Source organism: Lolium perenne, chromosome 5 (genome assembly GCF_019359855.2).
Source record: "Lolium perenne isolate Kyuss_39 chromosome 5, Kyuss_2.0, whole genome shotgun sequence".
Taxonomy (NCBI): domain Eukaryota; kingdom Viridiplantae; phylum Streptophyta; class Magnoliopsida; order Poales; family Poaceae; genus Lolium; species Lolium perenne.
The window spans coordinates 217,275,412-217,347,500 of record NC_067248.2 but is presented as its reverse complement, the minus strand read 5'-3'; the positions used below and the strand labels follow the sequence as shown (position 1 = coordinate 217,347,500).

At 45.3% G+C, this 72,089-nt stretch overlaps 3 protein-coding genes across 15 annotated transcripts; 1 reads left to right on the top strand and 2 right to left on the bottom strand.

Moving 5' to 3' along the window:
• Positions 1–44,812: 44,812 nt before the first annotated feature.
• On the bottom strand, positions 44,813–57,493 carry LOC127301938 (dicarboxylate transporter 2.1, chloroplastic). The gene is made up of 5 exons (XM_051332235.2): positions 56,629–57,493; positions 52,877–53,190; positions 51,598–52,046; positions 51,271–51,357; positions 44,813–45,156 (listed from the first exon to the last, which is right to left on the bottom strand). Exons 1-5 carry the CDS (start codon positions 57,400–57,402, stop codon positions 45,128–45,130), a joined length of 1,653 nt encoding a protein of 550 aa, XP_051188195.1. The 5' UTR covers positions 57,403–57,493; the 3' UTR covers positions 44,813–45,127.
• Positions 45,447–50,701, top strand: LOC127301939 (6-phosphofructo-2-kinase/fructose-2,6-bisphosphatase). Of its 13 annotated transcripts, XR_011745501.1 has the most exons (10): positions 45,449–45,704; positions 45,785–46,130; positions 47,996–48,058; positions 48,150–48,241; positions 48,559–48,648; positions 48,795–48,858; positions 48,931–48,996; positions 49,648–49,704; positions 50,076–50,151; positions 50,248–50,308. XR_011745501.1 is itself a non-coding variant. In XM_051332244.2 (9 exons), the coding sequence occupies exons 2-9, from the start codon at positions 45,948–45,950 to the stop codon at positions 50,076–50,078; spliced, it is 675 nt and encodes a 224-aa protein (XP_051188204.1). In that variant the 5' UTR covers positions 45,447–45,704; positions 45,785–45,947; the 3' UTR covers positions 50,079–50,701. The 13 variants fall into 13 exon arrangements, 11 of the variants coding, with proteins under 11 accessions (XP_051188204.1, XP_071676405.1, XP_051188198.1 ...); XM_051332244.2 differs by lacking the exon at positions 49,648–49,704 and adding an exon at positions 49,202–49,315 and having other exon boundaries at positions 45,447–45,704; positions 50,076–50,701; XR_011745502.1 differs by lacking the exon at positions 49,648–49,704 and having other exon boundaries at positions 50,248–50,310.
• A 1,533-nt stretch (positions 57,494–59,026) lies between the features above and the next one.
• Positions 59,027–70,689, bottom strand: LOC127301937 (uncharacterized). Its single transcript, XM_051332234.1, has 16 exons — positions 70,485–70,689; positions 70,318–70,378; positions 69,423–69,516; positions 68,948–69,126; positions 68,413–68,463; positions 61,956–62,012; positions 61,718–61,838; positions 61,439–61,505; positions 61,301–61,342; positions 61,016–61,121; positions 60,760–60,870; positions 60,198–60,269; positions 60,004–60,105; positions 59,871–59,917; positions 59,756–59,783; positions 59,027–59,590 (listed from the first exon to the last, which is right to left on the bottom strand). The coding sequence occupies exons 2-16, from the start codon at positions 70,333–70,335 to the stop codon at positions 59,432–59,434; spliced, it is 1,254 nt and encodes a 417-aa protein (XP_051188194.1). The 5' UTR covers positions 70,336–70,378; positions 70,485–70,689; the 3' UTR covers positions 59,027–59,431.
• Positions 70,690–72,089: the final 1,400 nt, after the last annotated feature.

The following is a 72,089-nucleotide window of genomic DNA, read 5'->3' as shown; positions in this document are numbered from 1 at the left end:
TGATAATTCTACCACCCAAATGGGCCACCCAGGCTTGCTAGGTTAAGCCCCTGCCGTGGCATACCCTATTCGGCATAACCCCGACATCCTTCACCTCTAGATATGGAGGCGCCTTGAGCTTATTGACATGGAAAGGAGGGACCAAGGAAGCACCGCAAGCAAAGCCACCATTGCCAACAGCCGCGGGCGATGTTCGCAAGCCTCGACCACTGATCTCCACTGGAATGACGCCAAACTAGAACCTAGCCCATACAACACACGGGAACCTAACCCTAGGCAGCCTACTTGTACTCTACACACACCGTCCTCCTCTCCCCTCCAACCGTGTTTGCCACCGGAGAAGGTGGAGAGGAGCTAGGAGACTTTGAGAGACTCTCAAGGACACGAGAAGAGAATGAATAGAAGGGGGAATGAGAGCCTCGTCCTACTAGTATCATGTGTAGTTTTTTCCTTTTACTATTTAGTTGAGAGCCATCTTAAAACATCGATGCCATGCATCTAGCTCGGATCTCTTAAAAAATTTATAGCCTAATACACTAGTATTTACATGATATGTACCATGTAAATTGGGCAAACAACATTGTAATTATGGTTTTGATATCATGTAAACTTGATTTTCTTGTCTTTTTGTATACCATTTTTCTACCTAGCAAATCACACTATTATTTACTCCAAAAGTGGGACATTTGAATTTAGGCAAACAATACAATCTTTTTAACTTTGATGTCCGTTAGATTAGATTTTTCTTATATTCTTTGTATAAGTTCTCTATCTATCTCGTTGCAGTCCATAGTATTTACACTAGTAGAAAATCTCTCATCAGTACCGGTTCCAGAGGGGCATTAGTACCGGTTGAGCAACCGGTATTAATTATCCGGCACTAAAGCCCCCCCCCCCTTTCGTACCGGTTGCTTACGAACCGGTATAAAAGGCCCTCCACGTAGGCCACCAGGAGAGCTCAGGGCCAAGGAGCTTTGGTACCGGTTGGTAAAACGAACCGGTACCAAAGGTTCCCACCCGCGGCAGGGAATTTGCCCAAATCTCTGCCGCGGCAGAGAATTGGTTTTTTAGGGTTTTTGGAGGGGTTTAGGGATATCGGTTTGTTTCATATCGCGTCGATGCACCAGAACGTTTGGGTTTAGGTAGTACATGAAGATCAAGATGATGCATAGCAAGTTGGTGCATATAATATAACACACATGTTATTGCATAAGATCGCAAATTAAGTAGCACTATGCATGAAGATCGATCTTCATGCATAGTGGTACTCTCCGAGGCGTACTCTATATATGTCTATTACATGTAGCATAGTGGTACTCTTCGAGTCAACTATATATGTAACATGTACATCTTCATTCATAGTGGTACTCTGCGAGTGGTGGTATGACGTCCCGAAGGAAAAATCCCGCCAATTCCTCGCCTATTGCTATGAAGCGGTCATCGATTGAGAGCTTGTTCCGCTTTCTTGCCAACTATAAAAGAATAAGATACAAATGAATACATGAAACAATTATTACTGAAACTCAGCACAACTTATGATAACAAAACAAATTTGTGAAGATTGTTTTTGTACCTCTTTATTTCTTTCATTATTCGTTCTCTCGCTGACAATTCTGCGGATGTACTCGCAAACGATGAATCCACAGAGATCGGTCCCCGGAGGTTGTTGCGGGCATTTCTTTACAAGAATATAATTCAATCAAACAATAGTCAAGTATGATAATTAAAAGGTGTGTGGACCTAGGTAGTACTACTTACTTTCGCACGCCATCGCAGCTTCGGTGTCCATTCACGGGACGTATCTTCCTTGATGAAAGTTTGCCATACGCTGCTCGACAAAAGAAAATGCATAAAAGAGTCATCAATTAGTTCAAAGCAGGAAATTAACGAAACAAACCGATAAGAATTAAAATTACCTTCTGAGCATTAAAAAACAAGACACATATAGTTCCGATTTTTTGCTTAGTGAGTCAAAGACTTCAACTTCTCCAATTTCCAAATTGATGACGAGAAGAATAAAGTGAAACCTACGCACGTTTCAATATGTAGTGTCATATATATAAGTCATTAGTTAAAATTTTGACATACGGTGAGCAAAATATAATGTGTTATAAGACAAGAAGACTCACTCGAAGTTGTAAGGCCAAATTATTAGCTTTTTGTCACGTTGTCGCTTCAAAAACCTTAGCAAAGTCTGCGGTGTATCCTTGTTATAGAGGGGATTCTCTATGGTTTTAACATGCATTGTGTGCGGGTCAATGAACCCAATGTCTGTGATATCGTCCCTTTTGCATTCGAGCATCTTCGATCTGCATAATATAGCGCACAAAAGATTATAATCTGCAGACAATGAACGAGCTGAGCTAAAGACTTCTCAAATTAAATAAATAAATCACTTACGAGACAATAGCAACCGATGATTGATTTGTCGAGGGCCCGGAGATTGTATAACTGAAAGAGTTCGGCGAAGTCAACGTTCACACAGTACTCCTGGAAGTAGTGCTCTTTCCTAACTCGCACCATGATAGTCTCGATCCCTTCCTTTGAGGCCTTAAGGTACCACGAATGCAAGTTACGCATACATGTTGGTACCTTCCTGAGATTCTCGACCAAATCTTTCCCTTGAACAAACTGATATGCTCGTTCAGCGAAGGCGTAATCAGTTGTGTCTTGTCGAGAACTTTGAACGGTCTTCCCGTCAAACACCTTGAGAGGGGCGACCGATTGAACGGGTTGTTGTCCGAGCTGGTAGACACTGTGTATCCCTTTTATCTCCACGATACCCGATTGAACGGGTTTTGTCGCCTCGATCATCTTGTCATACGACCTTTCAATAGAACGCGCATAGTCGGATGGCGGCGATGGTACGGGGTCATATAGATTGTCAACGGTACGCACAACTTTCACCGGATCTAGTGTCTTCTCGAAAGGTATCTCTGCACTTTCGGTGCAAACCATTTCTTCAACTCGGCCTGAACGGCCTCCGCGTTTTCCTCCGGGAGTTTTTCCCAAGCTAACTTCTCGATGGCGGCGAGTTGTTTCTCCTTTCTAGCTTTCTTCCTAGGCGGCGTACCGTTCCACTTAACGGACGCCGTCTTACGTCGCGGAGGATCTCGAGATGGTGGACTCACGCTGGGGTCCCTCTCGAGGTAGGTGGGGACTTGGCTGCTCACCAGGACTGCCACCAGGAGGAGTCGATGGCATTTGCTGCTCATGTGTAGGAGTCGGTGGCCTTTGCAAAAGGACGACGTACTTCTTCGGCCATAGGGGGAAACCGTGCTTGACATCGGCCAGTGTCCTCTCATCTTCACCTCTAGGAATATCAAGCTCCACTGTTTCAAAACCCGGAACAACTTCATCCACCCCGACACGAACACGGCCGGGTGGAATGGGCATATGATGGTGCATTGCTCCATCTTCACTTGGGTACACATAGCCGACCGCCACCTTAACGGACGCGGTCCTGAATAACATATGTAGCTCGCAATCTGTCTTCTCCGTGACATAATCCACGGGGTAGCTTCCTCCACATCCGTCAAGATGCGAGGAACCGACACGCTTCTTCGCCGAGATGGGCGGCATCGGCTTGTGGATCCTGTAGAAACAGCAGCTGATCAGGTGCCCTCTGATTTCTCTCAAGAGCCTCCACCCTAGTTAACAATTCCGTTACAATGTCGGCGTCCTTCTTCTTCTTTCGCGAATGGCTTCTATAAGTGTCAGCGCTGTCCGGCCACGCTTCCTTCATGGTGAGACACAGGCGAGCTCGTACCCGTCCAACATGTTCGGGGTTCCCCAGGCGAGTGTCGGCTCGTCATTCTCTCGATCGGGAATGTACTCTCCCTTTACGACCTTTTCAATTGCATCTACAAGCTTCGGTACAATTGCCTCAATTTTTTCCTTCCATTTTCCCTTCGCAACGATCAGCCCTGTCTTTGGGTCCAACCCTGCCCCATGAGCGAACAACCGAACTTGGACCGTTCGGGCCGGTCCATGTCTGTGGAGTGATTCCATGATCCATCGAGTTTATTCTCAAACGCTGTCCACTTCGGAATGGCACTCTTGTAGCCACGACCCCAAATGATGCGGAAGTTTCTTCTTTGCAGCATTTTCGGTATTTTTCTTCGATCGGGACACAAAAGTAGACGATTTCTTATACTCCTTAAATGCGGCCCGGTGATCTTTTATCTTCACTAGATTATCATCGAATCTTTGGATCTTCATTCTTATATTTGTCCCATAAATTTTTCTTGAAGCTCTGGAATTGTATGGCCATCTTCTTCAATGTCCATTCTTTGACTTTATTCTTCTGGCCTTCCGTCATGTCTTCCGGTAGGCTGAACTTTGTCAGTAGCCTGTCCCAAAGAAAAAATTTCATCGTGTCGTTGACATAACTAGCACCACTCTCCGGGTTCTTCGGCTTATGCCACTCTTGAATGCTGATCGGTACATGGTCCCTAACAATAACTCCGGATTGACTTGTAAATTTGCGGCAAAACTCCTTGGGATGAACTGGTTCACCATTATCCTTGAATGCCGTGAGGGCTAACCTGCCCTCGCCCTTTAGCACCCGCGTCGGGCCTCGTTTTGTTCTAACAGACTTGCTCGATGATCCAGAAGGCTAAAAGAAAAATTATTCGTTAATAAGTGCAATACAAATAAATGAATGCATCTAGGGATGAACACAGACTAATTGATACATAGATATACACCTCGCCGGAGTTTGTGATGGACACTTCATTGTCTTTTCTAACTTGTTCAGACTCAAGTCCCTCGCCAAAATCATTCAGAAAGTCTTGGTACTCGTTGTCATCTCCATCGTCGGGTTCCGGACCACGGGCACTCTCATAGATCAATTTCTGCACCGCTTCTTCCCCCTCCTCATCTCGGACGAAGGTGCCGTCCTCCATACCTCAATGTCACTGCAAAATGAAGAAAGCAATTAATAGTATAATCATGTGAAATACAAACACATATGCCCTCCTTTTGAAATGAATATGCCAAACAAAAACACAAGCATGCCCTTAAGAAATCTTGCAGTTCATTTGCAGAGACAAAATCAACTTTGAAATTCACTGCTCAAATAATGTAGAATGGATGCATTTTGGCAATATATGAACATTATGGATAACAACGACACAACACTGGCCAGCTAATCCCGAAGTCTTTGCGAGTTCACATGTAACTACGGACACACAAATGGCACCCAAGTTCAGAGTTGAGCTACAAATGGCACCCAGGTCTCCGACGAGCGATGCTCGCTCGGGAAGAGCCTCAAGCTGTCCCAGCGCCCGGCACGTGGACGCAGCACTGCTCCACGGCGAGGTACGCCACGACCGCGTACAGCCTGGCCTCCTGGAGCCTCCGCGAGGCGCGCCGCTGCTGGTCGGCCGTGTGGTGGGGGAGGCGGCCGACGCTGGGCATCTCTACATTACTCTAAAAATTCATCTAAAAAGAACATGGACAAGCCGCCAGCGCCCTCCGGCGCGGGTGCACGTACGACACGACGCCATGGACAAGCCGTGCACGCTGCTGGTCCACTTCGACAAGGGCTCCGCCGCCATGGCCAACGAGATCAAGGCGGATCTCGAGGGCAGCGACGTCGCCGCCAAGGTGGAGGCCATGAAGCGCGCCGTCATGCTCCTCCTCAACGGCGAGACCCTGCCCACCCCTGCCAGAACCTCCACAACAACCTGCAGCACCCCAACGAGTACATTCGCGGCGTCACGCTGCTCTTCCTCTGCCGCCTCTCCGAGCCGGAGGTGCTCAAGCCGCTCGTGCCCTCCATCCTCGACAACCTCGACCACCGCCACCACTTCATCTGCCGACACGCGCTCTCCGCGATCTCGTCCATCTACCGCCTCCTGCCTCACCCTGGCGCACGGCCTTCACCACCGCGCGGTCACCACGCCGTGTACGCGCGCCTCGGCATTAGGTCGAACACCTTCCGGGTGTGACCTGGCCGGCGCCGAGGCGGAGGGAGCGCAACAGCTTCTGGACGGCGACGGCAACCTTCTCAGCGACGACGACCTTCTCGGCGATGCAGTGGAGCGCGCAGGCGAGGGGAACGACAAGGGGAGAGGGACGTCGATGACTGTGCCATGGTGGCGTGGAGGACATACCTGCGCCGGCGCGGAGAGAGGAGAGGCCGGCCTGGTGCTGCGTGCGGACAACGGCGACGGCGTGGTGCGGCGTGGCGCTGACGAGGGATGACGGCGACGGCGTGGACGACGGCGACGACGAGCACGCGGTACTCGGCGACGGCGACGGCGTGGTCTGCGCGCGTGTGAAGAATTTGGGGATTTGGGGGAAGTTGCCGCGCGGCTAAGTGAAATGGAGGGGAACACCCTTTAGTACCGGTTGGTACCACCAACCGGTCTGAAGACCTTTTCGTACGGTTGGTGGTACCAACCGGTACTAAAGGGTTTTTGTTTTCTTTTTTCTTTTACTGTTTTCTTTTCTTTTGCTGTTTTTTTTTCTTTTACTGTTTTCTTCTTTCTTTTCTGTTTCTTTTTTCTTTTATTTTGTGTTTCTTTTCTTTTCTTTTCTTTTCATTTTCTATTTCTTTTCATTTTCTATTTCTTTTCTTTTCATTTTCTATTTCTTTTCTTTTCATTTTCGTTTCCCTTTCTTTTGTGTTTCTTTTCTTTTATATTTCTTTTATATTTATTTTGTTTTATGTTTCTTCTTTCTTTTCTTTTCTGTTTTTTTCTTTTCTTTTGTGTTTCTTTCTTTTCTTTTTATTTTCTATTTCTTTTCTTTTCTATTTGTTTTCTATTTCTTTTTCTTTTTTCGTTTGTTTTCTTTTCTATTTGTTTTCTATATCCTTTTTTATATTTCTTTTCTATATATTTTCTAATTCTTTTCTATATATTATCTATTTCTATTCTTTACTCCTGCCACGACGCCGTCATGCGGAAACTTTCCCGCCACGTACGACGGAAAAAAGGCGGGAAACAAAGGGCGGGAATAAAATTTTATTACGAGTGAACTCGAATTAAAAGTACATAGCTTAACTGAAAATTAAAGATACATGGCCAAATTCTACTGTTGGAGTCATTCAGTCATACTCGTGCCTAGCCCTGTAGTAGTCGCCACTGTAGTCGTCGTAGTCGCCGTCATCATCGTCGCTGGCATCGGGGTCGCGGTACTCGAACGTCGGCGGGTGAGCACGCGTGGGCTGGGACTGAGGGTAGCGCATGCGGGGGCCACGGTAGGCCATGACGCCCTGGAGAGTCCGGCCGCGCCACCACAGCCGACGGCCGGCCTCGTTGAAGTTCGGAGGAGGCGGGCCGCCCTCCTCGTGCCTGGCAAGCGCCCTCTCACGCCGATTGATGAAGAAGCTTTCCCAAGTCGGGCTGTAGTCGGGATGCCACTGGGGATTCCTCCGCTGCTCTGGCGTGAGCTCGAAGTAGTAGTGGTTCGTGATGGCCATCTCGCGCGCCACACCTAGAGGGACTAGAGGGACCGGTACGCCTCCGACGCTTAGCAACCAGCCGGTCGGGACGCGGTAGCCCGGCGGGCAGGGGTAGTTCGAGGCGCAAAGCGCCTCCGCCTCCCGGGGGGTTAGAGATGCGATCGAAGCCATGGGAGAGAATGATGAGGTTTGCAGATATGAGTCTAGATGTGATATGTAAATGGTGGCCAAGCCTACATATATATAGTGAAAAAATGGCGGGAAGACAGAGGCGGGAACCGGTGGAAAGCGCGGGAAGAAAATAGGCGGGAAGACAGAGGCAAACCTTTAGTACCGGTTGGTGGGTGCAACCGGTACTAAAGCTGTCGGCAGGATAAGGACGCCCTGCTCGATGAGATAAAGTATGTAGCGCACGACGCCCTGTCGGTGGGATAAGGACGCGTGGGTAACCATTAGAACCGGGTGGTGGGTGCAACACGTACAAAAGCTGTCGGCGGGATAAGGACGCTCTGCTCGATGAGATAAAGTATGTAGCGCACGACGCCCTGTCGGTGGGATAAGGACGCGTGGGTAACCTTTAGTACCGGTTGGTGGGTGCAACCGGTACTAAAGCTGTCGGCAGGATAAGGACGCCCTGCTCGATGAGATAAAGTATGTAGCGCACGACGCCCTGTCGGTGGGATAAGGACGCGTGGGTAACCTTTAGTACCGGTTGGTGGGTGCAACCGGTACTAAAGCTGTCGGCGGGATAAGGACGCTCTGCTCGATGAGCTAAAGTATGTAGCGCACGACGCCCTGTCGGAGGAAGAAGAAGACAAAGTAGAAGCGGCGCCGTGCCTATAAAAGGAGCATCGATACACCATGGGAAGCAGCTCAACAAGCCAACATGGATGGAGAGTTTCATCACCATGGATGGAGGAAAGGGTTGGGAAATCTTCCGTGGCGGAACTTGTCGAAGATGCCCTTGGTGCACACGCCCTATGGCATCTTCGGAAGTTCCGCCTCGGAAATTTTTCCCTGCAAGCCCGTGGAAGACTCCATCGATCTCCTCTAACAATGTTGGGGAAAGGGTTGGGAAATCTCCCGTGGCGGAACTTGTCGAAGATGCCCTTGGTGCACACGCCCTATGGCATCTTCGGAAGTTCCGCCTCGGAAATTTTTTCCTGCAAGCCCGTGGAAGACTCCATCTCCTCTAACAATGTTGGGGAAAGGGTTGGGAAATCTCCCGTGGCGGAACTTCTCGAATATGCCCTTGGTGCACATGCCCTATATATTGCATATTAGGAAGTTACGCCACGGAAAAAATTACCAGCAAGCCCGTGACTTAACTAGTAAAACAAGCCAACCATCTCCATTGTTAATATCTTACATACAGTAACATCATTACACAAAAGTGATTTCCATATTGAGATACACAAGTTATGATCCCTATATGTAGCTAGCTAGTCTTCTGAGTTTTCTTCGCCCGTTTCCCTTTCTTCTTCTTATGCGACGCTACCATGGACAATCTTCATTGTTTAAGATGATGCTTGGGTCAATTTTTACCTTGATGGGTGGAATATCGTCAAACTTATTATAATCTTCTGACATGTCTGTCTTGTCCTCTACTCCCACGATGTTTCTTTTTCCTGAAAGAACTATGTGCCGCTTTGGCTCATCGTATGATGTGTCCTCTTGCCTTTCTTTTCTTTTTTTCGGTTTGCTAGACATATCCTTCACATAAAAAACCTGAGCCACTTCACTGGCTAGGACGAATGGTTCGGTGTCGTACCCTAGATTCTTGAAATCCACTGTAGTCATTCCGTACTGCGGGTCTACCTGTACCCCGTCTTTTAGGTTGAACCATTTGCACCGGAACAAAGGGACCTTGAAATTAGGTCCATAGTCAAGTTCCCATATCTCCTCTATGTACCCATAATATGTGACCTTGTTCCCATTGCCATCTTCTGCATCAAAGCGGACACCACTGTTTTGGTTGGTGCTCTTTTTGTCTTGGGCGAAAGTGTAAAATGTGTTCCCATTAATCTCGTACCCTTGAAAAGTCGATATAGTAGAAGATGGTTGCTTGGCCAACAAGTACAGCTGCTCGTCATCGGTGACATTCATGAGACGTGTTTGCAACCAACCGCCGAAAGTCTTCATGTGTTCTCCATCAATCCAATCTTCACGTTGCTCCGGGTATTTAGAGCGTAAGATCTCCTTGTGTTCCTCTTTGTACGGAGCCACCAAGATGGAATTATGTAGAACTGTGTAGTGTGCTTGAGTGAAAGAATGTTCGTCCATACACGTTGCTGATTTCTTTCCTAGCGTGCCTTTTCCACGCAGTCTCCCCTCATAGCGCGATTCAGGAACACCGATCGGCTTAAGATCAGGAATAAAGTCAACACAAAACTCAATGACCTCCTCTGTTCCATAGCCCTTGGAGATGCTTCCTTCTGGCCTAGCACGGTTATGAACGTACTTCTTTAAGACTCACATGAATCTCTCAAAGGGGAACATGTTGTGTAGAAATACAGGACCGAGAACGCCAATCTCTTCGACCAGGTGAACTAGGAGATGTGTCATAATATTGAAGAAGGATGGTGGGAACACCAACTCGAAGCTGACTAGACATTGGACCACATCCTTCTGTAAATTTTGTAGAGTAAGTGGATTTATCACCTTCTGAGAAATTGCATTGAGGAACGCACATAGCTTCACAATGGGTACTCGAACATTTTCCGGCAGAAGCCCCCTCAATGCAACCGGAAGTAATTGTGTCATAATCACGTGGCAGTCATGAGACTTTAGGTTTTGAAAATTTTTCTCCGACATGTTTATTATTCCCTTTATATTCGACGAGAAGCCAGACGGGACCTTGATGCTACTCAGGACTTCAAAAAAGATCTCCTTCTCCTCTTTGGTAAGAGCGTAGCTGGCAGGACCTTGATACTTCTCTGGATTCAGGTTGTTTCCTTCGTGGATACTTTGCTGGTCCTGCCGTGCATCCGGTGTATCTTTTATCTTCCCATACACGCCCAAGAAGTTTAGCAGGTTCACGCAAAGATTTTTCGTCACGTGCATCACGTCGATTGCAGAGTGAACCTCTAAGAATTTCCAGTAGGGTAGCTCCCAAAATATCGACTTTTTCTTCCACATGGGTACGTGTCCGTCAACATCATGCGGAACAGATTGTCCGCCGGGACCCTTTCCAAAGATCACTTTTAAATCCTTGACCATATCATATATAACTTCCCCAGTAGGGCGGGTAGGCTTCGTTCGATTATCTGCCTCACCTCCGAAATGCTTTCCTCTCTTTCTTACGTGATGTTGTTTTGGAAGAAATCGACGATGCCCAGGTACACATTCTTGTTTCCCAAATAATTACTGTCAGTCTCACCTAAACAGTGTGTGCATGCATTGTATCCCTTGTTTGACTGCCCTGAAATGTTACCAAGAGCAGGCCAATCATTGATGGTTACAAATAACAACGCTCGTAGGTTAAATTCCTTTTGTTCGTGCTCATCCCACACAGGTGCACCTTCGTCACGCCACAACTCTAAAAGTTCTTCAACCAATGGCCTCAGGTACACATCAATGTCGTTGCCGGGTTGCTTCGGGCCCTGGATGAGCACTGGCATCATAATGAACTTCCGCTTCATGCACAACCAAGGAGGAAGGTTATAGATACATAGAGTCACCGGCCAGTGCTATGGACTGAGCTCTGCTCCCCGAAAGGATTAAAGCCATCTGTACTTAGACCAAATCTTAAGTTCCTTGCGTCATCTGAAAATGACTTGAACTCTCTGTCGATTTTTCTCCACTGCGACCCGTCAGCGGGGTGTCTGAGCATCACATCTTTCTTACGGTCCTCTTTGTGCCATCGCAACAACTTGGCATGCTCTTTGTTCTGGAACAAACGTTTCAACCGTGGTATTATAGGAGCATACCACATCACCTTCGCAGGAACCCTCTTCCTGGGGGTGGACTCACCCTCAACATCGCCAGGGTCATCTCGCCGGATCTTATACCTCAATGCACTACATACCGGGCATGCATTCAAATTCTCGTACTCCCGCGGTAGAGGATGCGATCATTGATGCATGCATGTATCTTCTGCACCTCTAATCCTAGAGGGCGAGACAACCTTCTTTGCTTCGTACGTGCTAGAGGGCAACACGTTCTCCCACTGGAAGCATCTTCTTTATTATTTTTAGCAACTTTTCAAATCCCTTGTCGAAGTACCATTCTCTCGCCTTCCATCGCAGCAATTCCAGCGTGGTACCCGGCTTTTTCTCGACCATTTTCGCAATTTGGGTACAACAGTTTGTTGTGATCCTCTAACATTTTCTCCAACTTCAACCTCTCCTTTTCATTTCCGCAGTTCATCTTCGCATCAAGAATGGCCCGACCCAAATCGTCATCCGGGTCATCAAAAATCGGCTCATCGAAAATGGGCTCTTCTTCAGCTTCGTCTTCCTCCATTCTACTACCACCGTCTTCAGTGAATAAGGGATAGTTGTCACTATCCTCTTCTTCTTCGTTGTCTTCCAATATAACCCCTCTTTCTCCGTGCTTGGTCCAACAATTATAGCTGGGCATGAAACCGTTCTCCAGCAGGTGGACGTGAAGGGTCTTCGAGGTAGAGTAATCCTTCATATTCTTACAGAACTACATGGACAATACATGAAACCATTCGACCTTTGTTTGCCTCAGCCACGTTGAGAAAATAATGCATGCCAGTAATGAACTCGGGATGGCACCGGTCACCGTACATCCATTGTCGACTCATCTGCATTTTATATGTATATCAAAAATCATTAAATACACAACATCATGGATATATGAGTGACCAACTTAATTAATATTCAAGTTCATCACATAAAACTAATTGTTTTTTATAAAAAAGAAGAGGGGCTCACCGAGGTGGTACCGTGCCGGCTAGGGACGACTGTCGATCGACAGTGTAAGGACGGGGATGATATTAATTAAAACCTACAAAACATACCATAATTTCAGCTCAAATTGCATATAAAAAAATAAAATCACTAACTTAGGCATTTCATCGAACACCTTGCTTGCACTACAAAAATAGTACGAGTTAAAACTACCAAAGAACTGAGCTAAATTAGGAACGCCGGAAGGAAGGATGATATTGCTAACCCTTGGATAGATGTATGCCGTTAATCTTGTTAAAATGGTGGAGAAAAATGAAAATTATTGGAGTGCGAGAGGTGCAAAATATTTGGAAATGTGAGAGGAGGAGAAGGAGGAATGAGATATGCAGGGGGTCGGGCGCGCGGCTGCGTGCTGATATAGGGCACAGACCCTTTAGTACCGGTTCCTTACACGAACCGGTACTAAAGGTGCAACCCTGGCCCCACCACTGCCTGGAAACTGGGCTCAAACCCTTTAATACCGGTTCGTGTTACGAACCGGTATTAAAGGTCCATAACGAACCGGTATTGATGTCCAATGCACGGAACCGGTATTAATGCCGCCTTTAGTACCGGTTAGTAAGGGAACCGGTACTAAAGGCTTAGATGGATGAGAGGTTTTCTACTAGTGTTACATGATCAGCAGATCTAAAAAAAAATTGAGTGGAGGAGCATCCAATTTTGGGCAAACAAAAATGTAATTTTGTTTGGGTATAATGAATTTTGTCTTTTTATTTATTTTTATTGCTAATTAAAATTTTATAAATTAAACTATTAGCCTTACTGTAGAGTTGTCTAACTATAAAGATGGGTAATCATAATATCCAAGGGTTTCCTGGATTTTTTCTCATGCCAATGGTAATTCTATATTTGGAAGAAAATTAACTTACGACGAACTGAAAATCAGTCGACTCTTTTTTTTCTTATTCCACATGTCATATAGTAATTGGAAGTAAAAATTAACTCATCGGGAACTAAAAATTAGTCAACTGGTAAATAGTCACATATAGTACATTTTTTGTTAGTTTACTAACAGACGCTATTTTCTAGTAGAAGTACATACGAATTTTACTGCTGGTATGGTACAGATGCGGTTAGGCGCGAACACAGTAGAACAACCTTATGGAAGGCACCTGCATCTCCCAACAGAGGGAAAAGGGTTGGGCAAAACCCCAAAGACGAGAGGGAATGTTTGGGGCTCCACCATCTCCTTGTTTTCTCGACAGTGAAAAATATGAAGAGCCTGAAGTTGTTTCGATTACTGGGTAGTAGATCAGCAAAGTGTCAACTGTAAAACACTCCGCATCTCGCTGAAAATTGAACCATCACGATGCCTAGGTACTGGAGCGAGGAGCGTGGTACTACAAGTCAGTCAACGACGGAGGGGATAGAGACCCCATGTACGCCTGTGGCCGTAGAAAAGAGTCTCCAGAAATCCTGTTCATGACGCATGTGTCCAATGTGGCAATGAAGCTTTAGTCCTATTCAAGGACCTGTACCACGTACGTCTTCTCCGGTACTACTACACGTTAGCTGCGTGTTCCCAGCCAAGAACCAACAGCATGCGTAACACGATGAGCCTGCCCCAATCCCGTCTCATTACTGCTGTAAACCAAAACGAAATGAAAGCACTGGCTGACACCTCTCATCAGTCTGTCTGTAACAAGGACGTGGTGTTTAGCAAGGGGGCCAAGCAAAGCGGCACCTGCCCAAAAGGTCTCGACCCCCGCCGGCCGGTCTAGCTATGCCGGATGGAGTGCTTGGAAAGCGATGCGCGGCGCACGGGTCCATCTCCATCTCCATCACAACCTGCAATCTCCTTTTCCCCACGTCCTTGCAGCATCGATCCACGACTACACGTCCGGTGCAATACTGCCGCCGCTGCCATGCACGAACCGATCGACGTGCCCCACACTCACCCACCACCCCATGGCCCGGATTCCTTCCCTGCGTAAAAGCTTTCGCGCTTTCTAGCCTAGCCTAGCCCTACGCTGCCTTTCCCTTCCCTGGCCGGTGACAGCGGCAAAGCCACGACGGCACGTACCGCGCGAGAGGACGACGAGACGACGCGAAAAGGAAAGACGCGAGGGGTAAAAACTGGCTGCTGCCGCGGCAGGAAAAAGCCTCTGCGTGCGTTGCATGGCTGCCGTGCTTGTGGCATTGTGGGCACGCCCGAGCGGGCGCGTCGCCGGAGAAAGCGCGTCCCCGCCCCGCCCTTTCGCGCTATTCTCTCGTCTCAGCGTCCTCAGACTCACAGCTCCCTGAAAAAGCTCTTGAAAAGCTGCCGCTATTTTGGACAGTAAGGGCATCTCCAGGGCGGCGCATTTTAATGTCCACGAGCGTCCGTTTGCGTCGTGCTGCGGACGTAAAAAATGATCGTTTTTGTCCGCGCGTCCGTTTGCGTCTGGGGTCTGCTCCAGCGGAGCGACATTTTTTTTTTCTTCCTTTTTTCCCTCTTCTCTATTTAAACATAGTTTCAAATATAACATTTTGAAACATGATTTTACACAAACTAACACATAGTTTGGAACATGGTTTACACAAACTAACACATAGTTTGAACCATGGTGGACACAAATATAATTTTTTTTTAAAAGAAGCCAGTTGTGTTGATTTTCGTATGTTCGCTGCCAAGAAAGAACATTCGAGGACACACCCAATCACCCAAACTGGAAAATCCAGCGGTAGGAGATGGTGCCCTTGTTGGTTCTACCGATGAGGTGAACATCCAGAAACCTCCACTAGCGGCTTCAATTGGCCCGTAGCCAGATTCGCTGCAAAGAAAGAACACTCAACGTTCTAACTATCAGTGTCGGAGTCAGAGTCGTCGGTGTAGTAGTGCCTGCGGCAGGCTGTGTCGTCGAACACCTTGACGATCATCTCGCCATCCCCCTCGTAGAGGAAGGTGAGCTGGCAGCCGGGCTCGAGGTCGAGGTCACGGGCGAACTTGTCCCACCCCGTGTGCAGGTACATCTTGCCCTGCCCGTCGAAAAGGACCTCCACGGTCCAACGGCAGAAGTTGCAGCTGGCCTCCCGTAGCTGCAACTGCTCCGGCTCGACGCCGTCGATGAACTCGGCGAACTTGTCCGGTAGCCGCTTGATGGCGAGTGGGTCGTCATCGATGCGGAGGAGGAACTCGAAGCAGCGCTCCTCCTGCGAGGACGAGGAGGGCGCAGGCGATGGCGAGCGTGGGGCCGTAGCTTCTCCACCACGGCGGCCCCTGCCTCGGCCACGGGGCGCCCAGGGCCGCGGCCTCGACCGCCTCGCCGGCCACCAGGACCGGACATGGACTTCCTCGCGGGCTTGGCTGCGTCGCAGGAACACCTAGGCAGCGCTACGGTCGAGCTTTGTGGCGGCTAGGGTTTCTTTGGAGGAGTGGATGCGGAAGAAGAACGTGCGCCCCCTTTATATAGGCCGGCGGCATGCGGTGGCCACGGGACGCGTGGCGTCGCCATTAACGTGGTTGGCGGAGGTGGGCGGCCGATCGGCAGCCGAGTCATCGTTGCCATTAACGTGGCGCAGAGTGCCGAAGCGACGCAGCTTTGCAGTCGCTGGCGCGTTTGAGAAGACGCATCGACGCAGGGTCGCTGCCAGGCGGGCCCACCGAAACGTCCGCCAGACGCGAGCGGACGTTTCCGGACGTCTGCTGAGACGCATCCGACGCGCATATTTGGGCCAGGTTTGCGTCTCCGCGGACGGCCCGGTCACTTTGTGTCGCCCCGCTGGAACAGGCCCCAGACGCATTTCCGGTCACGGCGGACGAAAACGGTCGCTCAGCGACCGTTTGCGTCGCGCCGCTGGAGATTCCCTAAGGCCATCTCCAACCGAGCGGCCGAAACGGACGCGTTGGGCGTTCGTTTTGGATCGTTTAGGTGGCCGAGCGGACACGCGGACAACGGCCCTTGTCCGCGTGTCCGTTTGGGTCGCACGCTGCGCCCAACGCGGCGACCCAAAAAGACGCCACGTGGTTCTTCTTACTTGCGCGGCGCTGCACCATGGCAGGCCTCGATGGGACAACAATGGTGGGCGGCGTCCTGGAACTCCCGCTCCCTTGCAGGGCCACCCGGCGTCGCGGTTCGCCTCCGGTGTGGCGCCGCTCCAGTTTAACGGCGCGCCGGTTCCCGACCTCAACCGGACGCCTAGAAGCGGTGACTCATGCTCGGGCACGACACACAAGACGCGGCAGCTGGTGGAGGAGAGCATGCCGGAGCCCCGCATCCTGTTCGACAAAATGGGAGCGCCTACCCCGACGATGGACGACCCGGTATGTGAGCTCTGTCAATGTGTGTGACTGTCGTGTATCATGCGTCTGACGTGCGGTCATTCGTAGGCCTATTGGAAGGACCGCCATGAGACAGACATCCAGGCCATGATCTTCGGCGGTGGCTTCGTTGGCCACGACCGGGGCGGGACAGGCCCGCAGGATGAGTGGGCACCGACGCAAGATGCGGAGGACATCGCTAACGCACAGCTGTTCTCCACCCAGCCCACGCAGCCAGTACCCGTGTGCGTCGACAACTTTGACGACGCGCCAACAGAGCCTGTACTCACCACGGACAATGCTACCAAGAAGAAGGGGAGAGCCACAGGACACAAGGATTCATCGACGATGAGGACAAGGTGTTTGTGCGACGTGTGGCTGGCAACAAGCCATGACTATATTAATGGCGCCTAACAAAAGATCAAGGTGTATTGGGTCAAGGTCATGCAGGAGTATAACGAGACCAAGATGCACCCGCCCTACCACATCCCAAGCCCTTGCACGGAAGAGTCCCTCAGAAAAAGATGGAACTACATCAAACAAGAGACAAGCAAAGTTCTGCTCGGCCGTCGAACATACTAAGAGGCACCCCGTAAGCGGTGCTGGCGTCATTTCAGTGGTAAACAAGATACAACCATCATCATTCTATTCTATTACATCATTCTATGTGCATCATTGGCGGCTTTGGCGTGATTGCAGGTATCCCGGACTTTGGAGAGGTTCAAGACAGTGCATAAGAATTGTTGGAGATATGCCCAAGAGGCAATAATAAAATGGTTATTATAATATCTTTAAGTTTATGATAATGTTTACATACCATGCTATAATTGTATTAACCGAAACATTGATACATGTGTGTTATGTGAACAATAAGGAGTCCCTAGTAAGCCTCTTGTATAACTAGCTTGTTGATTAATAGATGATCATCGTTTCATGATCATGAACATTGGATGTTATTAATAACAAGGTTATGTCATTATGTGAATGATATAATGGACACACCCAATTAAGCGTAGCATAAGATCACGTCATTAAGTTATTTGCTATAAGCTTTCGATACATAGTTACCTAGTCCTTATGACCATGAGATCATGTAAATCACTTATACTGAAAAGGTACTTTGATTACATCAAACGCCACTGCGTAAATGGGTGGTTATAAAGGTGGGATTAAGTATCCGGAAAGTATGAGTTGAGGCATATGGATCAACAGTGGGATTTGTCCATCCCGATGACGGATAGATATACTCTGGGCCCTCTCGGTGGAATGTCGTCTAATAGCTTGCAAGCATATGAATGGTTCATAAGAGACCACATACCACGGTACGAGTAAAGAGTACTTGTCAGGAGACGAGGTTGAACAAGGTATAGAGTGATACCGATGATCAAACCTCGGACAAGTAAAATATCGCGTGACAAAGGGAATTGGTATCGTATGTGAATGGTTCATTCGATCACTAAAGTCATCGTTGAATATATGGGAGCCATTATGGATCTCCAGATCCCGCTATTGGTTATTGGTCGGAGAGAAGTCTCAACCATGTCTACATAGTTCGCGAACCGTAGGGTGACACACTTAAGGTTTGATGTCGTTTAAGTAGATATGGAATATGGAATGGAGTTCGAAGTTTTGTTCGGAGTCTCGGATGGGATCCAGGACATCACGAGGAGTTCCGGAATGGTCCGAAGAATAAGATTCATATATAGGAAGTCATATTCCAAGTTTGGAAATGATCCGGTGTATTTATGGCAGGTTCTAGAAGGTTCTAGAAAAATCCGAAAGAATGGCACTATGGAAGGTGGAGTCCCGGAGGGACTCCACTAGCTTGGCCGGCCAGCCCTAAGGGGAAGGAATCCCAGGTGGATTCCACCCATGGTGGCCGGCCACCCCCCTCAAGGAAGGGGTGGGACTCCCACCTTGAGTAGGAGTCCCACCTTGGGTAGGTTTCCCACCTTATGCCAAGTTTGTGTGTTGGGGTCTTATTCGAAGACTTGGACTACAACTCTTGGGGGTTCCACCTATATAATGAGGAGCAAGGGGAGGGGGCCGGCCACTCAAGCCTTCACCTTGGCCGCACCCCTTGAGGCCGGCGCCCAAGCCCCCCTCTCCCCAAACCCTAGCCTCTCCTCCTCCACATACAAACTCCCGCAGCGCATAGGCGAAGCCCTGCCGGAGTTCTCCACCACCACCGCCACCACGCCGTCGTGCTGTCGGGATTCCGAGGAGGATCTACTACTTCCGCTGCCCGCTGGAACGGGGAGAAGGACGTCGTCTTCATCAACACCGAACGTGTGACCGAGTACGGAGGTGCTGCCCGATCGTGGCACCGTGATCAAGATCTTCTACGCGCTTTTGCAAGCGGCAAGTGATCGTCTACCGCAGCAATAAGAGCATACTCTTATAGGCTTTGGAAATCTTCAAGGGTGAGTCTCGATCATCCCCTCGTTGCTCCCATCTTCTAGATTGCATCTTGGCTTGGATTGCGTTCTCGCGGTAGGAATTTTTTTGTTTTCTATGCAACGAATCCCTACAGTGGTATCAGAGCCGTGTCTATGCATAGATGGTTGCACGAGTAGAACACAATGGTTTTGTGGGCGTTGATGCTCTTGTTGTCTTTAGTTTGAGTACTTTGCATCTTTGTGGCATAGTGGGATGAAGCGGCTCGGACTAACTTTACATGACCGCGTTCATGAGACTTGTTCCTCGTTCGACATGCAACTTGTATTGCATAAGAGGCTTTGCGGGCGTCTGTCTCTCCTACTATAGTGAAGATTCAATTTACTCTTCTATTGACAACATTAGTATCACCGTTGTGGTTCATGTTCGTAGGTAGATTAGATCTCTCTCGAAAACCCTAAACCACGTAAAATATGCAAACCAAATTAGAGACGTCTAACTTGTTTTTGCAGGGTTTGGTGATGTGATATGGCCATAATGTGATGATGAATATGTATGAGATGATCATTATTGTATTGTGGCAACCGGCAGGAGCCTTATGGTTGTCTTTAAATTTCATGTTGAGTAGTATTTCAAAGTAGTTGTAATAGTTGCTACATGAGGTGAACAACCATGAAGACGGCGCCATGGACTTTGACGCTACGCCGACGATGATGGAGATCATGCCCGTTGATGATGGAGATCATGTCCGTGCTTTGGTGATGAAGATCGAAGGCGCAAAGACAAAAGGGCCATATCATATCACATATGAACTGCATGTGATGTTAATCCTTTATGCATCTTATTTTGCTTAGAACGCGACGGTAGCATTATAAGATGATCCCTCACATTAATATCAAGATAATAAAGTGTTCTCCCCTCGTATGCACCGTTGCACAGTTCGTCGTTTCGAAGCATCTCGTGATGATCGGATGTGATAGACTCAACGTTCACATACAACGGGTGTAAGCCATGTTGCATACGCGGAATACTTGGGTTTGCTTGACGAGCCTAGCATGTACAGACATGGCCTCGGGACAATGGAAACCGAAAGGTTGAACACGAGTCATATGGATGATATGATCAACATGTTGATGTTCACCATTGAAGCTACATCATCTCACGTGATGATCGGTTTTGGTGTAGTGGATGTGGATCGTGTACCACTTAACAACTATGAGGGATGTTGTATTAAGTGGGAGTTCATTAGTAATTAGATTAAAACATGAACTAATTGTCATAAACATAGTCTGAGTAGTATTTTAAATTAATTTTGTAGTATTGGCATCCGTTTTCTACCATGCGCTAGTCTTGTAATTGAGATAGAAATACTGTTAAAATCTGATAAGAAACTTTACGGATTGGTACCGTATTGTTAATGAATCAAGAAATGATTAAGTCCTATTGCAAACTTTTAGTAAACCTCACATTGTTGATTCAAAGAACTATGGTTTCAATTAGTATCTAAAGATTATCTTGCCTCCGTGAAACTTGAAGTTCAAATCTGTTTGAAAAGTAAGGAGCTGAAAATTTAGTTTTCAGAAATAATCAAGGTATGAGATATATGTGATATCTAAGACCTTATTGCAAGATGATAGAATATAATTTGGTGAGACTACATAAACTCATAAGTTTTATGGGAATGTATGAAGTTTGAAGACGACAGGCGTCACAATCCTCCAACTATTGGGGCACTAACGATATTCGCATATCCATGAAGTAATCGTCCTTAGTATGCACCGTTGCTAAGACTCGTCGTATCGAAGCATCACGTGATGATCGGGTGTTATAGATTATACATGTGCATACAACGGGTGCAAGCCAGATTTGCACATGCGAATACTGTGGTTAAAACTTTACGAGACTAGCATGTACAGACATGGTCTCAGAAAGTCATCATGATACAATGGATAAAATTATGAGTGAAATTGTTCATCATATTACACGGTTACTAATAGTGAAATCCGGAACACTTGTCATATGATTATCAACTTCAAAGTAAGAACCTAAAGGTTATTGGTATTTGACCAACAAACCTAGAAGTTATTGATGTTGAAGTATTTTTCTGAATAATGAGGAAAGCTAAAAGAGAAACTACAAAAAATTATTGGCAGAAAGAAAAGACTAGAAAGTCTGGCTCAGGTGTATATAAATGATATACATGTTATGATTATATTCCTAGTTAGGTCACACAATGAAATTCTTGGGTATTAGTACCATATTGGTTGGTATGAAGTGTCATACAAAACAACACAATACAAGAATACAATGGCCTAAGTGACTGACAAGGAATATGATAGGAATACACGTCTGGAACAAAATAAAGTGTTATTATGTTCGTCGTTGGCATTCTATCTAGCCCTTAGAATTTATAATAAAGAACTTAATAATTGTTATTTTGCTCTGGTCAAATGAAAACAATGAGTTGTTCAAATTATGACATTACTCCATGTTCGATGGATAAGTTATTATAAATCTTAATGGTGAAACACACATACATAACACTGACGCTAAAATGCCATAAGGCAAATGATTTGAATTCCACTTATTTGTGGAACCGCCATTTAGGTCATGTTAGAAAGGAACGCATGAAGGAACTCCATGCAAATGGATTTTTGGAGTCATTTGATTTTTGAATCATTTGGCGCTTGCAAATCTTTTCTAAAGAGAATGATTAAAAATACCGTTCATAGGCCAAGAGTTGAACGGGCAACAAACTTAGTGGAAAAATACATGATGATGTATGTGGTTCACTGGGCATAGTTGTGTGCGGGAGATTCTTCTACTTCATGAAAACTTTCAACAATGAATTGAGTATATATGTGGATATATTCAATAAGGAAGAAGTTTGAAACATTTGAATGGATTCAAATAAATTTTAGCATGAAGTGGAAATCATCGTAATAGAAAAGTCAAATATCTATGATTGGATCATTTGAAAAAAAAAATTGAATTACGAGTTTTAGCGAACATCTAAGAGAGTTATGAAATTGTTCTACAACTCACATTTCTTGGAGTATCATGGTGATGATATAGTATCCAAGAGATGTATCCAAACCTTGTTGGGTCAATGATGAGATAAAATATTAACGCCATTATATTTTTGTGGATTATGCTTTAGAGACTACCACTTTTACACTGAATAGAGCATCATCATGATCCGTACAAATGACAACATACGCGTTATGGCATGGGTATGAACCCTAATAGTCTTTTCTTAAATTTTGGTATTCATAGCATAAGTAAATAAGTTTACAACCAAAATCGGATGAATGTCTTTGTTAGTTATCCCAGAGAATTGATTGGGAATTCTTTCCACTACGGAGACAAAGACAAAAGTGTTTGTCAATGTTTCTTATTTCCAAGAAATTGGTTCTAGTGAAGTATTTGAGTGGGAGGACAATATAATTTGATAAGGTTTATGAACCTGAGCATAATGATCAGAGTAGCGCAGCATCGGAATTGGTTCCAGAAGCGGCCACGACGATCATGGCTCCCATGACTATAAAATGTTTTAGCCATGGAGATCGAAGTACATATTGAACCTTGTAGGTATGGTTTACTTTGTGATCAAATAAATGATTTGAGGACAAAGGATTGATTTTGAACAATGATAAACCAACTACAAACAAAGAAGTTATGATGGGCCCTGACTCCGTTAAAATGGCTATACGCCATGAAATCCAAGATAGATGAATACTTTTTGAAAGTAAATGGATCTATGAAATTGATGGACTTGGATGAAATATCCTTGAAGAAGTTCAACTTGTCGAAAAGTTGTTTACGACAAAGTTCAAAGAGTTGACTACGATAAGATTAGATCTTCCGTAGCAATGCTTATAGTCTATGTGGATTATTCTAGTAATCACTACATATTTCTTTTATGAGATATGCTAGTAGGATGGCAAAATACACTACTTAACAGAAGTGTATATTAAAGGTGTGTACAAGATACAACCAAGAGTTTTTGCTGGTTCGTGGAATACTAGATAGATATACAAACTTCAATTGGATGAAGTGAGTATTATGGAGTTGGAATCTTCACCAGATGAAATAGTCAAAGAGTTTTTGATTTCATCAGAAACGATGAAGAGGCTTGCATTTGCAAGAAATTAAGTGGGAGCGCTGAGACATATTTATAATACTTTATGTAGATGACATATAGTTGGTTATAAATGATGTAATTATATACTTGATTAAAAAGGTTTCATTGAGAATTAATTTCAGTGAAAGGATATGGACTGAAACAAATTTAGTGTCAAGATCTATGAAGATAGATTGAAACATATAAATAAGTTTAAATCAAAGTACATAGGATGGATATTGAAATAGTTCAATATAGAAATATTAAGAAAATGTTCTTGTCATTTGAAGGTTTAACAAGACTTGAGTGTATCTGACATTCAATGAGTAAAAACACATGAGTGATTATAGATCACGAATAATATGTACACAATCAGATGTCCTATGCTCTAAAAGTGTTATGAGCATATACCAGAATGATTCATGTGATGATCATTGAAAAACAGTAAGAATATTCTTGAGTACTTAAGAAGAACCAAGTATATAAATATAGTTTTGTATGGAGAAATGACAAACAAATCGCTGTAAGATGTTGCACCGATATTTGTTTTGTCACATATGAAAATAAAATTTCAATCTCAAATTAGACTAAGTGTTGTTTAAAAGGTAGCACAATGAGCTAGAAGTCGTCTGTGCTAGATTTAGAAGAGTTCTAAATATTGTGACAGATTCTATAAAAGAAGGCAGAGTATGTCATTGTTTTGACAATGGCAAAGGATGTTAAGTCAAAAGGTTCTTTGAGAACTTGGTGTAGTTCCGACAGAGTCAGAACTTTGAAGCTATATTGTGTGTGACAATATTAGTGACATATTTCAGACCGCGGAATTAAGGTTCCACCAGAAGACCAAACATATTTAATGCCGACTCATTTGGAAATGAGTGATGCGTTGAGACGCAAATGAATTGCAAAATACATACGTTTCTGAGCATGTCAGAATCGTTGACTAAAACTTTTCCCGTGAGCAAAACATGATAAAGCACCGGAAGGCCAAGGTGTTATATCTTTACAAATGTAAACTAGATTATTGACTCTAGTGCAAGTGGGAGACTGTTGGAGATATGCCCAAGAGGCAATAATAAAATGGTTATTATAATATCTTTAAGTTTATGATAATGTTTACATACCATGATATAATTGTATTAACCGAAACATTGATACATGTGTGTTATGTGAACAACAAGGAGTCCCTAGTAAGCCTCTTGTATAACTAGCTTGTTGATTAATAGATGATCATCGTTTCATGATCATGAACATTGGATGTTATTAATAACAAGGTTATGTCATTATGTGAATGATATAATGGACACACCCAATTAAGCGTAGCATAAAATCACGTCATTAAGTTATTTGCTATAAGCTTTCGATACATAGTTACCTAGTCCTTACGACCATGAGATCATGTAAATCACTTATACTGGAAAGGTACTTTGATTACATCAAACGCCACTGCGTAAATGGGTGGTTATAAAGGTGGGATTAAGTATCCGAAAAGTATGAGTTGAGGCATATGGATCAACAGTGGGATTTGTCCATCCCGATGACGGATAGATATACTCTGGGCCCTCTCGGTGGAATGTCGTCTAATAGCTTGCAAGCATATGAATGGTTCATAAGAGACCACATACCACGGTACGAGTAAAGAGTACTTGTCAGGAGACGAGGTTGAACAAGGTATAGAGTGATACCGATGATCAAACCTCGGACAAGTAAAATATCGTGTGACAAAGGGAATTGGTATCGTATGTGAATGGTTCATTCGATCACTAAAGTCATCGTTGAATATGTGGGAGCCATTATGGATCTCCAGATCCCGCTATTGGTTATTGGTCGGAGAGAAGTCTCAACCATGTCTACATAGTTCGCGAACCGTAGGGTGACACACTTAAGGTTTGATGTCGTTTAAGTAGATATGGAATATGGAATGGAGTTCGAAGTTTTGTTCGGAGTCTCGGATGGGATCCAGGACATCACGAGGAGTTCCGGAATGGTCCGGAGAATAAGATTCATATATAGGAAGTCATATTCCAAGTTTGGAAATGATCCGGTGCATTTATGGCAGGTTCTAGAAGGTTCTAGAAAAATCCGGAAGAATGGCACTATGGAAGGTGGAGTCCCGGAGGGACTCCACTAGCTTGGCCGGCCAGCCCTAAGGGAAGGAATCCCAGGTGGATTCCACCCATGGTGGCCGGCCACCCCCCTCAAGGAAGGGGTGGGACTCCCACCTTGAGTAGGAGTCCCACCTTGGGTAGGTTTCCCACCTTATGCCAAGTTTGTGTGTTGGGGTCTTATTCGAAGACTTGGACTACAACTCTTGGGGGTTCCACCTATATAATGAGGAGCACGGGGAGGGGGCCGGCCACTCAAGCCTTCACCTTGGCCGCACCCCTTGAGGCCGGCGCCCAAGCCCCCCTCTCCCCAAACCCTAGCCTCTCCTCCTCCACATACAAACTCCCGCAGCGCATAGGCGAAGCCCTGCCGGAGTTCTCCAACACCACCGCCACCACGCCGTCGTGCTATCGGGATTCCGAGGAGGATCTACTACTTCCGCTGCCCGCTGGAACGGGGAGAAGGACGTCGTCTTCATCAACACCGAACGTGTGACCGAGTACGGAGGTGCTGCCCGATCGTGGCACCGTGATCAAGATCTTCTACGCGCTTTTGCAAGCGGCAAGTGATCGTCTACCGCAGCAATAAGAGCCTACTCTTATAGGCTTTGGAAATCTTCAAGGGTGAGTCTCGATCATCCCCTCGTTGCTCCCGTCTTCTAGATTGCATCTTGGCTTGGATTGCGTTCTCGCGGTAGGAAAATTTTTGTTTTCTATGCAATGGATCCCTACAAGAATGGCTACCATATGGTCCATTGCTGGGACATGCTCAAGGACGCGGAGAAGTGGAAGACAAGCTTTGCGGCCTACGATGAAGCTGTGAAGAATGGGACAGCGGTCAACCTCAACGGTGAAGACGGCGATCAAGGCCGTCAAGCCCGGGAGGCACAGGCCATTGCGTTGACCCAGAGCATGGAGAAGATGATGGCCGAGAATCATGCCGCCTTGGCTACTAGGGACGAGAAGAGGCGTCTGGAAAAAGAGGCCGCAGCTGCCATCTACCACAACCTCGCGAAAGAGGTCATAAAGGACCAAAGGATGGACGTCGAGGCCAAAAAGGCAGACGCCGAGGCCAAATTGCATGACACCGAGGCAGGAGGATGGATGCCGAGGCAAAGACCCATGCAGAAGACACAAGGATCATGCTAGCCGATTTGAGCGGCGTCGACGACGCCACGAGGGCCTGGTTCATGAAGAGGCACACCGAAATCCGCGCGCGAGACGCCTGATCGTCGGCGCCATGCGCCCAACACCTTGGCCTCCTTTTGAACATTAATTGTTGTTCATGCCTTGTTGTGCCCCTTTTGGACTCCACTTTGCGCCGTACCATGTGCAAAGTGTGATGAACTTATTTCAGACCTCAATTTGATGCTGTAATTTCGTGCAAATTTGAGGCTACAACTAATTTTTTGAATTTTGGCCCGCACCAAAAATGCGTCAGCCCGCTGGAGCCACCCCAGATGCAAACGGACGTACGGCCATTTCCGCGTCCGTCAGGCGGCGCAAACGGACGCCCGCGGACAATTTGGGTGTCCGAAATGCATCGCGCCGCGGGAGATGTCCTAATAACTTGTGCACGGAAGCATAGCCGGTAGACTTTTAAGGCCGGGCGCGCGCGGGACATGATGACATTGATGGTGGCGCAGAAACTTAGCCGTTGCCTTCCAGTGCGCGTGTAGAAGCAGCAGTCGTGACATTGATGGCAAAGGCTGCAAAGCAGACGTAGACTCGGAAGCGATGACCGCGGAAGCGGTGGCTGCGGAAGCGGTGCGCTTGATACAGTCTCGTGGCTCGCTGCCAGGCGGGGCCGTTGGAAAAGTGAGCGGTCACTTGGCGCGTCCGAGTAGCGTCCGTTGCGACGCATCCCGGGCGCAAATATGAGCCGCGTTTGCGTCTCTTCAGACGGCCCGGTCACTATGTGTCGTTCCGCTGGAGCAGGGTGCATGCACATTTTTTGACCGCGCGGATTAAACGGTCAATCAGTGCCCGTTGGCTACGCCCCGTTGGAGATGCCCTTATCTGTAGGTCTATTTATGGTGTGGACGGACATAGCCTCTTCCTTGGAGAGGCTTTGAGAGTCTACCGGCCGCCTCCTTCATCGCCTCTTTCCCTCCTTCTCTCCGACGGCGTTGCTGGCCCACGAGTGGTTGGGTTAGGTGGTTGGCTTTCTCTTTGTATAGTACTAATATGATTAGCTGTAGGGTCAGTTTTTTTTTGCTGGTTATGCTAGTTCCGTGGCGGATGCTCGTGTTCTTGTGTCCCTCCTCGGATGGATTCACGTGATATCTAGCACGATGTCGTCAGGCTCTGCCATCCTGGTGCTCTCACACAAGACTGGACGACCATCGATGCGGCTCTTCGGTCTGCTCCTAAGGTGGGGAGTCAGGGGAGTGGCTATCGTTGGTGAGAGCCCCTTCAATAAGTGCACGCGTTTGCTGGTTCATCGAAGGCGGTGATGATCAGAAGCTTTTCCCCTCTCATCATGGTGATGGGGAGGTACTCTTCTGCTGAGGTGGAGCTGCTGCAGGGGAGTGCGGAAGCTACTCTCGGGAGTGGAATCATGACGGGAGCATAGCCCCGGCCTCTGCATTAATAGATGCACACAACTTGCTTTATTAAAATCAAAGTATGAAGTCACAACCGATCCATCATCATTTATTACAATCACGGAAATGCTAAGGTGGACACATGAATCAACCAACTGAAAATATGGCTAACTGAAAAGCTATGCATTTGCTATTCTATTAAGATGTCGTATCCTGGAAAAAGAAGTCCTGAGCAACCACTAGCATCCGATTGCATTCAATAACCATATCCTCCCGCTGCTCCACCGGGAGAAGGAAAGCCCATTGCTGGATTGAATGAGCAGCTCGCCGGATAACCTGCAAAATATTGGTCCCACTTTGTTTGTTAAAGATAATATCACTTCTAGTCCTGCAAATAGCCCAACAAATGGCCGAAACACCAACTCTAATTTTCTGTTTGTCATCTTTTCTCACACCATTCAACCATCTACCAAACATATTAGTAATATTAGCTGGTGGCGGAATATTATAAGTAAGGTATATCATACACCAAATTATCTTTGCAAAAAGACAATGAATAAACAAATTATTAACGGTTTCCGTGGACTCACAAAAACAACAATTTTGACATCCCTTTCACTTCCGTTTAGCTAAATTATCCTTGTTAAAAGCAACTTATTACTAAGAAACCACATAAAGATCTTAACTTTCAAAGGAATATTTAACTTTCATAGGTATTTACGAAGATAAACAGTATGCCCATTCATCCAATCAAGGTACATAGACTTGACTGAAAAAATGTCTGACTCAATTAGCTTCCAAATAAATTTATCTGGTTCAGTAGTTAAGTTAATTGTGATTAATTGTTGGCATAGATGTAACCATTGCACCACTTATTATCATTCAAACCTCTTCTGAAAGAAATAGTGATAGGTTTACTAGCAAGAACAGTCGAAATTAACACATTCTTATGTTGAACGATATATTGATGAGGTAAAGGAGTATCGCCCAACCACACATCCTCCCAGAATCTAACAGATGTTTCATCCCCCACTCTAAAAAAACCCCTCTTGAAGAAGTCCTCTTTAACGAGCATGAGACCCTTCCAGAAAGGTGAATCAGTCGGTTTGACCTCGACCTGTGCTAGTGTTTTATTTTTAAGGTACTTGTTACATACGAGCGGCTGCCACATACCCTCCTCAGAAAGGAGTTTAAACAACCATTTGCTCAGTAGACATTTTTTCTTTAACTCCAATACCTCAATACCCAACCCCCTGATCCTTTGGTATACAGAAAATATTCCATTTAGATAGTCTATATTTCTTCGTGTGTTCATCAGATTACCAGAAAAAATTTGATCTATAAAAGTCTAACCTCTTCATCACCCCAATTTGGATTTCCAAGAAGGAGAGCATAAACATCGGAAGACTTGTGAGAACCGAATTAATCAGAACCAACCTATCTCCATAAAACAACAATTTACTTCGCCAGCACCCCAATTTGGAGGCAGCCTGATTTTCAATAGAATTCCACTCGGCATTCTGTAGTGTCCTATAATGTACCGGAATCCCTAAGTATTTCAAAGGTAAGGTTCCAGATCCGCACCCAAAAATGTGTTTATACTGGTCCTCAACATCCTTTGCCTTACCAAGGCAAAAAATCTCGCTTTTGCGAAAATTAATTTTTAAACCCGACAGTTGTTCAAATATGCATATGATTAGTTTCATATTCACAGAATTCACAATATCATGTTCCATAAATAATATTGTGTCATCCGCATATTTTAAAATGGATATTCCCCCGTCAATCAAATGAGGCAACAAACTACCCACTTTACCCTCATCCTTAGCTCTAGCAATCAGAATCGCTAACATATCAGCGACTATATTAAACAAGATTGGGGATAATGGGTCCCCTGGCGTAGTCCTTTTCTAGTTTGAAAATTATGCCCAATAACATCATTAACTCGTATTCCAACACTCCCTCCTTGCACAAATTTCTTTATTCTATCACACCAAATAGAATTAAATCCCTTCATGCGTAGAACTTGTTGCAGAAAGGGACATTTAACCTTATCATACGCCTTTTCAAAGTCTATTTTAAATATGACCCCTTCAAGTTTTTTCCTATGCATTTCATGAATTGTCTCATGGAGAAATACCACTCCTTCTAGAATGTGCCTTCCCGGAACAAACGTCATCTGAGTAGGTCTAATCACTTCTTGAGCTACCACAGGAATACGATTTGTCGCAACTTTAGTAAATATCTTAAAACTCACATTTAGCAAGCAAATTGTCCTATATTGTTGTATCTGAGTTGCATTCTCCTTTTTAGGCAGTAAAGTAATCACTCCAAAATTGAGTTTATCCAAAGGCAAATCACCTCTCTGAAAGCTCTCAGATAAAACCATCAGAACATATTTAATAATCCTCCAAAAGTGTTGGTAAAATTCTGCAGGAAAACCATCCGGTCCAGGTGATTTATTATGTTTCATTTGAAAAATAGCATCATGAACCTCCTCCATTGAGAAGTTCGCAGTTAATACTCTATTCTCATCTGTCGTCAACTGTGAAATATCCTCAATTCTACCTTCATCCAACGAGACAGAACTATGCTCTGGATTGCCAAACAATTTTCATTATACTCCGATATATATACCCTTAGAGTATCATCCCCGGCTATCGTACCCTCATCTTGTTCAAGTTGACATATTTCCTTTTTTCTATGTTTCCCATGGGCTATGAGATGAAAATATTTGGTATTATCCCCCCTTCCTGAATATACTTAACATTAGCTCTTTGCGCCCACTTAATCTCTTCCTCTCTTCGGAGCTTATTTAAATTTTCATTGGCTTTTTTTAACTCATCACGCTCAACAATAGATAGCGGCATTGATTCCGCCTTAATATCCAGCGAGTCTATGATGTTCAACAACGGCTCTTTGTTGGCTTCCGTTCAAGATGGTTGTGCAGCAACTTCTTCCCGGCCAACGTTTGCAGGTAAAATCAAACCTCCAGGCTTCTATGCCGATTCGGAGCCCTCTTACCTTCGGTGTAGTTGGCTCCCGACACCTCGCCCCAAGTGGCCATGTCCCCGGTGGTGTTGTGCTTGGCTCCATCGTGGCTTGCATAAGTGGTGTTGGAGCTAGACCCGATTGCGTTTCTTGTGTATTTTCCTGGCTCTTTAGTGCAAAAAGGCTCGATCTGTTTGTAAGTTTCTTTTCTTTGTTGGTCCTCTCTGTAAGGGTGCCACTGCTCAAGCTCAATGACACCTTCAGGCCTTGTTTACTTACAAGGTATTTATGGGGATGGGAGAGGATTAGTTCGTATCCCGTAAAATCCCCACTAGTCCGTTTACTTCTCCGGTTTTGAACCAAATAATCCCGAGATATCCCCTCCCATCCCCACATTATTTTGCCTCAAAAACTCTCCATCATACTAGTGTATTTTTAGGGAAGGGTATTTGAGAGGATTGGGTGAACACCAATTCCCCTCCCATCCCCATACCCATTGGGAAGAAAAATACGAGAGAAGTAAACGAGGCCTCAAGGTCCTTCGTGGACCGACCCTGGTTCAAAGAAAAAAGATCCAAGACGCTAGTAAGAATGGTGTTAGGTTTACACTAACGCAGATTCGAATAAACCTGTCAAGTCGGTAGCGTTGTCCATCCGCGATCCACATCCGAAGGCATGCACAGATGATGCACCAGTAGCGATGTACTGTAACTAGTGCAGGGTACCCATAGCATTTATTGGGGCGTTTCAAATTTCGGGCGGAGATAAAAATTAACCCCCCCCCCCCCCCCCCCCCCTCACCCATTTCCGCCTCCCTTGTCCAAATTGAGCAGGGAGATCCCCGTGTCCTGACTTGCAGATCTGCACTAGCGCGAGGAGGCGCACTCGCCGGTGGATTCTGCATCATCTTCTACGCGGGTGCATCGCGTTGCTCCGCCTGATTTGCTATCCAGGATTCGTCACGCCCACGACTACCTTCGTCGCGTTTCCAACTACATCGAGTATTTCGCTTCTTAATCGTACATTGCAACGCTCATAGCTTCGAGTTTCACGGTTATTTGCTGCAGCTTTTTGTTAATTACTTCCTCGCGCGTCTTGTAGATCCCCTTCGCACTGCCACCTAGGTACTTTATTCCGTCTCCTAAATCATGTTGTAGTGGTGTTGTTACATGTGTTACATGTGTTCTCTATTCTTTGTAGCGGCATCTTGATTGTTGTTCTATAGTTGGTATCTGTTTGTGAACATGCATCTGTGTGTTATATGGATCTAGGTACATGGAAAATCACGGGATCCATGTACATTTGGAACCTAGATGTTTCACGCGAAGCTTTTTGGTACAGGGAAATAAATGATGTACTTTTAAAAATAATTTGTTTGATCAAGAGTCAATACGTCTAATCTGTATCTAGAAAACAAAACGCATCTCACTTGGTATTCCTTTTTCCGTAAAACACTTCTCATTTTGAGGCGGAAAGCCCAGTAACTCATCATTAACTTCCTCATGTAGTATTTTTTTCTTCAATTTTGTGTGCTTGTTTGAGGGTCAGCTCCAATTGATATGGATCACAACACAATCACCAACACACGTCGATCCAGTTTTGGGGACGACCCTCGATTGGGGCGATCGATACTGGGTCATGGAGCAAGGATTGCACGCCAGACCATGGCTACTAGAATCCAAATTTACTTTAGACCAACAATTAGTTGTACTAAACTTTTATAGTTTAATAGAAAATATTTTAGCATGATGCGGTATTAATGAATATGATTTTCTATTACTTAATTGGCATACCTAACCACATAGCAAAGTTAGTACATGTTAGTTGTAGTGATATTTTTTATATAGTTGTAAAACATGCCGGTGAAAAATACTTGCATTGTCCAAACTCAAATCGTATTCTATGGCATTATTCTCTTCATAAATAAAATTTTCATTACCGCACAAAGTATCTCTCAAGAATATGGTCTAAAAAAATATCTTAACAACGTTTCTAGTGTGTGATTAGGTAAGCATGTTTAGGGAAACTTCCATAGTAAAAATTGAACTTTTGGGTGATTCTTTGCCATTTTTTGTTGGTCAAATATATGTATCTTGCGAGTTACAAATTGAATGGGTATTTTAACATGAAGCCGCAACATGAGCTATGTCGGAAGGTGTTGCGGTGATGGCTCTACGTGGCAGGGCAGTCGGTCAACATCACAGGGGCGCCCAACTAGTGCAACTACCAACTACTAGTAGCGTGCCTGGCCCGCACGCTACCAGTACCTAACAGTAAAAATCATCCATGGGCGCGTTTGTGCGCGCCGAGCAGGAGGCGCTGCTGAGTATTTCGAGAGCCTCCCTGAGGACGCAAATCGTCGTCGGGTTCTTGCAGCGGAGGCGCAAGCACGCAGCGATGCGATGGCCATGAGGTAGGCTTTCGTGCGCTCGGACCTGGTGGCGGTGGCGTGGGCGGGCCCGGACCACGCGGATCGACCAAGACAACCGCGAGCTACATGACACCATCACGGCGAGGGACGAAGCGGTGGTGGCAGCGGCGAGGGATGGGGCCCGCTACCACAACGAGGTGGCTACGCAGCGAGCCTACTGGGACTCCTCTCTGGCGGAGGCCGTTGAACACCGGCGGCGGGAACATGTTACCTCCTTTCGGGAGCAGAACCGCCTCCGAAGGGAGCGGTGCGCGGCTGGCCATGCCCTCATGCGCTCCAATGATGGCGCCGACCCAAGGTCACGTCAGTGGCTAGTAGTAGGCCGCACGACTGCGAGTAAACCTGGCCGTAGTAGGCCATGCGACAACGAGTAGATACAACGGTCGTCTTCATAAATTATGAAGACGATCCTTTTGACCAATCAATAGGAATGAAAACCATTTTTCTTACCTGTATCACTGACCGGCGAGCCCTGATTCGACCAACGCGGATGCGCGGGGCGACCGTGCAGCGTCCATGCAGACGCAAACGTACCGCATATTTGATCCGCGTTTGCGTCTCCGCGGACAGCCCGGTCACTACGCGGACAGCCCGGTCACTACGCGGCGGGCCGCTGGGCCTAGGTGCAGACGCATTTTTCAATCGCGCGGTCGCAAACGGTCACTGTGTGTCTGTTTGTGTCGCTCCGTTGGAGATGCTCTCATCGTCCAATCTCCAGCGTCTAGAGTCATTTCAGACGCTAAAAGTGACCGCGTGCGTCCGTTGCGTCGGGCCGCAAACACGAAAATAGCCTTGAGGGCGCCCTTCACCATTTGCGTCTGGGGGTGCACAGGGCACATTTCACTGTTTTTAACTCGTTTTCCATTGATAGATGACATATTTCATACTTTTTGAGAAAAATATAAAACACTGCAAAATGAGGAAACCTAACAAGGGGCTTCTGCTGGATTCACCCTTTCATGCTAAGAAAGAACACCCAATCACCCAACCTAGAGGCGTTTATGCGTCCTCACTACACTAGCTCCGATGGAAGAACATTTAGAAACCTACACTAGTGGCTTCAAATGGCACATGACATCTTCGCTGCAAAGAAAGACCAGCCAAAATACTCGAAGAATATTGGAACAAGTTAAGGAATCAAACAATCAAGTACTGCAAGGTGCAATGGAAACACCACCCCGAGCGAGAAGCAACTTGGGAGAAGGGGGAAGATTTTAGAAAATCCTACCTCGAGCCCTTCGGGTATCTCAACCACAACTTCGAGACGATGTTTCTGTTAAGGGAGAGAGACTGTAATATCCCAGAACATAGGAAACATGATGGGTAGATTTAGAAATGGGTTGTGCATTTCATCGCCAAACGGGAGAAATTTTCGCACTTAATTGCATAAAATCTAAGAGTGATCGGGTTTCTCTCTTGTTGCTATTAGGGTTAGAGTGAAGAGAGTGATATGAACTTCGACCTGACCTCTTTTGAAACTAGGGTTTTGGAGAGGCATTTGAATTAACATTTGAATTTGAATTTCAAACAGATATGAATTAAGTAAACAACGATTCAAATGAGTTCATAATTCATAATTCAATTCAATATCACATTGATACAAAACATTTCATAAATAAAATATAAGTATTACAACAAGCTCATAAGTAAAACTTTGAGCTTTATTGATTTCACACACATAATACATTGTCATTACAGAATTCCTTTTATATTACAAGAATTGGAGCAAATATAAAATAGAAATAAGAAAATAAAATAGAAGATTACAACATTGATTCTTTTCCAAAGCTTGATCAACTTGAAACCTGCATAATAAGAAGCAAAATAACCAATCCTGTCCAGTAACAAGTGTCAATGACACTTGGGTAGTAAAAATAAGAAGAATAGGACCAGATAGGTATTGGCTGGGGAATCAAGTCCCAACCAAAGCCAAAGTGAGCCCAAGATCATTTCCCAATCATCAGCCATGGTGAAACAAGGGCAAGACACCACAGAATACAACCATAGTGGAGTTGTCGACCAAGGAGAGCACCAACCAGTGCTATAAATAGCACATCAGTTTGGAGATAGGGATGAAATCCACAGGATAGAAAGAACACACCACCAGGTTATTCATCGAGTTCATCTAGTGAACTAGAATCAAACCAAACCAAAACCAAGCTGTAGATTATGGTGACCTAGAGCAAGATCATCCAGGAGCTAGGAGGTGAAGGGAAGTTGATCAAGTCAACCAGCCAAAAGCAATTCATCAACAAAAATTAATCATTTAGGAGCTGGAGCAAGGTATAATTCATACCTGGATTGGATCCAATGATCAAATCCATCATAAGCATGGTCATACACACTTAGTTTGGAGCAGATGCTCCACATGGTATATCATCACTTTGTATAGACCAAGTGATGTACCAAGTGATGTGCTGCACGTGGTTGACGTATGTCTTTTCCGTTCAACACGCGTCCGTTGGGAACCCCAAGAGGAAGGTGTGATGCGTACAGCAGTAAGTTTTCCCTCGGTAAGAAACCAAGGTTTATCGAACCAGTAGGAGCCAAGAAGCACGTCGAAGGTTGATGGCGGCGGAGTGTAGTGCGGCGCAACACCAGGGATTCCGGCGCCAACGTGGAACCTGCACAACACAACCAAATTACTTTGCCCCAACTTGACAGTGAGGTTGTCAATCTCACCGGCTTGCTATAACAAAGGATTAGATGTATAGTGTGGATGATGATGTTTGCAGAGAACAGTAGAGCTAGTATTGCAGTAGATTGTATTTGATTTAAAAGAATGGACCGGGGTCCACAGTTCACTAGTGGTGTCTCTCCCATAAGATAATTAGCATGTTGGGTGAACAAATTACAGTTGGGCAATTGACAAATAAAGAGGGCATAACCATGCACATACATGTTATGATGAGTATTGTGAAATTCAATTGGGCATTACGACAAAGTACATAGACCGCTATCCAGCATGCATCTATGCCTAAAAAGTCCACCTTCAGGTTATCATCCGAACCCCCTCCAGTATTAAGTTGCAAACAACAGACAATTGCATTAAGTATGGAGCGTAATGTAATTAACAAATACATCCTTAGACATAGCATTGATGTTTTATCCCTAGTGGCAACAGCACATCCACAACCTTAGGGGTTGCTGTCACTCCCCCAGATTTAATGGAGACATGAACCCACTATCGAGCATAAATACTCCCTCTTGGAGTTATAAGTATCAACTTGGCCAAAGCCTCTACTAATAACGGAGAGCATGCAAGATCATAAACAACACATAAATAGATTGATAATCAACATAGCATAGTATTCCATATTCATCGGATCCCAACAAACGCAACATGTAGCATTATAAATAGATGATCTTGATCATGTTAGGCAGCTCACAAGATCTAACAATGATAGCACAATTAGGAGAAGACGACCATCTAGCTACTGCTATGGACCCATAGTCCAGGGGTGAACTACTCACACATCACTCCGGAGGCGACCATGGCGGTGAAGAGTCCTCCGGGAGATGATTCCCGGAGGCGATCTCCTGAATCCCCCGAGATGGGATTGGCGGCGGCGGCGTCTATGGAAGGTTTTCCGTATCGTGGCTCTCGGTACTGGGGTATTCGCGACGAAGACTTTAAGTAGGCGGAAGGGCGGAGTCGGAGGGCTGACGGGGGCCCCACACGCTAGGGCCTCGCGGGCCCCCACTGGGCCGCGCCGCCCTAGTGTGGCGGCGCCTCGTCGCCCCACTTCGGTTCCCTTTCGGTGTTCTGGAAGCTTCGTGGAAAAATAGGCCCCTGGGCGTTGATTTCGTCCAATTCCGAGAATATTTCCTTACTAGGATTTCTGAAAATAAAAACAGCAGAAAACAGCAACTGGCTCTTCGGCATCTCGTTAATAGGTTAGTGCCGGAAAATGCATAAATATGACATAAAGTATGTATAAAACATGTGAGTATCATCATAAAAGTAGCATGGAACATAAGAAATTATCGATACGTTGGAGACGTATCAGCATCCCCAAGCTTAGTTCCTACTCATCCCGAGTAGGTAAACGATAACAAAGATAATTTCTGAAGTGACATGCCATCATAATCTTGATCAATACTATTGTAAGCACATGTAATGAATGCAGCGATTCGAAGCAATGTAAATGCAATGAGTAAACAATTGAATCATATAGCAAAGACTTTTCATGAATAGTACTTTCAAGACAAGCATCAATAAGTCTTGCATAAGAGTTAACTCATAAAGCAATAAATTCATAGTAAAGGTATTGAAGCAACACAAAGGAAGATTAAGTTTCAGCGGTTGCTTTCAACTTGTAACATGTATATCTCATGGATATTGTCAACATAAGGTAATATAACAAGTGCAATATGCAAGTATGTAGGAATCAATGCACAGTTAATACAAGTGTTTGCTTCTTGAGATAGAAGGAAATGGGTGAACTGACTCAACATAAAAGTAGAAGAAAGGCCCTTCGTAGAGGGAAGCATTGATTGCTATGTTTGTGCTAGAGCTTTTATTTTGAAAACAAGAAACAATTTTGTCAACGGTAGTAATAAAGCATATGTATCATGTAAATTATATCCTACAAGTTGCAAGCCTCATGCATAGTATACCAATAGTGCCCGCACCTTGTCCTAATTAGCTCGAATTACCTGGATTATCATCGCAATACATATGTTTTAACCAAGTGTCAGAAAGGGGTACCTCTATGCCGCCTGTACAAAGGTCTAAGGAGAAAGCTCGCATTGGATTTCTCGCTTTTGATTATTCTCAACTTAGACATCCATACCGGGACAACATAGACAACAAATAATGGACTCCTCTTTAATGCATAAGCATTTAGCAACAATTAATATTCTCATATGAGGTTGAGGATATTTGTCCAAAACTGAAACTTCCACCATGAATCATGGCTTTAGTTAGCGGCCCAATGTTCTTCTCTAACAATATGCATACTCAAACCATTCAACTCATGGTAAATCGCCCTTACTTCAGACAAGACGAACATGCATAGTAACTCACATGATATTCAACAAAGTGTTGATGGCGTCCCCAGGAACATGGTTATCGCTCAACAAGCAACTTAATAAGAAATAAGATGCATAAGTACATATTCAATACCACAATAGTTTTTAGGCTATTTGTCCCATGAGCTATATATTGCAAAGATAAAGAATGGAAATTTTAAAGGTAGCACTCAAGCAATTTACTTTGGAAATGGCGGAGAAATACCATGTAGTAGGTAGGTATGGTGGACACAAGTGGCATAGTGTTTGGCTCAAGGATTTTGGATGCATGAGAAGTATTCCCTCTCAATACAAGGTTTAGGCTAGCAAGGTTGTTTAAAGCAAACACAAGTATGAACCGGTACAGCAAAACTCACATAAAAGACATATTGTAAGCATTATAAGACTCTACACCGTATTCCTTGTTGTTCAATCCTTACTAGAAAATATCTAGACCTTAGAGAGACCAATCATGCAAACCAAATTTTAGCAAGCTCTATATATTTCTTCATTAATAGGTGCAAAGTATATGATGCAAGAGCTTAAACATGAGCACAACAATTGCCAAGTATCACATTATTCAAGTTATTATACCAATTACCACATGTAGCATTTCCCGTTTCCAACCATATAACAATTTAACGAAGCAGTTCAACCTTCACCATGAACATTATGAGTAAAGCCTAAGGACATATTTGTCCATATGCAACAGCGGAGCGTGTCTCTCTCCCACACAATGAATGCTAGGATCCAACTTTATTCAAACAAAACAAAAATGAAAACATACAGACGCTCCAAGTAAAGCACATAAGATGTGATGGAATAAAAATATAGTTTCACTAGAGGAACCTGATAATGTTGTCGATGAAGAAGGGGATGCCTTGGGCATCCCCAAGCTTAGACGCTTGAGTCTTCTTGAAATATGCAGGGATGAACCACGGGGGCATCCCCAAGCTTAGAGCTTTCACTCTCCTTGATCATATTGTATCATCCTCCTCTCTTGATCCTTGAAAACTTCCTCCACACCAAACTCAAAACAAACTCATTAGAGGGTTAGTGCATAATCAAAATTCACATGTTCAGAGGTGATATAATCATTCTTAACACTTCTGGACATTGCACAAAGCTACTGAAAGTTAATGGAATAAAGAAATCCATCAAGCATAGCAAAACAGTCAATGCGAAATAAAAGGCAGAATCATCAAAAACAGTAACGATCCGTAAAGACGAATTTTATAGGTGCACCAGACTTGCTCAGATGAAAATGCACAAATTGAATGAAAATTGCGTACATATCTAAGGATCACTCACGTAAATTGGCAGAATTTTCTGTAGAGTGTGTCAAATTGTGGTTTTCACTCCCAGTTCCGGGAAGGGAACTACGAACGCGGCAGGAAAGGAACTCTGTGAAGCTCTAGTCAACCTGTGAAGACTGGCGGGCATAGTTTTCAGAATAAAATAAACCTTTTAAAGAAATGTTTGCGAAACATGCATTGACCTGAGATTTTCCGATCAATGGTCATAGCTAGTGCATCAAACACATTTTCTATTTTGAACTTGTTGAGTACCTCTGTAGTCACTTTCTTTCGACACCCTTGCTAGACTGTGATTATGAAGAGGAGGCCTCCACCAGAGCACCAGAAGGGGACTATGAGTTGGTCTACGAAGAGCCAGACCTTTCAGGAGGAGTTGAAGGCGTAGACTATGGGGTAGTCTACGGAGCAGATAACGCAGAGGTGGAGGAGTAGAGATTTACCTTAGACATCTCGGAGCCGAGCAACATAGTGACTTACCTTAATAAGTTGTTGAGCTCATCATGTCTATATAGTTTGAGTTGTAATGATACTTAAGTATATCGTAGGGTGTTCTCATCGAACCTGTGAGAATACCAACTTGTTAAGACCCATGCTTGTAATATATATGTGGAGTGTTATGACCTGCAATGCTTCTGTTTTACCACTCCGAGGGATGTGATATTTGTGAAGAAGCCTCTTTATGAATGTCATATCAACAACTTGTATACTACAACATGCAGTGGTATGTTGGTCACCGCACAGTCCGCAAGGAGAGAGCGTGCCGGCAACGGCGAGCGTGCATGCACGGCAAATCTAGCAGGGTCGCCCTACCCCTACCACGGCAGCCTCGGCCCCTAGGAGCCACCATGTAGCTTGTTGGGAGAAGGTGTACAGAGAAAAGGTGGGTGAGAGCACTAGGGTTGGAGATTTGGGAGGCAACTAGGGTTGTGTGAGGAAATGGAGGCGTCTCATGCCCTTTTTTATACGCCGGAGGCAAGCGAGGGGGCGGTGGCGCGCATTAAATCGGGCACCCATTGCTAGGCCTGGGAAACCTATTGCGCCATTAATTTGGTGTGCATAACCCGGAAGCGAGTCCACCAGTACTGCGACGTCGCGCGGAAGACAAAGGCACCCGTTGCGCTGCACAGTTTCTATCTCGACGCATTCGCAGCATACATTTAAGCCACATTTGCGTCGACACGAATAGTCTGATCATTTTGCGTCACGACGCTCGGCTGAGGTGTAAACTTTTTTTTCTTCTTAAATTACAAATTGGAATTCAATTCAAAATGTAGATGCCCTGAAACTTGGAGCCGGCTTAAAGGATCCCGCTCTTTTGAAGCGTAGCCAGCTATCAGTAGCTGCTATGCTGGAGATGGGCGCTTGACAGTGGGGCTAAAACTACCCACAATGAGAGTATCATAGGTAGTATCATGCATCACATGCATGCAAAAAGCTGATGTGGCAATGCAATTAAAGAAGAGAGAGATGATAGTAGGTAGATACACTATCATAGCACATACTACTAGAAAATTAAATGCCAAACAAATCTTGTACATATATTTGCATTGAGATTCTACAAATCAATTAATATAATAAAATTATGATACCATGCATTGTGCACATAATAACATATAGTACTATCATACACATGATACTTCTATATAATACTATGCATTGTGATTAGTCTAAGACGATAGCTCACGCGCTGTCAGACTCGGGCTGATGTTTCACTTGGATAGTGCTGAGGATCCTCCGGAGGATTTTTCTCCCGAGCCTCCGGCTCCACCACGCGACACGTGTCCTCCAGGACCACCCACGAACAGCGCTCCGCCTCGAAGGCATGGCACGAGCCCACGCTTCCAGCATGATGCAGTGCAGCTACTCCGGCTTGCATCTCGTGGCTGGCGTCCTTCTCGCATCAGCACCCCATGCATCCCCCATACAGGCACCGCCGCTTGTGCAGTCGCCGGAGAATACGCCCATCGTAGCACCGTTGCTCCCCTACACGCACCGCCGCCTGTGCCGTCGCCGGAGAAGATGCCCATGGTAGCACTGTTGCTCCCCTTGCAGCACTACCGGTGGCGCATGCCAGTGGATTTGCAGCACGGAGGCGGCATCGACGTCGGCGAGCTTGAAGCACTACGACAACACTCAACCGCGAGCTTGCAGCACCACGACGGTGCTCCGCGACGGGCTTGTAGCTCCGGCAGTAGAGCCTTGCAGCATCGGCGGCACACCTTTGCAGCTCCCACCGCGCACCATTGCAGCTCCACGCAACGTCGATTACAGCTCCCCCTCCCTTTGATTTGTAGCACCGCCTCCAGACGGTGGTAGCACCACCGGCGGCCACCGCTGACCGTTTGCAGCTGCCCTGCCCGCTGATGGTAGCACCACCTTCCACCTATTGCAGCACTCGCGTCGTGGCGTGGAAGCACCGGCGACCACCGTATGAAGCTCCCCCTCCCTTGTTTTGCAGCACCGCCCGCCGCATGCAACTCTGCCCTCCTCCACCGCCCTTCGTTGCAGCAGCGCGCATCCCCTTCCTTGCAGCACGAGGTGGGGAGCACTCAAAATTCGCCGCCGCATCTGCAAGCTCGATTGTCCGCCCCTAATCTCCTCCTCGTATCCGGCGATCGGAGGCGCATATACTGCTCCCACAGACGGACCTCCATGGCGGAAGCTGGTCGGTGGCTACGAGTGGTCAACATCGTGGGGTACCGGTAGGGGGTGCGGTGGTCGGAGATCTAGAAGGAAGAAGAAGAGTGGAGGCTGCCGAAGTGGAGGGCGGCGGGGATTGGTGGCTGTCGGAGCCGGCGAAGCTCACCGGGCGGATTGGAAAGGGAGGTGGGGAGCGGTCGCGATGCCTTTCTCTGGTCTGGCGAACAGGACAGGGAGAGGATAAGAGCGAGGAGGATGATGAGTCATCAGTGCAGTCGTGGACCCACATGAAACGCGTGTCAATTAGGAGGTCCACGCGATGGACACGATCGGTCGACGCCCGACCCGGAGGTTGCGTTGCTCGCAGCCTCCGGGGAAACGAAGCATTTTGCGTTTCACTTTCGGAATAGATATCGTGTCGTGCGTAGTACGGAGTAGGGACTCGTAGGAGCAAAGGTTTCTTTTCTTTTGTATTATATCCTCCCGAATTCACGACGCTGAGAACGGCGTAACGTTTCTGTTGACCAGCGGATTTGGTAGGCCTCTCGGGTCGTCGTCATGATCGCACACAAATCATCTTTTTTCTGTCTTTTGGTACAGTAGGAGCAAAAGTTTCCTTCGATTTTCGGGCGCCTAGAAAGAAAGAAAATAACCCTAGCTAGCTAGATCTAGATGCTTTCGGAGGCTGGGGTTGGCGACGCTACGCACTTGCGTTGCGTGACGTACCCTATGGGAAGAGTGCTGCGGTAGCCTGGCTAGGCGATGTTAGCTGACGTCGCGCGCACCATGCCTCCAAACTCCATGTTCTTCGACGCCGTGCCGTGTATTCGTTGCATCGACTATTTGGTTGCTACTACGGTCAAAAACTACCCGCGGTTAAATTCGCTCCAGTGTTTACGCGCGTCTACGTCAGGACTGACAGCACGTCAACAAATCCACGGTCGCGTCCGTGCGTGCTCGGACGAGGACCAGACAGAGGAGAGATATCTCGATCTCGACGCGAGGTGCCATTGCACCAGCACCAACAGGAGCTGCTGACGAGGCTCTGGGCCAGACGTACGTGTACGTGCAGTGTGTGCGTGGCGGCAGCCGCGGGCACCCGTCGCGCCCGTCCGTCCGGGGCGAGGACGGGACGGTACACGCACGCAGACTGGACCATCCTATCGCCTTGCTTTTGAGTTGGTTACGATCAGGTGGTCCACCGGCGAGGACCGATGGACCATACGTACGTACGTCGGGGCCGGCCGGGCGCGTCTCGAACAGTGCGACGTAACTGTGCGCGCGGGATGGGAAGATGGGATGTAGCAGCGGATTCAGACTGCTCATAGTAACATAACTACTAAACGAAGAAAGAGGGTGAGTGGTAGCTATGTTAGAGCAATTTCAATAGTATAGAACTGCTAGCTATAACAAGATGATATATGATTTATAGTATACTAGTTCGCTATAAGAATGAAGCACTTTACTAACATATGGCCCACCTTTTACTCTCATAAAGTGCCTAGGAGCACGTGCAAGAGCTGGCTATTGCATAGTAGTCCACCTCCCTTCTCTCTCCTCTTTCTCTCCTCCAACTCATCTAAAATATATTATTTAATGTTTTATAGTCAGCTGACTGGACTCTATTGTACTTGCTCTTACCATAACAAAACACACCCCTAGGCAACATGAATCTACAACATAATAAATGACACAATGCATGACATCACATATATGTTACTACCCACTATAAGTACTCCCTCCGTCCACAAATAAGTGTACTTCTAGCTTTTATACTAAGTCAAACATTTTAAATTTTGACCAACCGTGAAAAAAAAAAAGTAGAAACATATATAATAAGATTTTGGTATAATTTGAAACTACATTTCAAAACGAATCTCGGAATACTAAACTAGTGTCATAAATACTACTACTTTTCCCTATATATTTGGTCAAAGTTTAAAGAGTTTGACTAAACACAAAACCTAGATGTACACTTATTCGTGAACGGAGGGAGTAGTAACATGGCATACTCTCCACTATGACCAGCCTCATGGCGGGCTTTCGGCTGCCCCCGGCCTCGAGCATACGTACGTATGACTAATAATTAGTAATACTAATATCCAGCTGGAGTATCATCCACAGAAGATGTTGTGCGAGGTTTTACTCAGGTTGTTGTACATATTCCCTCTTCCAAAATAAACTTAATCAACATAATACATAGATGTATTAGACAAAGCCGAGTCACTTATCTTTGGGACCAGAGAGAAGTAGTCACTACGTCTCATAAAAAAATCCAAGATTTGTTTAAATTCGAATTTATCTAGCTACTATTTAGTGTCTAGATATATTCGAATTTATTTACACGAATCTCCAACATGTTTAGAGACAGAGGGAGTACTACGCTCACCAGTCACCACATATTTTAGCTGCCAATAAATACTACACATAATATTGCGTCTACTAGTCTCCTTTTGTCAAGTCTAGCTGCAAGTGGTTTCTTTACCCTCCCGCCCTGAATTATCAACTCGATGTGATCAATTTCTCTCTGAATTAAGCAAGAAATGATGTACTCCCTCTGATTCATAATAATAATTGTCAGGCTTTATTTATAATTTTGACTAAAGCGTCGATAGTTATTAATTATGGATCGGAGTGAGTAGGTAAAACAATGCCAGAATTCAGAAATAAATTACCACTACCACAATCAAGACCACTGTAACAGGATTGACCTATTTTCAGCATCAAACTGTTCCGGCTCTAACTTACATTTCCAAAGAGAGGAAACGGGAGCTGTACAAGACGGAGAAGGAAATGACAAAGGCAGGCCCAACACAGATTACCTGCTATTATCAAAACCCTATCATCGAAAGATCACCACAAGCACCCAAAGGAAGAAGAGGATAAAAGGAACAGACCACCATCGAAGTATAGCTCCGTAACCATATTTCAATGAGCTCAGCAGAGCTTCGGTCAACTTACAGTGCCTTAACTGTCAATAGAGCCCCAGGAACTTCCACCAAACACTACGTCACGTGCAAGCATTGCCGGCACTTTTGTGCGGGCACTTTGCAAATCCGCCTCTAATTCTATTGTTTAGCGGCAGGTTTTTATTAGTGCCAACAATTCCTACTCAATTAGCGGCAAATTAGTGAAGTGCCTCTAATGTTTCGGCAATCAGCGGCACTCCTGGAAAAATGCCGCTAATATAATGCAATTACCGGCAGTTAGCAAAAGTGCCGGTACTATGTTTGCAGATAACGCTTTGGAATATTTAGATTATGCGTGTTTAGTCTCCAGCCAGACCTCCTCTCTCTCTCTCTCTCTCTCATTCTCTCTCATCGCACACGCACACACACGGCTGAGCCGTCGCCGACCGCCTCCGCCACTGCGGATCGCCGGCCCAGCTCCACGCGTGTCTTCTCCCCAGATTCTCCGCCGCCGTGACGCTTCTATCCTCCCGTGCGCGCCCCCACGACAAACCCTAGTAGTGTGGCTCGGGGTTCGTCGGCGCGGCCGCGTCCCCTTCCCCGCCGCCGTGGAGCTTCTCTCCTCCCGTGCGCGCGCCCACGGTAAACCCCCTGCATACGCCGCCCCCGCTCCCCGTACGCCTTGATCTGTCTGACGGTGTCGCTGTTGTTGTTGCTCGCAGGTCGCGGCGGTGGAGGTGGAGGAGGAGGAGCATGACGGCGCCACCAAATCGGCGGCGGCGGCGGTGACCGCCCCGGCCGCGGACGGGGGCGAGGCGGCGGCGGACGTGGAGGCCGTCGCCGGGGGCTCGCCCGTCGCGCCGTCCCACCTCCTGGTACTTACCTATGTCGAGCACGCCTCCGCCGCGACCTCCCAACGACGCCTACAAGTCCTGCTCCTCTGCCTCCTCAGCCCCTCGGCTTCGCCGGTTTGGTGGTAGGCTCGGCTGCCCTGGCACTACTTCGACTACCTCGCCGTCTCCATCTACCACGGCCTCGGCTACAACCACGACTGCACGCCCGATTCAGGTGAGCTTTGGTTTGTCCTGCTATCTCTGTTATGTGCTCTATGCTGAATTGATATGGGCTGCGTGAAAGTTCATAATAGGTTCTAAATAGAAAATGTGCAGACCCAACATCAGTTCATAATCTGGTCTTTTATCCGGATGAATTTTAGTTCATTTGAAATTCTCTTTTGCCCCTCTGTTTGTATTAAAATAGCTCATGCCCTTGCGGCCATTGGTGCTAACCAAGATGATTACCGGCTCTTATTTGACTGAACCTGAACCTGTAGGTGTAATGGTGGCCATTGAGTTAAATGAGCCAACATAAATGGAATCGCTGTGTGCCTGTAGATGAATCGATTTGATAGATCAGATATTGTTATTCCAAATATTGATCCGATTCAGTATCATCAGGATGCAAAAGTCATCCCGTTGAATTTACAGAAGTCCAATTTAGCATATCTATGGGATTACATCCACAATAATGGCTAGCACTCCATACAAATTTGTGGATAACATTGATACTACCTCTGTCTATTTTTAAATGTCTAAAGTTTGTCTAAATTCGAATGTATCTAGACACTCTTTAGTGCATAGATACATCCGAATTCGGACGAACCTTCCGACATCTATTAACGGACGGAGGAGTATATGAATTCAGCGTAAACTTCAGACTCGGAGCAGAATCGTTCAGTTTACCTCAGATATTTGTAAAACATCACCACTATGCGGATAGCAACTGCATGCTGGAGCTCCCTTTTTTTGTGAGGGACAGACTGAGACTCCCTTGTGTGGAGGAATATCAGGACAGTAAATTGACCAATATGCTAACATGCCCTGAGGAAAAACATGAAGAATTTAAGATAGATTCTGTTAGGAAAGTGTGTGACGGAATTTTGAGCCCAAAAGATCTGGAACAAAAACTGAAAGGACTTAGTGAATATTTTTACAGAGATAGGTAACATCTGCATGTATTTTCTAAGATGTAGGTCGATCTTGCTTTGTTTATACAGCAAAGAATATCCAGAAACTTGCAACTGTATTAGCTATAATATGTCCTGGAGCCATAAATTTTGAGAAAGACTTGTGTGCTATTTTCTTAATGGTAGCACAATCACTTATGTTCAGTTTTTTTTTATTTCTTCGCTGTGTGTGCAAAAAGTAAATTGTCGATCTGGAAGTTTTGTCAAGTCAAATTATTATGTTGTTCTAGATATAACTCACCTCACCTGTATCAACATAAAATTGAGAAATTTGCATTACTTCCAAACATAAATTTGGTATGCTAATGTAAAGATTTTAGAAGCTTTCTCTAATACATGGAGAAGATTAAGGTACCTAGGATGTAAGTTCATAGAGAGTGGGAGGACCAATAGCCTAACTGCAGCAAGTTGTTCAGAAGAAACAACATGGGAAGAGAAAAGTACAGTATGCCAGCAACGAGTGTTTACAACAAAAGGATGATTGCTCAATGTGCGAAAATATTGGTACACATCTTTCATTCAAAAGGTAATAGAACACTACTACTATAAGACCAAGAAAAAGCTGTCGTAAATGTTAGTTTTAATCCAATTCATAACCATGCACCTCGGCACCATCACTGACTTCACTTCTATGCACAAACACAAAACATCTGAGCCGTGGAACCACAGGAGCGTAAATTAGATTCCTAGATACCTTGGATTAATTCAGAAAATATGATGATGGGCATTACTCTGTACAGGTACCAATGAGATTAAAAACAGGAAGACAATTTCTTCCAGATGCATGTGTCTCTAGCTATCTCATTGTTGTCAGTATTTACTTTAAAATAGATAATGTCTTCGATCCTATGAAGTGAGCTAACAGAGCCTCTTGCTTTCATTTGTGTTTTTATTTTATGTTGTTTAGATTTGGACCAGCACTCTCCAGAGAACAATTTTGACAGCAACTCCAATTTTTGGATTTCCAAAGGTAGTTCCTTGAATGTTTATGATTTATTTTACAAACGTCTTGCTATCTACGAGTATGTATCCTGATGAACGTTAATCCTTGTTGTTGGTAGATACAATGGCGTGCTCTTGACGAGATCAATTCTGGTGTGTGTGATGGGATGACATATGAAGAGATAAAGAAAATTATGCCTGAGGAATATGAGTATGTAATCCTCTCTTATTTTTGCAACAATTATTCCGTAATATCTAATTGGATTTATATACAATGCCTTGCCATTTTGTTAATTACCATGCTGCAAAGCTATGTTATTTTCCATACTAATCATAGCATGCTAAAAACTAGAAGTTACATTAGACATTTCAACATGTATGAGTCGCAAAATTGAGCTGACAATATATAGCTGCAATTGCATAACTTCTTCAACAAAACATTAGATTAACCTTTTCATACCTATCATATATTTACATCTGAACACACTGTTGTGATGTTTTGTAATGTACTGTGCAACTTGCAACCAGGTCACGCAAAAAGGACAAGCTGAGATATCGCTACCCCCGTGGGGAATCTTACCTTGATGTGATTCAGAGGTTAAGAAATCTGATTCAGAGGTTAAGAAATCTCACTGCATTGTTCAGAAGTTCTGCTTTACTATTACTAGAATTTGAAAACAGAAAACTATGGAAAAAAACATGTTCTGCTATTATCTTCACGGCTCCAACCTAACTCATGTGCTGTACTATTTAACTATCCTCAGGTTGGAACCTGTCATCATCGAGCTGGAGCGCCAGCGAGCACCAGTGGTTGTTATATCCCACCAGGTAAATTGCTATAGTTGATGAAACAGGTCCTGCGTAGAAACACTGATCTTGAATTGCTTACCCTATTTATAGGCCGTACTGCGAGCGTTGTACTCGTATTTTGCCGACAGGCCTTTGAGGGAAGTTCCAGACATGGAGGTAACATGGGACATTTTTATCTTTTGTCGTTGCTCAGTTCTGTATTGAAAACTCTCAGAAACATTGTTGAACCAAATCAATCCCTTTGTAATGTAATCTAGATGCCACTCCATACCATAATCTTTCTGCTGACAACAGTAATAGATTCGAAGTTCATTATCATTTTCTATAATTCTTAAAATGTGATAGAAATTGTTTGACATAGATGCCATATTTGGATGAGCGGTCTCCATTAGAGATGGACTATGCAGATTCCTTATCTGGAATTGTGGAAGCTCTAACTTACACCATTCCGTGCATTCCTATTGATGCATCAAAGGTGGAAAAGCATGCCATCTTGTTAATTCTTGCTATGTGTTTCTATTATTTTGATCAAATCTTATACCTTATTTAATACCGTACTAGAAGTTCATAAGTAGCACCTCATCTTATATTTTCAAGTAGTTTATGGTGCCTGGAGAACCCATCTGCCGTCGATTTTTAAGTGACTGTGTATTATAATACCAAGGCTACGAGGAGCTAATTGTATGCTCAGTTCATTAGGGGTGTTACTACATATACCTTTGTACATAATCTTGGAGAGGATGGCTGCAGGATTATTGTTTCTTTGAATTCCTGCCCTGTTGATCCTACCTTCTCCATGATTTCTAGGAAAAGTTTGCGGGTCGACAAGATACAAGCATTGGCTGATGGACTTACTACTTCAGAGTAAATATTTGTAGCAATTTTGCTTTACACCTCACCTTCTTGATTCTACAGTCTTTTTGGCAAAGTTGTTTACAACTGTGGATGGAAATTTAATTTGTGACATATGGAAACTTCACTAATACTGGTTGACAATTAAAGGTGTAGTTTCTTGTGTCTATTCACATGTGCACTTCACTAGTCACTGCTTTGATATACTGGTTTGATGACACTGTAACAATTTGGTGGTTGCATTGTAGGCATCGTCCTAGTGTTTGTGGACTATATGATCTTTAGTTTGGTCTCTTTTGAGTTTGGGTTAATGGAGTTTTGACAATTTAGGGGCGTCAATAGTAAACACTCTGCTTTCACTTTTCTCACTATACTTGAGTCAGTGAATTTTACCTGCAGGTTCAGCCTGTGCTTCATCAGGTTCATCTTGATCATCCGGTGGACTCATGTTTAGATCAGGTACATCTGCCTCTTTCGCTGAACTACTCTATTTGTTCTCGGTCTCTATTTATGAACTGATCATGTACACTGGGACTAAACTGCTATGTGCATGAGATGGAGCCGGCGCTTTGTGTGGAGGGCAGCGGTAGGCTAGGTCGGCGGAGGAGCTTGGGTGCTCCAAAGGCATGGTCCACGAGGAATAGGCGATGAAGGGCGATCTTTACATTGGCCGCATCGAGGAGGCCATGTCCCTGAAACGGAGCGGCGGTGCCTCATCCACTGCTTCCTCAAGCACAAGAACAACTCATCCGCTGCTTCCTCAACCAGAAGAACAACTCCATCAGAGTTGTGGACAGCGTTGCCAAAACGGCCACATCTAACTAGTAATCTATGTGACAACACATGCCGTGTAAAGTGAGAATGCCGTTTAGTTGTGTAAAATGTGAGTTCATTTTAGTTCTGTAAGTTAGTTAGCTACAATCTACTTAACTTATGTAAGCAATTTTAATGCATGATCATGTTGCCATGTTGGATTAAAACCTCACTATAATGAGTGCGTTGTTTTGAATTTCCTGGAAGTTTTAAAAGATGCATGCAAAAAATAATCAATGGCAGTTCTTAATAGATTCCATAGCATCATTAAAAAATGCCTAAGAAAATAATCAGCGGCACTAGAATTAAAAGCCTAAAAAAGTAATTGGAGGCATCCTCTAAAAGAAGTGCCGGCAAAAGGTTTGGACGGCATTTTTTTTAGAAAAGTGCCGCTAAAGAGATTTTGTGGCATCTTCGGAAAAGTGCCGGCAAAAAGTTTCCGTGGCGTCACTAGCTTGTGCCAGAAAAAGATTCCGCGGCATCTCCAAAAAGTGCCGGCAAAAACCTTCCACGGCTCAGACAAAAAGTGCCGGCAAAACTTTTAACAGGCACAAACTGATCTGCCTGAAATAGTTATTACTGGCACCAGTACGTGTGCCTTAATTTACATATGGCGGCATTTCTCGAAAAGTGCCGGCAAAGACCTACCTCGACTGGAATAAACGCAGCACTTTTTTTTGTGCCTTGAAAAACCTTTGCCGGCACTTTTGGTGTCTTTGCCGGCACTTTTTTGTGCCGGCAAACTGGGTACCTGACGCAGTGAAAAGGTTCCAACCACTCCCCATATTAAAGCGTTGATCAAGGCTGTTACGAAGCCCAGCTTGAATATATCCGGAAGCTCCAGATACCCCGCTGCAGAAGGAAAGCAACAGGTCACTTGACTAAGTGAGCTTATCGTTGTCATCCAATTTACTGATTTAACATGATAAATAAATACAGAATAAAGGAAAGTAGTTGGTTTCTCATTCTACATGTTCATCTGCCATAGTCTGTTTGTTCTTTCATTCTACATGTCAATCAACACTCGTACGCAAATGCAGGCAAGTTTTATCTGAAAATTGAGAAACTGAACGAGTCTCCGCAGAAAATTACCTCCAAAGTATACCGCAGCTTGCCCACTGCTATAGTGGGTGAGCGCGCCGAACAGGTTCGTGTTGAACGCCAATGCAAGCGCAGACAGCACGCCGGGAACACCGGCCGCCAAATGCATGGCCAGAAACGCGGAGAACAGAGCTCCGACATGTCCAGTTTGGCTCGCAAATAGATAGTGGATGAGGAAGTAGGAGGCCTCGAGAACAACGAAAGCCGCAGGCCAGCTCAAAGAGAAAGATGAAAGCATCTTGGCGACAGAAGTTGACATCCACGACACGATTCCGAGGTTTGTGAGCTGCCCTGCCATGGCAACTAGAACTGCAAACCAGGACAGTGTATCCCAGGCTGACTTTTCACTCAAGCAATCGTCCCAGTCTAGCACACCGAGCAGGAGAAGAATAGAGAGCCCAAGCATTGCAGCAACAACACTAGATACACCAATAGCATCCCTGCACAGAAAATGTCAAATGTACTATATAGTGAGACATGATGACCAATAGTCCAATAGAGACAAGAAATATTGCGGAGCATTGTAATTTGTAAGGCTATATCTCATATATACAGTACTCTGAAGCTCTGTCAGACCCGCAGTGCTGGTATCAGTCATCACTAGATTGTCCCATAGTGCACTGCCTGGACTGTAATGAACAAGTAGCATAGCTGAATAGTGTGGTGTTTCCAGTGAACATGGTAGAACTGGGATTAGGATTAGCAGTAGAAATGGGATATACTGAGTTGTGTCTAAGACTAAGATATGGGGTTTTACTACAAATATACAAAAGCAGTTCTGAGGACTAGAGACTAGATGAACTGAAATCACTGGAAGCAGGATCCAATTGGTTTTTTTGATTCATCCTGGAGATTCAATGTTAAATGTTGTTTCAGTGCAAAAATCTTAAGCATAGATTAAGTAATTTCCAGACCTCCAGTTGTGATATATTTATATAGAAGAAAGTGTTGTCAGCAATGATAACCATGCTTGATGATAACACATAGCAAATTAATTAATAAACAGAAATGCAATGTGATTAACTCCAGGCATATCAATTTAACAGTTCTTTCTGATACAAGGATTTGCCCCAACTTCCTGCCGACTAAACAATTAAACAAATATAGTGCTTCAGTAAAGACTAATCTATTAATTTAGAGGGAGCAGTAACCGATAAAAATCATAATCAATACAGATAACAACATAGTAAAAGATATCACATGCTGCATAATTGTATTGATACTGCAAGTTCGTATTATGGCGTGACTTATTAATGGCAAAGAAGCTTACCCAAAAACCCATAATGAGACTGCAAGAAGCATTGTACCAATCATTACCCATTCATTCTTAGTCACTGGGCCCATGCGCTTCAGCTTCTCTGCAGCTAATGCTGGGGCTTCAGGTGTGTCCTTTATTTCAGGGGGGAAGATTTTGTATAGCAAGTATGGTGTTGCTAGTAGAGACACAATAGCCGGCAAACTAGCAGCCTTGAACCAAGCTACCCATGGATTAGCAACTATTATACCAAGCTCCTCTGCTAGCTTCAAGCACAACAGATTTTGTGCAGCAGCTGTCAGGAAGAGGGCACTCGAATTACTAGCAGCCTGCCAAGGAACAGAACGTAAGTTAACTGTGCCCTAAGAAATCTTGGTTTTAATGATTATAAGTGACAACAATACAATAGTGCCCACTTCCCCACCAGGCCACCACCCGGACACACACTCATGGTCTACAGCAACGAGTTGTACCTAGGACATGCTGACTGTTTGATCCAAAAACATGAAACATATATGCGAAATGGGGACCAAAGAATAAGCATTATCCTCTGAATGTGGTTCAGTCACATGAGGGGTGGCCATTCTGTGGATTTTGGGTGTGAGAACCCTATATAGGAATAATATGCAGAGCATAAGCATATCGTGTTACTCCAGACAGTAAAATAAAGAGCAGATACCGTATTTCTAAAAAAAATTCCATGACCCAAACAGTACCATATGTTTTGAACTTACACGTTCCTTTATGCCTTTGGGAACATTCGACATGTCCCACCGAAACAGTATAAGCAGTCACTCATATATCATGCCATCCATTTTGTGAATGTGACTTGAAGAAATATTCAGATGCACTAAATTACCAGCCCATTTTATTTGAAAATTGCACACAACTGTGATAGCTTGTGAGCATATGTTTATGAAGATTGTAATACCCCAGGGTTCAAATTAGCCTAGGCCTAACCCATTTTGGATCGGCCATGAACACTGAATAACCCACTTGCATTCCATAATTAACTCAACAAAACTGGTCAACCGGCCGTTTGTCCATGTATGCTGGTGAGTGGTGAGTCTTCAGCCAAACTGACAAGGTGGGATTAATCACACCTCCAAGCACCCAAGCAAACATAGGTTTGTATTGGTACCAAATTTTTTTTTGATCGGTATTACAAAGATAACTTGGGACCGTACATACCGCGGAAGTTCTATAGCATTAGCATTGTTCGAAATAAATTAGATCTAGGTGTCTAGCCTAGATAAACCTGTTTTAACCTCACAGAAGAGGCAAACTCTACAGGAGAAAGCCTTGTTGATATAGTAGTTAGCATGAATACAACTGCTTTCAGAAATCACGAAATACTGCCCAATTAGAACGGGATATTATAATGTGGTTTAGATAAAATGCACCCTTTGTTCCTAATATCTCCATCTGTTTCCTACATTCGTGATCAATATCACCATGGTCCATGCACAAAATGTTGTCATAAAAAAATACTTCCAATTTAAGTGGTCATGTAAATAGGCTAACTAAACATTAGGTTGAAATGGCTGAACCGGGTCTTACGATGAATCAGGTTGATTCCTACTACCTCTCATTGGATTACCTAGGTTCAAACCCCATAGTACAGTATGGGCCAAGCTTAGGTTTGATATCTCAACCATGTCACTTATTGTGCTTAACTGTATGCCACTTGTTATTTTCCAAAACTCAACATTTTCTATTCAGAACTCAGGTGAATGCTGTACTAGTACGTTGTATAATCCTCCAAAATATAATACTCCCCTAAGAAAGACTTTGATGAAATCACCAAAAGCTGGATGCACGAACTCAAACTTCAACATGCTAGAGCTCTTAAGTTAATTTTCTCCACGTGTAGTGTTGATTAAATATTTTTTGACCCAACAAGCGACCACGTGACACATTCCATTCCACCTAGGCAAGTCATAGTACTAGTACCACAGAGCTCCCAGACAAAAACAGATAGAAGTAAATGTTTCTTAGTACAATCTTCTGCTTGTGCAGAGCAGAGCTCTAGGAAAGGTTAAAGTGATCAAGGTAACACGATCAGAACCAAACTGTTACCGAAACAAAATTCGGCTGGGGGAAATGCACCCTTTGAGTTCAAGTGACACTTAGCAAACTCAGTGGTGTTCATTAATTTGTTATTAGAAGACTACGGTGTCAGGATTGTAAGATCAGTCTAATCCATAGGCCATAGCCAAGTTACTAGCAGAGTGTGCATCAAGTGATCCCAATTGAGATAATGATAGATGGACGCTGCTACACAGCGGCGCCGCATGGAAGCCTCACGCGTGCGACGGCCCATATTACCTCTACATTAAACGCGGGACAGCCCAATTATGTCAGATTGGCGTGGTGACTCCCAGTGGTCCATTTAACACAACGCTATCAGATGCTCTTGTGTCAGACCCGGTGGCGTGAGTTCCGATTTTTTTTTTCTCTATCATCCATGCAACCACCTGCGCATGCACTCTTGTGAGGACCAAAAGCATGTGGAAAAGTCTAGCTTAATTATTGTAGCAATACTTGTGTCTTTCTCAAGAAGAATATCTAGTATTAGTATATACAAAAATCCATTCAAAACAGTTGGCAGTGCTAGTAGTCCCATTAAACCGTTACTGAATTAGTAATTGACATGTTAAAAGTTGGATTACCGGATTAATTAGGCATAGCTGCCCCATTCAACCGTTACTGAAGTAATACTTGAGAGATTAATTACCAAATTAGTTTAGCCTGGCTCCCAGATTAATTATGCCATGTTGTCAGATGATAATTTCCATATTAGTACTAGTAGATTTCATTTGCCAGATTAATTAAGCTTAACTATCAGATTAATTGAACCTAATTGCTAAAATTTGTGGTGCTCGCGTTAGTGCTAGCTGCCAAATTATCATTGCCTAGCTGCCAGATTCTTACTGCCTGCCCGCCAAGATAATGTGGTTACTAATTACCAGACTTCAACTAGTTCTGAATCTCCTTATCCTCATGAATGAGAACACATGTCATCAGGGAACCACAAAATCCACAAGTATCTCCACCAAAAATTATGTAATAATAACAACATACAAATCAAGATGCAAGGGGGGAGAAGAAAAACTCAGTCAAGCATCATGTCCGGCTACCGGAATATCAGCATACAAAGCCGCTATGTACTCGTGTCCGAGCTAGGAAACGGCCGCCTCCATGTGCTCGTCGGTGACAGGCTCCCCGATGCGTGCTCGGTGGCGACAAACGCATCCTCGCCGAGCTCGTTGGCTGCAGCCTCCCTTGAAGTGTGCTCGTCGGAGTGCGGCCTCCCAGACGCGCGCTCATCGGGGGACCTCGTGCTCGACGGTACGCGGCCTCCCCCGACGAGCTCGACCCACGACCTCTTCTCGGCGGCGCACGACATCTGCACGGCGGCGCGCGGCCTCCCTCAGCGCGTGGTCGGCGACTGCGGCGAAAGCCTCCTCGCGCTCGTTGGGTGAGCGGCGGCAGTCTCCAACGTGCGCTGTACTCCGGCGCAACGCTGGTCCTCCGCGTGCTCCTTGAGAGTAACGTGTGGATTGTGTGGTACTCCGTAAGTGGGACTCTGAGAGGATAAGAGCTAGGAAGAGATAACACGAGACACAGTTGTGGGGCTTGCTCGTTTTTCCCATCGGTCATTAGGGGGAGCGATGCCTTTTCTTAATACCGATCCCCGCCGCACACAAGGACCAGTAGTGCGGCGCCTCTGTATAGATTTTCCCATGATAGATTACACCACTTACCTGAAACTGGGTCATCACGAGATAGGACCCGAGCTTCCGCGACGAGGGGTCGTTAGGCTTGCTGCCCGCCGAGAGCGAGAGCGACTTGATGATGGGCAGGAAGACGCCCCCGGCCCTGGCGGTGGTGCTGGGCATGGCGGGCGCGATGCATGCCTCGCTGATGGTGAGCCCGTAGGACAGCCCCAGGGTGCTACTCCCGAGCCACTTGATGAAGTATGTGGCGATGCGGTCGCCGAGGCCGGTCTTGACGAAGCCGCGCGCGAAGAAGAAGGAGATGACGATGAGCCAGATGACCTCGTTGGTGAAGGCGGAGAAGGCGGCGTCGAAGGGGAGCGTGCGCGTGGCGACGGCGGCGGTGAGGCCGAGGAAGGCCCAGGCGCCCACGGGGAGCGGGCCCAGCACGAGCCCCGCGATGGTGGAGAGGAAGATGGAGAGCAGCTGCCACGCCTGCAGGCTCACCTCCGCGGGCCGCGGCGCCAGGAAGCGCACCGCGAGGCCGGCCCCCAGGGAGAGGAGGAGCGGAACAAGCTTCGCGCCGGCGGGGGGTTCGGGCTCGGGGACGGATTCGGAGTCGGGGCTAGGTGTTTGGGAGGCGAGGAGAGGCGGGGTGTGGCGGCGAGGGGCGGGGGCGAGGCGGTGCCGGTAAGAGAGGGAGCTGGAGGGGAGATGGAGGGGCAGGGGAGCGGGGAGGGAGAGCTGGCGTCGGCGGAGGTGGTTCGGGGCGGGAAGGAGCGGAGGCGGGCGGTGGGAGACGGCGATCCGGAGGCGCTCCATCGGCGCCGGCGGCGGGAGGACGGCGGCGGAGTGGTCCAGGTCCAGGAGGCGGGCGGTGTTTTCAGAGTTATAATGCTGCTTTTTTGAAATGTAAATATTTTTAACTTAGATACCAACGGCGGAATCTGGGACGCGAACGCCTTGGTAATTTCGCCCGCTGACATGTGAGGTCATGTGTTGTTCAGCTGGGTAGACCCACCTGGCAGTGAGTCAACATGGAGTGCACACGTTTTGTTTGCAGGGCAATACCTGGGTCAGGCGTGGGGACCAGTCGCAGTCAGAGGAATCTCACGGCTCACCTGTGCGGTGTGGCTGAGCTGAGCAGCTTCGTCGCCGGTGAATCTCACGAAGCATAGCGTCTTGGACGGAACCGGCAGCCAATGGGAGGATGACATGTGGCGCCAGTTGATACTTATTCGTGGCTCTTGTGTCGTTGGATGAGAACTCAACGATTTGGATGATCACCACAAGTCATTTTCAGGAAGATCGCCAGTCCCCACGCGACATTCTCCGTGCCTATTTGCAGCACCATGGAACCACTAGTCAGCGAACACTATGTCCAGTAGCAGCTAAACATTGCAAAATTAAGCAGGATACATTATGTATGCAGTAAACCTAAAAACCGTTAGATTATTAGGCAATTTCAGTGTGGTTTAATTACCAAAAACAATGTTATAGATGCACAAGCATACTTAACCACACACATCAGACTAAGCACATGCATCAGATTTGAACATGGAACAAGTAGCAATGTAAGGTAGGAGAGGACAAACGCGTACATCGCGACCAGGAATGTCGCATCAGCAGCACCACCACCATGGGAATCGTTGATGTCGTCCATGGTGTAATCAGATTCGTAGAGGAAGCAGTCGAACTGGCGAAAAAGAGCACGAACAGCAGCGAGCAGTCGCGCCGAGACGCTCCCCAAAAACCTAATCGTCCGCCTCCCGGTGCAGGATCTCGATGGACGGGGTTTCGGAGGTCTACTCTCCCGAACGGCTGTGCACGCAGTTACCGGGATGGGGAAGACTAGAGAGTAGCGCAGCAAAAAGAACTTCTTTGTGAGAGGCGGACTAGAGAGTTCTGGGCGCGTATTTTTCTAGATCTGATCCGTCTCCTGGTATAGCCTAGGAGGAGAACCGACCAGACCGCGTTGCCACACGTAGGAAGCCAGGGACACGCGGCGAACATGCACATGCAGGTCAACACGTACCCATTGGTTCACCAAACAAAAAAATTAGGCTTCCTTGAATGTGTCTCGAACTCGAACTCGAGTCACGAAACGCGACGTGCGTAACGAGGCGGGCGGAGGAGGAGAAGGTCGCCAGTCCCCACGCGACATTCTCCATGCCTATTTGCAGCACCATGGAACCACTTGTCAGCGAACATTAGGTACCTAAACATTGCAAAATTAAGCAGGATACATCATGTATGCAGTAAACCTAAAAACAGTGAATAAGAACAGAATTTGCAAAAAAAATCACTTTTGATCTTGGCTGCATATGCTCATACCACCGGAGAAAAAATTTAAAATGTCAAAAAAATATACCTTGATAAAAATAGTGAACACTCGAGGCTGGAAAAGCCATACTCAAAGGCTCAGAGGTAAACTGCAATCCTTGCGTAAACAAAATGTAATGTACTCAACTGCAACAACCAATATCATGAGTAATACTGGTTTTACAATTTCCCTAGACTGTCCTTAACAGTAAACATATTCTGCAGCTGCTTGCTAACCACAAAATGACAATACATCCAGCCATCGACAACATCTTTCGTGGGAAAATCCCCAGCTGCAATCTATAAGAGACACTCAATCTTCGTAGCTATCAAAACCTATCAGCTAGTCTCAGCATACTATTGGAAAATTCTATGCTGAAGCAATGAGAGCGAGGCCTACGTCTATGACTAAAAAACCTGGTGAAAACTTGTCATGTTAAATATGAGGGATAACTTCCGTGCGACCACCTTTCCTGCCATCAACTTGTACCGTGGTATCTGTAAAGATAGCCCCTGAATGTTCCACATGTCAGGGACATTTGGTCGGTGGGCACAACTCCGATATGTCAACCCCAGTATCCTCCATGGCATCATGCTGACAATTGGTGGGACTGCAGCACTCCGATATGTCAATGCCGGCGACCTCCATCGCATTATGAACCCACTTTGGCACGTCGCCCTTTGGGAACTGTCATAATAAAATTTACCATATCAAGAAAGGCAATAACAAACCAGAATATAGCTTTGGGTTTGTAGATGTTTGGGTAGCAAATAAATCAAGGAGGTAGCTTATTTCTTCGGTGTTATGTATTCAAGCATGTTTGATTTGTTATAAATGCAATAGAACACAAACCTGCACCCTCAAGAATCCTCTCACAAATCTGCAACATTTCACAAGAATTTTCATTATTCACCAACACAATTTCACCGATAAATCAGGTATATTTACGTCAAATGAGATGACATACTCTGGAAATCTTCCTTCAAGAATTGACATATGGAGATCTCTACTTAACTGAAATAGAAAGGTGGATAATCATGAAATAGCCTATAATATGCATAAATAAAATGAAGAACCTAGCAAAGCAATTGTTAGCATACCCGCATCATAAAAGATAGATTATGATATGACAGCAGTTGAGAACCCATAGGATCTTTTGTGACGAGGCAATGCAAGTAAGCACGTGTATAATTTTTGCAGACCTGACAAAACAACCATGTTACAGAACTCTAAAGATGATGATTATACCACCAATTGGTTTACCACTTTGTTCCTAGCGGAGTTGAATGCATACCATGCACGGACATGAAGGATCAATTGGCCGCTCATCAGTTGCCATTGCGTTTTGTTTCAACTTCAGAACACCCTAAGGAGATACAGAAGAGATTGCATAAATTATCAACACTGATTAAGTTGAAGGGACCAATAAACTAAAGTAGCACTAGCTTAGAAATTAATATGACCTTAGCTTAAAGCCTAGACCTCCTCTAAACATGCTACTTTTACACTAATCATTTCTAATATAGAAAATATACCAAACAAGCGCAAATGCCAGGGTCCGTTTGGCACCACCATCAAATGATTTATCAACAGGTCCAGCTTATGGGGTTTCTAGAAGAAAGTCCCCTACCACTCACTCACACGCCAAACCTCTAATGTGAGTTCATTAGAGTGTTGCAAGTGAGGAAAGCACAGAGAATTGATCTCAGGATTCAGATGACCCATATAAGGCTAACTGAAGAGCTTCAAGCAAAAGACTAGAAAAATCTACTTGCCAGTGCTAAAAGAAAATGCACAGACACTGAGTCCCTAGCTTGAATTTCATAGACCCATCAAACATGATATTATTTTCCTACCTCAGGCACAAGTGCAGTCCCAAAGCGAGCAGTGCGTGTTGGATAGACACAGTCATACATATCTGCACCCAAAGCACTGCATACTACAATATCAAGTGGATAGCCAACACCCTGCATGTGTAAGAGCAATGTCAACAACAAGATTGAATCATATGTGGACAAAATACTATATTTGGCTTAACATGGGCACTTCAAGAAATATTAACTTTATTTCTCACACGCATCAAAATGCATGTTCTTCTGTATTAGAACTTACCATAACATATCGGGGTTTATCCTCAGGCAATCCAGCAGTGCACTGGGCAACAACACGCCAGAACGAATCTTTATCTTCACCACCTGCAAGACCACCAATAGCATATCTAGCAACAAACATTTCAAAACATCAGCAACAGAAACAAAACCGCGTGCGAAGAAAAAATAACTCTTCAATTATGCGACAGGTGTAGCTCATCGGAAAAAAAATTGAGTTTTGGCTGCATGTAAGGAAAAAAATCTTTTTTGCCAAGACGTAATCATGTGAACATTTAGTCTGACATACCCAGGAAGGTTCCGCTCCACCAAGCCCCTCACGCAAATATCTCTGGAATTAAAAGAGTTGCATAGTAATGTATCAAAATTTACTGATTACATGAATTTCTACCTTTAATGCATGCACCAAGAAACCAGATAAACTCACCTAAGAACTGGATCTAATCCTCCTTGAACAATCCCAAATAAATTTTGGACATCAGGTTTCTTGTGAGCTACATTTGAACATTAGAAGACAAAACACAAATCCTTAGTTAACCATAATTGTCGCAGTTTCAAAAGGTTTTCAAGACATCCTAAATTCATAGCATAAGTAGAAGCAGTAAGTGAAATGTGCCGAGCTCAACTTAAAGATGGTGAGTAATTGACTTTAGAAGCCAGATAAGTAAATAATTTGGACAAGAATCACCCAAACTAGTAATCATACCAGATATGCACCTATCAATCCAACGAAGGGTACGATACATAGCTTCCTCTATCCTTGGGCCAGTAATTGTGGTCTTCACAACATCGTCAAGAGCCATGATTATATCAGCTCCAATGTTGTTCTGCATTCATGTCCCATAAATATGAAGGATGAGTACAGAAGTTTTAGTATGTCAAATCAGGATTTTGTGATTATTTACAAACAATGAGTTCCCAAGTTCATTAAAGAAAGGATGCACCTGAATATGTATTGACTCCTCAGGTGTCAGGAGCATGGGTTTCCCATCAACAGGTGACTGCAGATTGGGCACAAAAGAACTAGAAAATCAGAAAATGGGTAAAAACAGAAATCAGTTCTCTGCAGCATTAAAGTTTATCCAGGGACACAACAAATAGAAATGCATCACTAAATGCACAGGGAATTTATATCCACAAAGAAAGTAACAGAAACTTTCTGTTTCTAGCATAATAGATGGTCTAGAGAAAAGATAACATTATACTCCATTTTAAATGACGATTGAATGTAGAGAGGCGACACTTTATAATTCATTATTCAATACTTCCCAACGAAACAATTAACACATATTTGTCAAAATACCATCAGTCGACTGTAGAACTTCTGAACTTTGTTCACCTTGCCATATTGGAAATTAGGTTTGCACAGTAGGAAATAACAAGATTACAGGGAAAATGAAAATACAACTGAACTCAGAAATGAAAATTTTAGGACCTATGTCGAAAGACATTTTAGTAATGGCAATTAAACTTTAAGAGGGAAAAGCATAATTTAATACTCGACAACCCCATAACAACCTGAATCAATATGGACATTATTTCTACGAACCAAGGATTATAATAGGTGTCATATCCTAAATTCCTAGTATACAAAGTAATTTAATTTGACTGTAGGACTGTTGGGGGGATGACCCCCGGTATGCCAAAGGCATGCCAAACCGGATGGTATGAGCCATCAAGATACCGGTTTAATATTGATACCGGACATGGTCGTCTCTAACCAAAGATACCGGATAAAAGAATAAGATACCGGATTGAAGAGTAAACCGGATTATGATGGCTGAGTTCAACAGTGTTGGATGAAACAATCCGGTATACCATGAGGGGTATACCGGAGTAAAGGCACCGGAGCAAAGATACCGGTAAAAAGATACCGGAGCAAAGATACCGGTAAAAAGATAACGGAAGAAAGATACCGGATCAAAGATACCGGATCAAAGATACCGGTAAAAAGATACCGGCAAGACTGGTCAAAGATTCTCTAAGGAGCTAGAAGACAAGTATGAGCTAAGCAAAGTAGCTTTAAGCGAAGCCCTGACGCCAAAGGTGGAGGATGACGCCAAAAGCAACCGGGGGCGTCAGCCTCTGTGGTTAAAGAAGCCGGCGCCGCCCTTTTTGACTAAAGTGACTTTGTAAAAGTAGTTTGTCTAGTCAAAGATGCTGTAAGATGCCATTAGATGCCATTTAGATGCCATTAGGGTTTCTTGCTCTGTAAGCCACCTCTCCCCTATATAAGGAGAGGAGGTAGCCCCATTGCGGGCACGATCTGAGGGACGACCTAGCACCTACGTTCCTGTAACCACAAACCTGTAATTTGCTAAGAGCAATAAAGAGAAAGATCTAGAGCGGAGTTCATCCTTGTGTTCTTCTTCTTGTTTCGCTACCCTTGGTTGTGTTCTTGAGGGAAGCATCCGGAAGTTCATCCAATCTTATCACAAACCCTCCCCCGAATCCTCTAGCGCACATTCGGCCCCAACTCAAGCCATCCTATGGCATCTGTCTGTTCACCACGACGACAGTTGGCGCCCACCGTGGGGCAGCGCTGCGCTTCTTTGGAGTACATATTCGGGCGGGCCTCCTCACCATCGACGGCGAGCGTGTCGTCACCGCGCTCGTCGACCGCGTCCTCGACACGGACTTCATCAACGACAACGCGGGCTGCTTCGCCAACGGCGGCATCTTCCCCAAGAACGGCTGCATCATCGAGTTCAGCAACCACCGCGTCTACCTCGGCACCGTCTCGGAGCGCCAGTACCTCTCGCCGGTACTGGAGGCGCCAAGACCCGCCAAGATCTTCACCAACTCGCGGGCTGCGCACCGACCGCGCAGCCGGCAGCATCGAGGTTATGATGGCCGGCGCAGGAGGCGTTGGCGAAGCGGCAGCTGAGGAGGGCGCCGGGCCCGTCAAGTTCGGGCACATGGCAAAGCATCCAACGGAGCCCGACGGGATCATCCCGGCACCTCTACCGCGCCACCGGCAGAACCCCCTCGCAGGCCGCCATTGGCTCGTTGGCCACGCCTATCGCTATTAACCCCGGTAATGTAAGGAGTTCTTTTCTCTGCTCGATTTGTCGTTCTGTAGTATGCTTGTACCTCGAATGAATCTCGGGATCGCCTCTATCGAAATTGCATGCAATATGTTTATTATTTCCGTATACCGGTTTGTTTGCTTAAGGTTCGCTCTTCCTGGTCAGTAACGTGCTAAACCTACCGGAGTCTTCGACTTTCTTTCTGTCCGAAACCCGGCTTCATGGCAAGCAAGATAAACCGGAAGGTCCTAAGCACGTGAAAAACGAAAAAGGGACCGAAAACGAACAATCCAGAAGAAAATTTAACTAACCCCGGTCATACCGGTTTTTTGTGAAACATTCCGAATTATTTCTAAATTCAAGAAAGTGCTTGCTTGGCAAAAGAACTTTGAGTCTCATATGCCGAACGCCCAAAAAAGGTAGGCAGAGCCAAAGCAAAAGAACCAAGTGTGCATCGGATTGGATTCGGAAACAAATCCGGAATCTTCACCATGCAAGGATCAGAGCAAAACCAAAACAAACCGGCAAGGTCTTAATCATGTAAATACCGGCTCAACTTATAAGCCTACCGGTGTACCGGTTAAAGTCAGCACCACCAAGAGGGCTTAACGCATTAATACAACTCCCACCCGGTATACCGGGAAAATTTCACGAGGTTGCTTTTCATGAGACGAGAACAGTAGTTTTCACGGGTAAAATGGAGATGAGCTCTCCGGGCTTGGGCGGAAGTAGCAGTATTTACGTGGCTTGTTTAGAGGCGTGGCTCGGACAAAGCCGAGGCTCGAGCAAAGCCGGCCGACCTTCATGTGCGTCGACTTGCAACTAAGGTAAAATATTTATGATGTATATGCATCGACTAACCCTGTCTTCAGGCACAACTGTTTTCCGATGAAAATTCATCGCTACCATCATTTTTCTTAGCTCATAATATGTCATGGCACCATCTAGTATCTCAGATCGCCGTTTATCATGGCATCGTCCAAATTCTCAGATCGCCGTTTATCATGGCACCATCTAGTATCTCAGATCGCCGTTTATCATGGCATCATCCAAACTCTCAGATCGCCGTTTATCATGGCACCATCAAATATCCCAGATCGTTGTTTATTCCGGTTGGCCAAAGTATCACGCCAAAGTCAGCTACAACATGTCACAAGTAACGTGGCATTGACTACTAAGTCAAACCACTGCATATCTGGGTTGGCCAGTGGCCATAGCTCGTCGAATATCATCTTGACATAGCCCAAGAGGGCAAAATGTCAAACATGCCAAGATGGCAAAATTTCAATCCGGTATACGCCGAGAAGGCTATACACCGGTATGTGACAAGCCCAAGAGGGCAAAATGTCAAACATGCCAAGATGGCAAAATTTCAATCCGGTATACGCCAAGAAGGCTATACACCGGTATGTGACAAGCCCAAGAGGGCAAAATGTCAAACATGCCAAGATGGCAAAATTTCAATCCGGTATACGCCAAGAAGGCTATACATCGGTATGTGACAAGCCCAAGAGGGCAAAATGTCAAACATGCCAAGATGGCAAAATTTCAATCCGGTATACGCCAAGAAGGCTATACACCGGTATGTGACAAGCCCAAGAGGGCAAAATGTCAAACATGCCAAGATGGCAAAATTTCAATCCGGTATACGCCAAGAAGGCTATACACACCGGTATGTGACAAGCCCAAGAGGGCAAAATGTCAAACATGCCAAGATGGCAACATTTCAATCCGGTATACGCCAAGAAGGCTATACACCGATATGTGACAAGCCCAAGAAGGCAAAATGTCAAACATGCCCAAAATGGCAAAATCTATTCCGGTAAACGCCCAAGAAGGCTATATACCGGTATTTAAAAAAAAAAAAAAAAAAAAAAAAAAAAGATGCCGGTTTCTTGGCAAGTTCGCACTAAGTACTGCGTGCTTAACCCGAAACTCGGGGACTGTATATACCGGTATATAAAAAAAAAGATGCCGGTTTCTTGGCAAGTTCGCACTAAGTACTGCGTGCTTAACCCGAAACTCGGGGACTGGCTATGCCGGGTTTTTTTTGTTTCCAAAGAAAGTTTCGCGCTAAGAACTGCGTTCTCAACCCGAAACTCGGGGACTGGGAGGATGTACATATAAGCTGGGAAGTTGAAAACCGGCATAGATTTGAAAGATGAAGCTTTGAAGTTTAAGGTGTGCGGCTTACCACCACGTTGCCGCTGGCACCGTGCCAAGTGGTGTCAAACTCCTTGGCGACGCGCGTAAGCCGGCTCAAGTGCTGCGCCGTGCTCCGCGAACCGGAAGTAACAACGACCGGAAGCTTGTCCTTGCCCGGGCCGCGGGTAGCCGGAGACAACTCTGCCTGGTTCCACTTCTCAGCGTTTTCTAGCAGCGGGCCCAGGTTGACCTCGCCGCGGTTGAGCTCAGTGATCCGGCCCGGCTGCGCTGAGACCTTCTCGCCGGCTTCCCTTGCAGCGCGCCCAGTATGGGCAAATGCAAGGGTGCAAACCGGAAGTCTGTGATGATAAGGTTCACCCGAAGGAGACCGCAATCTGGTTCTTCCTCTTTCGGCCTGAGGGCGCTTGGCAGCCGGGAGCGCCGCTTCGCATCAAAAGCCGAAGCCTTCGCACTATGGAAGCCGGAGGATCCCCGACTTTGGCACCAATGGAAGTCACGTGCTATAGCACCGAGGGTTACCCGATCGGGTGAAATCGGCGCCACACAGAAAGCACAAGATAACGCAAGTGATGTAAATACCTCAAGCACAACACGGTCGTTGTCATCATAGCCGGAACCGGCGGCCCGAGTTCCGGAAGGGTCACATGGATCCGGTGCGCCACATTAATCGCGAGGGAGACGAAGGATTTGAAGCCCGACGCGGCACGCCAGGTACAGTGCTCATGTCTCTCACAGGCACAAGTTTCGGGGTATTCTGGACTTCGTCAAGACAAGCATTGAAGACCAAGGAACCGACAGAAAGAAGCCGGAGGTGTTCGATGATGGTTGTTCAGCTAAGTGGGTTCGGCAAGGAGCCGGATGAGTTTAAATGGAAACTGGAAGGATTAATCCCAAGACGTTTGGAATGGGAACCTGGCATGACGCGTCGAAACTGTGCGTATGTCTCGGCTGCACTCCCACATATTCTCGACTTCACCGAGAAAGTTTTTGACAACAAAGATACCGGAGCAAAGATACCGAGCAAAGATACCGGAGCAAGTATACCAAAGCTGAATTCGGTGTGATGAGATGGTTTCGGTAGAGACGGAAGGTTTTCAACTAGACGCCGGAAGGTTTAAACCGGTACCTTGAGAAAATAGAACCTGGCATGGTCCGTTGGGTAGGATCCACCGGACTATACCGGCTCGGGGACTAATGTTGGGGGGATGACCCCGGTATGCCAAAGGCATGCCAAACCGGATGGTATGAGCCATCAAGATACCGGTTTAATATTGATACCGGACATGGTCGTCTCTAACCAAAGATACCGGATAAAAGAATAAGATACCGGATTGAAGAGTAAACCGGATTATGATGGTGAGTTCAACAGTGTTGGATGAAACAATCCGGTATACCATGAGGGGTATACAGGAGTAAAGGCACCGAGCAAAGATACGGTAAAAAGATACCTGAGCAAAGATACCGGTAAAAAGATAACGGAAGAAAGATACCGGATCAAAGATACCGGATCAAAGATACCGGTAAAAAGATACCGGCAAGACTGGTCAAAGATTCTCTAAGGAGCTAGAAGACAAGTATGAGCTAAGCAAAGTAGCTTTAAGCGAAGCCCTGACGCCAAAGGTGGAGGATGACGCCAAATGCAACCGGCGTCGGCCTACGTGGTTAAAGAAGCCGGCGCCGCCCTTTTTGACTAAAGTGACTTTGTAAAAGTAGTTTGTCTAGTCAAAGATGCTGTAAGATGCCATTAGATGCCATTTAGATGCCATTAGGGTTTCTTGCTCTGTAAGCCACCTCTCCCCTATATAAGGAGAGGAGGTAGCCCCATTGCGGGCACGATCTGAGGGACGACCTAGCACCTACGTTCCTGTAACCACAAACCTGTAATTTGCTAAGAGCAATAAAGAGAAAGATCTAGAGCGGAGTTCATCCTTGTGTTCTTCTTCTTGTTTCGCTACCCTTGGTTGTGTTCTTGAGGGAAGCATCCGGAAGTTCGTCCAATCTTATCACAAACCCTCCCCCGAATCCTCTAGCGCACATTCGGCCCCAACTCAAGCCATCCTATGGCATCTGTCTGTTCACCACGACGACAAGGACATGCATGAAAGCTTGCACCAATCATACATTCATGTGACAGAAGTAAGAAACTTAATTTAAGTTGACTTTCGTGAAGAACAAAAGGCAGCGTAAGAGGTAGCTGCAAGAGTACCTGAAATGTAACTCCTTCCTCAGTAATGTCAGCTAAATGCAGCAAAGAGACCTACAACCATGTTTACTAATTAGTAACATTTCAGAAGGAAACCTAAATAACTAAAAGGGCATGAATAAAGAAGAGTGGTCGTGTCAATGGTAATCTTCCAACAAACACATGTTCTCCTCTGTTAGATACTCAGGTGAAAATGGTGCTAATGTAAAGATCACAAATGAACTCAGCTTGCTAGTTAATAGTGAACAATCACATGTTCCATTTTTTCTTGAATAGGTGGAATCAAGACTTTATGTGCAGAGTAATTAACTGCTGCTAGCACCAAACAGAAATGTTACCCATCGCATATTGTTAGGCAACTGACACAAATCAACAACTCTTGACACAAGATTTAAACAACATTGTACAGTATAGGATTATTTATTTACAACAAAAATTACCCATTTTATTAAGTGATGCCTTAGTTGAGTTAGTTATGCATGTTCAAATGGTGCACTACAACAATTCATGTGAAAATATAATAATGATTCGGATTAACCATTTGGAAACCACCAGAGTCAGTCAACAATGCCCTTTTCCAATTCATAAACTTGTGAAGGCCACCCAAGTCATCAATAAGTTGAGAGCCTGGACGAAGTTCAAGGTGATAGGTATTTCCAAGTATAATCTGGCAACCTATGGCCTCTAACTGGTCTGTAGTCAAGCCTTTTATTGTACCTGAGTAGAAAGAACAGATAAAAGAAACAAAAACAAATTGTGAGGTGCAAGAATCACACATATCATTCTACAAAGTTTTCTATCACATCCAAAATCTTTGAGTAATAGTACGTATAAATCCAGTTAAGTAATCTCAGGTAATTAATTATGAACTCAGTTATACAAAAAAAACAGCAAGTTCATAGTTTATACTATAAGAAAAGGTTCCATTTCAGACTGAAGAAGCATGTAACACGCAAAAAAGACTGAACAAGCATATGGCTGAGAAACAAGAACGAGATCCAAAAATATGATACCTTGGGTTCCAACAGGCATAAAAAGTGGTGTTTGGCAAGTAAAGTGTGGCAGAGTTAACCGAGCTGCACGAGCACGATTAAATCTTCCTAATACCTGCAAGCACAAAATAAATAATTTTCAATTCAGGTACATAATTATGGTTAATGCTTCATCTTTAAGGTTTATTACTGCTTCAAACTTCGATATTTATATTCCCAATTATAAGAATCTTGTGGTTCAACCAGCCACCTTCCATCATTCTGTCCAACAGAGGTGAAGAGGTTTAAAAGAAGCCAAATATGAGCTGACAGTGGTACCACCGTACCAGCCCTCTGTATCATTCTGACATCATGTGCCACGTGGTAGTTACATTTGGCCCACTTTTCAAACTTGTTCCTTATTCTTCCTCTTATTTTTATGAAGTGAAACGTTAAGATCTCACCATAAGAAACACACCAGGATACAGCACATGCACCAGCTACGTACCACGTAAATACCGCGCAAAGATATACTGTATGTATACCTCACTAAAAGACAATATGTAAATCTGAAAAACACGCGCCTAAGACAATACGATGATTAACTATGTCCAACTGTCATTCTGAAGTAGTCAGTTCAGAAACTAGTCTTATAATAAGAACATTGGCAATTGGGAATCTGTGGTTGTGGAAACTCATCTGAAACAATATTAATTCCGACGTCATATTAATTTATCGACTAAGAATACAGAAGCGGTACGGTCTTATCTACTTCGTCACCACACTGACTTCAGCTAAACACCACACTCGGCGTTCCAAACAAAACAGACCACCGAGGATGTTGCTTATCCCAGGAATCAATAGGCGCAAACCGAACTATAAAAACGCAATCTCCAGGAGAGAACGAAGCATGTAATCAATTAAAACTTCGACCAACCTCGAACCGGAGCGCCATGGAGGGGGTGGGGCGAGCAGGACACCGGCCACCGAGCCGAAACCTGCGGACCCGCATTCTCCATTAGATAGGGGCAGGAGAAGCGATTTTATTTTGGCGCGAAACAGAGCAACGAGGGCGAACCAGTAGAGGAATCTGGCGAAACTAACCACAGGGGAAGACGTTAGGGCAGTAGCGTCGTTGTGGAGACGAAGAAGGCGGAGGACGGCTCCGCGCGAGGGCTCGCCGGCGGCGGGGAAGGAAGCCCTAAAACGCTTTGGTTCTTCCGAGTGGAATGGCTCCGTGGTCCGTGGACCGTGGCGGCGGCCGGCCGAACTTCAGAAGGATTTTTAAAAAGGAAAGAGGAAGGGGAGCTTCGCTGCACGGTCGCTATGCATATGGTCAGGGTTAACGACGGACGTTTGATGGTGATGGATCGGGCCGAACGGGCTTGTGGCTTCTTCCGATGGGCCGATTCGCAAGAGTCATTTTGTTCTCTCTGGCAGAAGACCTCAACCCGAATATCTTTTTGTTTTAGAATTTCTCTGCATTCATATGACGGAAAAATATAAAGTTGTTGATCCTTACAAGCACAGAAAAACACAAACACAAAGGACCAAGAACACCTAGAATACCCTAAGACCACCATAACCCATTGATACGTCTCCGACGTATCGATAATTTCTTATGTTCCATGCCACATTATTGATGATATCTACATGTTTTATACACATTATATGTCGTATTTATGCATTTTCCGGCACTAACCTATTAACGAGATGCCGAAGAGCCAGTTGCTGTTTTCTGCTGTTTTTGGTTTCAGAAATCCTAGTAAAGAAATATTCTCGAAATTGGACGAAATCAACGCCCAGGGGCCTATTTTTACACGAAGCTTCCAGAAGACCGAAGAGGAAACGAAGTGGGGCCACGAGGCGACGACACGCTAGGGCGGCACGGCCCAGGTGCTGGCCGCGCGGCCCTGTTGTGTGGCCACCTCGTGTGGCCCCCTGACCTGCCCTTCCGCCTACTTAAAGCCTCCGTCGCGAAACCCCCAGTACCGAGAGCCACGATACGGAAAACCTTACTGAGACGCCGCCGCCGCCAATCCCATCTCGGGGGATTCAGGAGATCGCCTCCGGCACCCTACCGGAGAGGGGAATCATCTCCCGGAGGACTCTTCACCGCCATGGTCGCCTCCGGAGTGATGAGTGAGTAGTTCACCCCTGGACTATGGGTCCATAGCAGTAGCTAGATGGTTGTCTTCTCCTCATGTGCTTCATTGTTGGATCTTGTGAGCTGCCTAACATGATCAAGATCATCTATCTGTAATGCTATATGTTGTGTTTGTCGGGATCCGATGGATAGAGAATACTATGTTATGTTGATTATCAATCTATTACCTATGTGTTGTTTATGATCTTGCATGCTCTCCGTTATTAGTAGAGGCTCTGGCCAAGTTTTTGCTCTTAACTCCAAGAGGGAGTATTTATGCTCGATAGTGGGTTCATGCCTCCATTAAATCTGGGACAGTGACAGAAAGTTCTAAGGTTGTGGATGTGCTGTTGCCACTAGGGATAAAACATTGATGCTATGTCCGAGGATGTAGTTATTGATTACATTACGCACCATATTTAATGCAATTGTCTGTTGTTTGCAACTTAATACCGGAAGGGGTTCGGATGATAACCTGAAGGTGGACTTTTTAGTCATAGATGCATGCTGGATAGCGGTCTATGTACTTTGTCGTAATGCCCAATTAAATCTCACAATACTTA

Coding starts and splice junctions, on each gene's coding strand:
- LOC127301938 (XM_051332235.2), bottom strand. CDS start 57,402: ATGGAGCGCCTCCGGATCGCCGTCTCCCACCGCCCGCCTCCGCTCCTT. Junction 52,047..52,876: donor GTCTCATTATGGGTTTTTGG/GTAAGCTTCTTT, acceptor TTTTCTGTGCAG/GGATGCTATTGGTGTATCTA. Junction 51,358..51,597: donor AGCTGCGGTATACTTTGGAG/GTAATTTTCTGC, acceptor TTCCTTCTGCAG/CGGGGTATCTGGAGCTTCCG.
- LOC127301937 (XM_051332234.1), bottom strand. Junction 69,127..69,422: donor TATGCCTGTTGGAACCCAAG/GTATCATATTTT, acceptor CTTTCTACTCAG/GTACAATAAAAGGCTTGACT. Junction 61,839..61,955: donor AGGAGTCAATACATATTCAG/GTGCATCCTTTC, acceptor ACATGAATGCAG/AACAACATTGGAGCTGATAT.
- LOC127301939 (XM_051332238.2), top strand. CDS start 45,948: ATGTCGAGCACGCCTCCGCCGCGACCTCCCAACGACGCCTACAAGTCC. Junction 48,859..48,930: donor TGGTTGTTATATCCCACCAG/GTAAATTGCTAT, acceptor CCCTATTTATAG/GCCGTACTGCGAGCGTTGTA. Junction 48,997..49,201: donor GGGAAGTTCCAGACATGGAG/GTAACATGGGAC, acceptor TGTTTGACATAG/ATGCCATATTTGGATGAGCG.